The following is a 61695-nucleotide window of genomic DNA, read 5'->3' on the forward strand; positions in this document are numbered from 1 at the left end:
AACACAGATTGCTACGATGCAGAAATTAACAAAACTTGGAGACTTCCCTGTAGAGGTAACTCCTCACAGGACACTGAATTTTTCTAGAAGAGTCCTTTTTGATTTAGATCTTTTTGATTGTTTGGAGAATTAACTCATTGGGGAATTGCATTCTCAAAAAGTTTGTGCAACTTCATCGCATAAAAATTAAACGTAATGGTTCATTCATTCCAAACAAAACATGTTATTCTAACTTTCAGTAGTCCGGAACTTCCGAAATTTATACGTGCTGGCTATATACAATCCAAAGTTAAACCATATGTACCGAATCCTCTGCGTTGCTTTAAATGTCAGAGATTCGGACATTCGCAGGGAACTTGCCATGGCAGCCGTCGATGTGCCAAATGCTCAGCTGATGTTCATAAAACTTCAGTTTGTAGCTCACAGACCTTCAAATGTTTAAACTGCTCTGGGCTCCATCTTGCTTATTCCCGTGACTGTCCTAAATGGAAAACGGAAAAAGAAATTCAAAGCCTGAAAGTTAGAAGAAATATTTCATACGCAGAAGCGAAAAAATTTGTTTTACACAGAACACCCAAACCTGGCCTTATTATAGTGCCGCCATAAGTTCAACATTAAAATATAGTAGTTTTCAGACCGAATTATTTTTGTGGTCAGTTTTACCAAACCGATGCGCAGATGGGAAATTAATTCGTCTATGCATTGGACACACAAGGTATATACATAGACATTTGCTGTTTGGTGAACAAACTCTTCATAGTACGAACTGTGGAGTGATCAATTCTATTGCACATATTCTTACTCAATGTCCTAATTTTACTTCTGATCGTTTAACTCACTTTCATTCGCCTATTTCAAATTTACAGGACCTGGTGGGTGAGAAACCTCACTCTAAACTTTTTGACTTTTTAAAAGCCACTGGTTTCTTTCATAGCATTTAAAATTTGAGATTTATTTTTATTCTTGTGCCAAATCATTATAAATCAGACCTTTTAAACTTTTGATGTTTTACAATGTATCCTTGTTTTATTTACACCTTTTACACTTTTATGATGGAACTGCTTAAATATCCTTGTGGATGGCGCAGCTTGTCCTAAATTGTACCTTGTGCCAGAAAACCTAAACTATACCATACCATACTATAGAAATTTGTGTCAGAACTTAAGTAAACCTACATAACTTCACACAAAAATTGAAATATTTCGGAGGAAGCATATTTTCCATATCTCTTGAAAGGGTTAATGAGCATCAGCAACGTAAGAAGTAACTACATGCCGGATTTTGTAGTTGTAGATGCGATGATCTGATCTGTAAACCATTTTGAATGATTTTTTGTCATGCATGTTGAAATTATAAACAGTACACCAGTCTATAAACGCTATCATGTTAGAAATACAATCCAAATCTTTGCACTATGTACCACATTTGGGTTCATTAAATTTTTGTTACATGTTGTATCATTTTTATTTTATTAATATTATATTCTTTGTTAGCACAATAAGCAGTAAGAAAAAAAAATTTAATGGATTAGAACCTAATAATTGATAGCAGATCAAAATTAAACTCTGTAGAGGCATATAGGCAGGCAATACAAGTTTTTTTTGGGAGGGGGGGATCTGAAATGATCTGAATACAAAACGATTCTAAACTGTAGTATATGAATAATAGCATATCAATTACTCATTAAAAAATCAACAATTTTGCAAATTCATGGGAAGAATTCCAATTATTTCCCTACAATAAGTATTTGTCTTTTGAATTTGCAATATCAGAGATATTTCATAAAATCAGTTTAACTTGAACCAGGATTATACAACATTTATTTATTAATACTGTTTAAATTAAATATTTCCAGAAAATGAAATAACAAAGCATTTAATTTTCGCTAAGTTTCAAGAGAAAGAATTTTGGTATCTTATTTGTTAGAAAGCTATTTTAATTTTAAAACAAATTTTAGCAAAATAGCAAATTGTTAAAAGGAATGAAAAATAAATATTACTCTTTTTTTGCTTCACTATATTATGTGAAGAGATGAAGTTGCAATGTAATGTAAAAGTTTAGAAACTGAAGATTAATATAAAACCAGGACAAGGTTTATATAAAATTAGAGATATTTTAAGAACTTAAATTTTAAAACATTTATTTGACACTGAGATAATCGTCAACAAATGTAGTTGTTGAATGGTACCGACTTTACTTGTATTTAAAACAAATTATTAGGAGCTAAGTACTATTTATTATGCTTGCATGAAACTTCTGTATAGCTTATTTTAAATATACATAATTTCTCAAACCTTTAAAAAAATGTAACATGTATGCATTTTAATATCATACGATGATCATTATATTTCTTTAACGAGTAAAATATTGTATTAAAATTCTAAGTGCATTATATGAGGCCTCATACATCTATATAAAGCCTTCCATAAAAGGATTTTAAATATTCACCTTCCCACGAAAAAAGGTATTCAATTGACTGGCATATTTTACCTTCATGGAATATGAACGTTTTTGTATTGGATATATATGTTATTGAAAGAACTAATTCAAACCAATTCAGAAAAAAATATGCTGAAAATTTTTTTGTAGGAATATAACATGTCTATTTAAAATTACATTATATATATATATATATATATATATATATATATATATATATATATATGAAATAAAGTAAAAGCAGATGGTATTGAAATATTTCAATGTAAATTCACACACAAACAATTCAAAAATTCACACACAAACAATTCAAAAATTCACACATATATGAGTTGCTTGATCTTGATAATTTATATCGAAGGAATAGCAATTAAGAATTGCACAAATTGTCGTGGCATTTAGTTTGAGAAAGACATTTGTTTGACTAATTCTGCTGAACTTGCTATATAATAGAAATCAATGTCTGAGTCTATGTAGTTGATTTTAAGAAGTAAAAAAAACATCAACCAATTTTATATTTTCAAAATACAAATTTCCCTTTTCACTTTGAATATGTTCAATATACGAGTATTTTTTTCCCTACATATTCCATTTGAATGCAAAATAAATAAATAAACAAAAAAAGGGCAATGCCTATTACGTCTTGTCATGTAACAATTAGGTAAAATTAGTATTTAATAAGAATTTCAATAATTAGTTGGGCTTAAGGGAACTAAGTGTTATTGAAACAAAGGGGAACAAAAAGTAAAGAGATGAAAGTATTTAAAATTGAGGAAATATGAATATCTGCAGCAATAAAGTTCTGATAGTTAAATATGAAGATGATAATCATTGTTAAAAATGATGACTCAATACTTGTGAAAACATGATATTGATAGAAAGCCTTCTTTGCATGTTCTGCACAAAAAAGAAAAAAATCACTAAAAAATAAAATTTTTGAAATAAATTTTTAAAAAATCATTTATCTAAATATGCTACTTATTTAGTGATACATACAAATATATTTTAAATCATAATCATCCCACATGTTACTGAAGATTTGTAAGATAATGTAAATGGAATAACATTATGTACATGATAAAAAGAACTATATTTTTATGTTTACTATCCCACATATATCAACAATTGCTCATAAATTCTTTCACACTTCTGTGTTTCAAACCACCTGTGAATTTTCAAACCATTATTTTGGACGAGAGATAGCATTGGTTTGAAGATTTATCAGATAGAATCTGACATACGTTTACCGTTGTATTGTATTACTTGAATGGTAGTATAAATAATTACTATAGATATTCCAACATAATATTGAACTAGGTATTTATTTTGGATGAATGAATGTTTCTGTTGATTTTAAATTTTATTTTTTAATACTCAATATGATTTTATTTAATACTGTCCAACATACGTTAGCTTTTAGTTTATGTATTAAGAAAATATCTATTCTGTTTTTGATTTTAAGTTTTAATAAATTATTAATTTTTTTTATCTAAAGAATTCCACTTTTTTTTTCTAGGCTTGTACCTGATGCTGTACCTTCAATTTTCCCTAATTTACCCTCATACTTTTCCTGAGAATCAAAAGCAAGAAGAGAAACTCCAATGGATAGGGCAACACATAAAAAAATGGGAAAACTTAAAAGCAGCTTTAAATAGCAGTCTCCAGGACATAGTAAAAAGAGAGGAGATAGAAAAAATCAACACTTTTTCTGATTTAATTTTAAAATTTAAAAACTTTAAATCAAATATAATATATAATCAAATATATAATTCAAAAATCAAACAAAATAATTTTTATTTGTCTAGGCATTTCTCAAGTTCCTAAGGTAAGTCATTATTAATTTCTTCCAAATTAGAAGTAAGTTTGTATTTTAACTTTATTTAATATTATAATTATTTTCAATTGTCTGTGTGAAATTTATAATAAATTTGGAAAACCAAATGTATTTTGTTATTGTCTCTCTGTAAATAAAATGTTAAGATTCAAATAGTGTGTGTGTTTTTTTTTATTTGTGTTTTCTTTTACTGTTTCTACAGATTGAATTGAAATTAATTATAAATGCATTGAAATGTAAAATTAGATATATAATAAAAGCTAGTTTATTAAATTGTATGAATTAATAATATATTAAATGAAAACAATTCTTCATGTAAAAAAACTAGCTGTGAAAGTAATTATTTTTTATCAACAGAATTAGTTGGTGTAAAATTTAAATTTTATATTAAATACATTAATATTTTATTTGAAAATTCATAAGTAATTTGAGAAGTAAACAATTTTATGTTAACTTATAAAATACATGTATTACCTGTCACTACAATAAAAAAAATCATCAAAAGCTTTAAAAAGTATTAATTTAATTTTAAGCTTTAAAAAATATTTTCAGGGAAAAAACAAAACTATTTTTAATAAAATAAAAATGAAAATCTCAATTAAAACAAGAAAAACTAACAATAATACACCAGTGTATATATCTAATAAATTTACATTGTGATTTAAATGTTATTAAATGAAGTTTGAATGTTATTAAATGGTCAATAAGCAATAGAGGACCTTAAGATTTTCTACCATGCCATTTCTTTTATTCACACAGGGAAAAAATAAATAATTTTGAATTTTATGAAATGTCTTAATATTAATAATAAGTTATTTTTAAGTGAATTTAAAATATACCTAAACATCAAGGAAGAAAGCGGGATTCTGCTTATGGCAGCCAATCATCCTACTCGTGTGACGTCACAAATAAGTAGCCTTGTTTTACGAAGGTCGTGGGCAAACGTCCCTACCTGTCGAAAGTATGGTTTGTGATGGATTCGCCCATCCCATAGGGATAGGGATTGAGACGCTAGTGTAGGTGGTGTCCCAGGAAGCGCCTAGGCTCAACGGCCTTTGATCTTCTGATGGGTTGAAATGATTAGTAAGTGACAAACAAAATGTGTTGACCATAATTTTTTTAAAAAATTTATGGTAAAGTTTTTTATGATTACTCGGTTATTTATACTGAGGGTTTATATAAAAATATAACTTTATTAAGGGAAGAAGAAAGAAAAAAAGTAATGGTGCTAGAGGGTTATATTAAATCTTAGAGACATAATACTTTATTTGTCCTATTCAATGCACTGGCCATTAGCGAATTTTATTCATTCATTCATTCTGAGGAGATGAGTAGGGGGTCTTAGAATAGATGCTACTAGTATAAGTGCTCGAGGTCTACTGCGATTTTCGTTGCTTTTGGGATCATAGATAGAAATTTCCTTTATTGCCCCGTTTTGGCCTTTGTCTAATTTTTGATAATATTTAACTGATTTTTTAAAAGAATTCCTCAATTATTCGTAGTCTAAGATCTTTTAGCATATTTTTTTTTCTAATGAGCGACGGCATGTTCGCAATTTGCCTGGCGGCCCCGTTCTAGATGGTTCCAAGTTTTTAATATGGGGTTTTGCAGCCTCCCCCCCCCCACACACACAGGAGAAGTGTAGCTAATGAGTGGACACAGCAGTGACTTCTAAAGCAATAGTTTAATCCCTAACGAGAGCTTAGAGTTCCGGCCAAGCAGCGGATATAAAGCGCTCTTTGCTTTTCGAAATTTATCTCTGATATTATAGATGTGTTTTGTATGTTAGTCCTCTATCAAGGGTGACCCATAAATATTTAGTGTGATTTTCCCATTGAATGGGGCGTCGGAAAAATTTCGGGGGAGGTGGGAGGCTTCTTCTCTTTGTAATAAATACTGCCTGACATTTGTCTACATTAATTTTTATTTTCCATTTAATTAGCTACCACTACATTTCGGTCAGGTAAGCAGAGCAGCAGATGCATTAGAATTAATGCTGAGAATTGCAGTGGCGTCGGCGAATAGGCAAGGGCATATATCGAGGGTTGACAAATATCGTTGATGAAGAGGTTGAAGCACAGGACCCCAATTTAGAACCCTGCACCCCCGCTCCCGTGGTTCTAATAGTTATAAGGTCTTTACTTACCTACTCTTACTCTAATTTTCCCAATTTCCCTATTGGCGCCGCTACTTCCACAGGGGAGTAGAGGGTTAATTCAGCTCTGTTTTTTTATGTTTAAATTTTTCAATTTTTTCCCCTACTCAGTATTTGGTTGGGGTGGGTGGGAGAGATTATTATTTTTGAATTGCTTGGCAAGTCTATCTGCTATGACCTCAGTTTTGTCTTCATTTTTGCAAGCTGTTAGGTTTTCAGTAATTAATAAGGGTATTCTAAATTTCTCATTTTTATATTTTTTAACATGTTTCCTTAGAGAGTTCTCCACCAGGTCGAGGTAGCTATATAGTTATTCGACCTTTCCTACTCACTTTCTCTTTGTAATTTTTTAGGTGATTTTGCGCCCTGTTGAATCTATTGATGTTTCGTTTCTTGCCATATTTTCCTCAACCTGTTCCAGATTTTCACCTGCTCTATAATTGCTTCCGACATTTCTTTTCTAATGTTTTCTTTCCAGTGTCCCAATTCTTTATATAGTCTTGATGTTTCTGCAGTAAACCTTTCTATCTCTATATCAATTTCTTCTTACTCTTTAGGGATGAAGGTAGTTTCGGGACACATTAGCAGAGTTTGTTTGTATTTTTTCCAGTTAGGGACAAAAATCTTAACAGTCTCAGTGGGAGCACTAGAGTCTATCCAGAATTTAACTGGGAGGTGGTTGCTCGATAGTAATTAGTTGAGAGGGGGGGGATATTCCTTATTAGGGCAATATCTATTACACTAATACTTCTGCCTTGATAGTGAGTTAGTTCATCGAGTGCAATAATTTTAGCATTCGCTTTATTTGCGAATCTGACTAGTTGCTCGCCTGGCTTGCAACTGCTTGTGCAGTTCCGATTTCTGTGCTTTGCCGTACGGCCGTATTATAATTCAAAGTCGAATGTGGCATTGGGGGGGGGGGGTGTAGGTGGATACAAAATTAATTGGGGGGATTTTTAAGTTGTGCTATGACCATGGTTTCCTCAATATGTCTGAAACGCAAATCTCTGATTAAAAATCAATCTGCTTGAATGAATTCTGGATCCGATGGTGAGGCATAAATAATATTAGGAAGGAAGGATCTTGTACCAATCCGAGTAGTTCTTCTAGAGGAAGGGTGTGACTTCGAAGATAGTGAGGTTTGACCTGGAGAAACGTCTTGCCTTGGTAAGGGAAAGTGTGCATAAGATGGGACAACGACTTCAGGATTTTATCCAATGAGAGATTGCGGTATGGCTCATGAGGAACTTCGACTGCGCTATTGCGATAGATATGGGAATTTATGATTGATTTTTAGTTAACATTAAGAGAGCTGGGATAAAAGGGTTGATTTTGAGGCTTGTTTATATTAGGTTAACTAGAATTAAATTAGAGGAAAATTAATATGGGTCTTTTGATATTTTGGTTTGGTTGATAAATTTGTATCTCTTTTATTGCTTCGTTATCAATTTGGATGATGTCTAAAAAAATTTCTGCAATTCTTTGGATATATTCTTTTATTGAGAGGATGTTAAGGGCTCGTCTCATGTTATCGTTTCTCGTGAACCATCTCACTTTTGTTATTTGTCTAAGGATTATAAATTGGCACTTGTCTATAATATTGATGTTAATTTTAGTTGCGTATGCCCAAACTGTGCAAGCATATGTAAAGACAGGTCTTAGCATGGCTGTATAAAAAAGCAACTTATTTTTCCTAGTCATTTCTCAATGGGGTCAATTCATGTGACGTAAAAGTCACATGTCATGTACTTCTTGCGCATGGCATTTAAGTTTCATTCGCACCGCTTTCGTCGATCAGTCTACCATTAACGTTCTCCGCCAAGTATGAAGCGGATTTTTTGTTTACATTTGAAGCTATAATTTTTGAGTTATTTTCTTTCCTCTTATTATGTGTTAAAAAAAGGAAATACTGGTGTGCTGATAGATGCATGCTTTAATGCGAAACACAAGAGTGACTGTCATGATAAAATGTTTTCTTATTTTCCTTTCAACAATCCTGACTTGGATTAATAGATTTGGTATAGATTTTTTCAAGCCTTCGAAGTCGGTGATATGCTCTGATCATTTTGAAGAATTCATTCAGTGTGTGTCCATTTATTAAATATAGCTGTTCTAGTTATTTGTTAGAAAAACTCTTCGAAGAAAAAGAAATCGGTAAGCGATTTGCCGTCAAAAACAATCAAACAAAATCGTGAGCGCATTTCTAATTTACTTTATTCACATTTGATGAAATTTCTGAAAATTTTGAATATGCTCAGAAGTTTTTAAAATGTTTACATGAATATTACATTGCATTTTTTTACAAAATCTTATCTAAATTTAATTAATGTAAGTAAACAAACTCCTGTTGCTTCCTCCAACTGCCATAATGCTAAACTTAGGTGGAAGTGAATATTACTAATTTTCTAATTACATTTGCAGATGTGTGATGGATTCAAAGGGAATTTATATCAAACAACTTTTCTATTGTTAAAAATGAAATATCAATAGTTTATTGTATTTAAACTGAAATTGATTGTTATCATAATATCCTGTTATAAAACTGTGCACCTCAGTGATTTCTATTTTAATAAATAAAGGTCTTTTCATTGAAAATCAATTTCCATATCAGCATTCATTATATAATTTTTATTGCCAACTTCATTGCTACATGCATGTTTCACTTTTTTTTTCTATTTCTTTAACCTATCAATTTTGAATTATAAAATTCTGTGAAAGCATAAAAGTGTTTCTTTCAACTCCTCTTTATATCCTATTTAACTTCTCTTTCTCTGTATATATATCATGACCTTATTCTTGTTTATTAAATTTACTGTATTGTATGTTTTTGTTTTATTTTATGATATTCATTCAATGTAATTTTTATCAATGTAACTTTAGCATTTAAAAAAATTTCATAAATGTTCTGCTTTAAAAGTATATTGTTCAACATTATGCTTTTATTAGTGATTAAAAAACAACTATTCTTTAGTATCTAGGATGTTTCTGTTAAATAAAATTGATTTCATCATTTACATTGACATTCTTGTCATATTGTGTTTATATTATTTCTAAGCGTCTAGAAAAATAAATGTTGAAAAATAGAAAATAGTTTTTTTTTAGCTTTTTGAATTAGTGAGTACATTGAAACATACATTTGATCATATTTTTTCAAATAATTATCACATATATTTTATCTCTCTTTATATATATATTTGTAATGTATATATAAAAATTATGGAAGTCTGATTTTGTTTGTTTTCCTTTAATGATTTCTACAAATTAAAATGAAATTATTTATTCATAAGTTGCATGGATTTAAAAAAAGGTATCCATACCTTTTAAATTTCATAATTTGAAATTGTAAACATAATTTATTCAATATATACTAATTTGAGTTTCATGTTCTTCCCTCTGAGCAAACTGAAAACATCAAATTCTCAATATTTATAAAAGTAATAACATATGAAAAAAAAATATAATAATTTTATTAGTAAGCTTTAAAATATTAACTTATCTAAGACTAATAATTATTTTGAAAAAGAACTAACTGGGGGAACTATATTCATAAGATTCACTATTCAATATTATTTAAATAATATGTAAAAAAGAACATATGTAATTTTTCAAAAACACTGCCATAGTCATTTGTCAAAATGTATCCTTCGGATAAAAAAAGAGGGGGGGGAGATATGGGAAAGGAAAGAATAAAGCGGCACCAAACGAATTAAAAAGCGATGTTAATTAATTATGCAAAAACAATAATTCCATTGAAAATACTAATTAAAATTTTAATATAAGAAATAAAATTATATAACTATGAAAATTTGGAGAAAGTAATTCAAAATAATATCTTTAAAAAAAATCAGAAGTTTTTAATAATTGATCGGTTAGCGTAATATTTACTAAAGAATTGTTTCGTCAACGTTATCGGCAGACATCACGACATGCGTAGAACGGTTGAAAATTGAACAGAAGCGGTTTGTTTGGTACCTGACACGTGACCGTGAATTGACCTCATTCCGTGCAAATAGGGAGTATAATTTACGTGAAATATATCGGAATTTTTGTTTAATATAGTTAAGGTGAGGGTTCCAAGTTAAGCTTTTATCTAAATTGTTCTGAGGTATTTTGTTTCCTGAAACCATGGGATTTCATCTTTATTTATTTTTATCAGGTGTTGGATAATTTTCTTTTCCTTCGTAAATAATACTGCTACTGCATGAGATTTTTATTGCGATTTTCCACTTCGAGAATCAGCATTCTAGTTCTTTGATGTGTTTGTTAATGCATGAATGATGATTTTTATGTCCCTGTTTTAGAACAGTAAAGCTGTAGTAGCTGCGAAAAGGCAGAGTTTGATGTTAAATTTACGGGTTATATCATATGTAAATACTGAGTAAAGGGTGGGAAACAATTTAATCCTTTCGGTAAGCCTGCTTTTATGGAGTGAAGTTTGGAGAGGGTGGTGTTAACTGTGAAATTCCTATTAAAAAGGAAGGAAACTATAAATTTTACAAGAGGAGGAGGGGGGGGGGGGCTATATGAGATTAATTTAAAAATGAATCCTTTTAGCCACACTCTATCGAATGCTTTTTGAATTTCCAGGGAAGTATGACCTTAATCCCGTATTTTCTCGATTTACAAAACCTAAGGAGACGCATTCTATGACTCTGAGAAGTTGGGCAGTTTTGAATCCAAATTGCAAGGAGATTAAGATACTGTTATTGTTCAAGTCATTGTTAAGTTTTTCTAAAATGAAATATTCAGTTATTTTGTTAAAAAAGAAAAAGAAAAATTGGCCTATAACTGGTAGGATCAGTAAGGTCTTTTCCAGGCTTTAGAATTAGGCTATGAAATTATGCAAACTCATTCCATACCTCTAAGGAATGTTACTTGAAAAAAGAATTCCGCCAAAGCAGGGTTCACAAGACTCACTAGCGCCAACAAATGATAATAACAACTGCTGGACGAAATCTACTGATCCTAAGGGGTGCGACACAAAAGGTAAGCGATTTTACGAGCCAATTAGGGTTCAGCTGGAGAGTTCAAGAGGGGGAACGAAATCCAAACTCTTTACTGGTACAGAATTTGTACCGAGCCGTAAGGAAAGGTAAAAAAATTCTGGTACAACTGTTGTACCAGCCGTAAGCTACAGGTTAGGGATTTGAAAAATACCCCTCTTTGAAAAGTATTGATCACGTATTTGTGACTTTCTGATATTGGTTACATAATAACCACTCGTGAAATATTCGTCATCCCTAGTCAAGTTGGAAGGGCTTTTCTGTATGCATCAATGAATTCTTATTCTCGAGCTACAGATTGATCAGATTGAATCAATTGGTGCTTTTCTATCAAGATTCAAGACTTGCAATCGAGAAGATTACTGTTAAGATCATATCAAGTATTTGAATCACTCTTTTCTTCGAATTGTGTGATTTAAAAAAAAAAATGTGATTTTGTATTGTATTTGTAACTTTTTGATACTGGTTACATATCGTCAATTCATAAAACATTCATCATCCCTAATCACCGTTAAGATCGTATCGATGACTGAATCACACCTTCTCGTGAGTAGTATTTTCCACCTGGATTTGTGATTTTTTTAAATATTATTTACAAAATAATTATTCGTCAAATATCTGTCATCCCCAAAAGGGAGCTGCATTCTTGAAAATCATTTCTTTAATAAGTGAACTTCAAAGTAATTATCAAAATCGCATGACTTCTTTTACAATCTAAAACAGGAAACTTCTTTAAAAAATTGCGAAAATAACCTCATTTTTTTTTTTTTTTTTTCTGATCAGTGGAAAAAAATTAAAGCAATCAATGGCCGGATTAATTTTCTTTATGTTGCATAATTTTTCTAGAAATAAATTTCTGATTCCTTAAGAAACACAATTCGAAATTTATTTCAATTTCGAAAATTTATCACAAAATTTCTTTAGTGAAAACAGCGTAAATGCTTGGCAACTGATCTGTGATGTTCCTGATTGGTTTGGAGACTAAAATTAATATTTGTCTCTTTGTACATCTAATCTTTTTTCCGTAAAATATCGTAGTGTATTTAATTATTTCTATTTCATTACGCTTTGTTATGCATTTCGAGTTGTAGATTTACTCTACTTGATATTGCGTTTGTGTTTTTTCTCTACAGTTCCAGTTTAGGTTCCATCTAAAAGTAGTACCGGCGTGATGAAAACGAAATTTGAAGTCTCGTCTGTATCGTTAACGTTTTATTGTATATGGGTATCGTGTGTTTTAGCTGCGTGGAATACAAAAGATTACTTGAAACGAGAACATTCTGTAGTAAAACCTTACCAAGGTGAGAGCATGCAGTCAAGAAGAATTCTTTATTTCTGAGTTGAATTCAAATTTTGCTTAAAATGTTTCTGATTAAATGACGTTTTTATATTATTTATTTACTTATGAATTTACTGATAATTTATCAGTTAAAAGATACCAACGTTCTCCTCTTACGTGATACGATTTTCGTATGCATTAATATTTCTAACTATGCTCCAAATATATTTATTACAAAGTATTGAATCTTCTTGCTGTTCTAAAAATCTAGATGACATTCTTTTGTATAAATTATATAGTCGAAAATCTGAGCAGATGGAGTTAAATATAAAAGCTCATTTTTGATTAAATTCAAGACACAAAACTGATATTGTTATATTGTGGTATATATATTTTATGTACTGAAGTTTCGAGTGTACATCAAAATGGGATGGATTATATTATTTAATTTAACTGCATACATGGTTTTTTTACATGGTTCTTTAAAATATTTCTCATCATTTTATTGTAAAAGAAGATTTGAAGAAATATATTTTGTTCTGATATTGGACCATTTTGTAAAGCTTTAAGGTTGATGCAATTTTAGCAATCATTGTTAAATATCTCAGATGAGTAATTTATTTAGCATGGGTGAAAGTAAGTATTTCTTTTAGGAGAAAGTAAAATTGTAAATGTTTACAAATTGCATACCTGATGTAATAACTTATTACTAGGGAAAATCTTAGAATTCCCTGTTTCAGAATCAAGTATTTTGATTACTATTTTTCAAACATTTATTTTCTACTTTTTTTGTTATTTGGAACATTGAATGGAGATTTTGAATTTAAATTTAATATATGTTTGGTGTTTTTATTTGCTACATTTGCTAGAAACAATAATAATTATATAAGAATTTTTTCATCCAAGTAATTTTTATAAAGTGTTGAATTGACTGATCATTTAACATTTATAATTAAGAGAATTCTGTGTATTTTTGATACATTGTTTTGCTGTTATGTAAAGAAGTACTATATTTTATTAATAAACTTTCTACACTTAATCTAATTTCTATTTTATTGTAATAAAAATGTTATGGATTGTTTTTAAACAAATTATTTGCGACTCTGAGTTGAATAACTACTTTTTATTCTGAAATTTATAAGTCCTATGTCTAAATAGATTTTTTGTACCTCCATATTACTTTTCAGCATTGAATTATTTCAAAACTAATACACTTATTATATTATCTGCTTTCTTTCAGTTATTTAAAAATGAAATATTGGAAAGATGGAAATATGGTATTTTTAATTTTAAAACTTGGCGTGGTTGCCTAATGTAAAAATAAATCAAAGCATTTTGAATTGCTTAAAATCTTTATTTTTAGAAGCTTATCTTGGCAAAGGTTTATAGTATATTAACATGTTTTTAAATGTTTATTTTAACTGAAAATTTCAATTTATTTTTTATCGTTGAAATTTTTTAAAGAACAGTATAATCTTTTTTTATTTGACAATGACATGACCTTACCCGTGTCAAAATAGATTTTTCGGAATTCAATATATTTGTTTGGATTCTACCTTCTACGCTTAAATAAATATTAAGAATGATTCAAATTATTTAAAATCTACCCATGTAATTTTATATTTTAAGAATAAAAAGTATTTTGGATTTATTGTATATGCTATCATATTAATTTTGCTACATTTTGATATATAATTGGGAATAGTTATCTATTTACGATATCTTTGCCAAAGTTACAAAAAAAAAAAAAAAAAAATCATTATGTATATATTGAAACTTCAGCTCATTTTGAGAGAGATTGATATAGAGAATACTGCTCAGCAAATTTTATTAAAATGTTATTTCTTTACCCATGCATCATTGCTAGTCTGTATTTCAGTCTTTCCTTCCCCCTGATCTTTTTGCGTTCTGTATGAATATTAATTGCAATCATAAATTCATTACCCTCAAGAATGTATTGATCTCGCAAGTATAAATTTTCGATGTTAATTTATATCTTCAAAAATGCTGTTATTTTGATATTGTCACTTGTTAGATTTTGCTGTATTTTTTTTATAGAATTTGCTTTATTTGCTGTGTAAAGCTTTTATTTTCTTATATTAATTTTCAGCATCTGGCATTTCAATACCATTTTGGGACTTTACTGGTAGTGTAATGATTACTAATAGCCATATAAGGCTGACACCAGACTTGCAAAGTAAAAATGGTGCTATATGGAACAATGTGGTAGGTAATATGTAATAACTTTTTATTTGCATAATTGTTTTTCATGCTGATTGAAAAATTTATGAAATATATTACCACGTTAAAAACTTCATGTCCTATAAAAGAGAAATTTTGTTATATGTTATTATTAAACTATATTATGTAGATTCCTACTAGGAAAACTACCTATTGCAATAGTTCACATGACAAGACTTTGGGGAAATCTCTGTGGTTCTTTTCCGATCACAATCTCTGGTACCTAAAACCGCCCTTTGTTCGAGAATAATATATCTAATATGCATATAACACTTTGCCCATGTTAACTTGTGAGCAAGATAACTAGAATAATTTTGTTTGGATTTTGACTGCTTGGAATATATTATAAGAAATGTAAAAAACCTTGATGAGTTTGTAAATAGGTCATCTAGCTCAAATGGGGTATAAATGGTGGGGAGTTGAAATTTCCAGTTTGCTATAACTTCCTTACTAATGAAGATAGAAAAATAAATCCAATTGGCCAACTTACCGAGCCATTAAGACGAAAACTTTCGTATTTAAATTTTTCAATAACTGCAATATCTTTGAAGTTAGGGGCTAAAAAGTAACTTTCAAGCCATAATTTTAGCTGTTCTTAACATCAACAATTTGCATTGCCAGTTTTGGAAGAAGAAAAAAAATGAAATTTATCTTTTATTTCCATAGTTTGAAATTGTTTAAATGCACATGGTGTAAATATTAAAAGTTTGAACAAAACTAATTAAATAAAAATAAAGAGAAAGATTTAATGACAACATTATGAAACTACGATTGGCTTCAATATTTCTAGAAGCTGTGTTTTTTAGTTCCTTATATATTTTTTTAAAACAAACTTTACTATTCTGCTGTTTTGGTTAATTTGATGGTCCTTTGGTTTGATGTCTGCCACATTACTGGGAATATACTGTATTAAAAAATATTATAAAAGATGGATTGAACCAAAATATCCGTATTTTTAATAACTGACTTTTGGCGATTAATAGGAATTAATCGCTATAAAAGATAGGCAAAGGTATCATGTTAGTCTTTTGACTAAGTTCACCAATAAAAAAAGTGTTAAGTTTGCCAATGCATGTAATTAATAATAAATATAATAGTACTAAAGAATATTTTTTTAAAAAAATGTCATAAATTTCCTTTTACTCCAATTAATAGTAAAAACTGAAGTATTTAAATGCATAACAATAAAATCATAGTTTTACTATTAAGAAAAACAGATGATTTTTTCCTCCAATACAAATGAAAAATCAAATGATAACTTCATGTTGCCGTAAAATGTTGCTTGTATTTAATTGAAAGAACAATATTTGCAAATGATAGTTAGTTTCTGCAAATGTTTAAAATGCAGAGATAAACTTTCAGTTCTTCTCGACTAATGTAAACTTTGTGACAAGCCTAGTTTTGTATGTTTTTATAATATTTGTACTTTGATATTATTTGTGTTTCAATAAATACTAGATTATTCGATAGCAATAGAAACATTTGTTATGGTTGCTTCAGTATGACACATTTCATTGTTACTTCATTGTAAGTGAAGTATAAGAAAAGTATTGCAATCTTCAAAGAATTCAAATTCAATGCATTTTAATGAAACTCTTTATTTTAGTCCTGTCTAAGTCTGAAAAATATATATATTTTTGGCATTATGGCTGTCTACCTGTCTGTAACAAAGTTACACCAGTGTTTTTAAGGTTGGCAAAAAAAAAATTTCGTATATGGATTTTTCACCAAATTTAGATTTCTATCAAATTTTAAATAGATGAAAAGAAATCTGTTGCCTTCTAGATTGCTAAGAGGGAATTTTTAATATTGTGATCAACTTCACTTTAAATAAGTAATCTTGTAATGTTCATAAGCATAGAACACAAATATCAATCCAATTTTATTATTTTATTCTAGCCATGCATGGTTAAGAATTGGGAACTCCAAGTTCATTTCAAAATATATGGGAAAGGAAAAGATTTATATGGAGATGGTATGGCTATTTGGTATGCAAAGCAGCCATTAACCCCAGGTAATATAATTGCTTATAATATGAACTTAATTTAGGAATTTAATTATATAATTACTTGTTTTTATTATTATTTATAGTAATTGTTTAAAATTATTTTTGAAATTTAATTTTAATTTAACAATTTTTCAAGGTACTGTATTTGGTAGTATGGATTACTTTCATGGTTTAGGCATATTTTTGGATACCTATGCTAACCAGAATGGTCCTCATAATGTAAGTTCAAGATTTTATTTCTTTATCATTACATAATATTCTGTGCTAATATGTAAATTTGTTCAAAGGGTTTTGAATAAGATTGGTGCTTGTGTTTTTTGGGTATACTCCCAATATCGTGTTTGATCAGAATGTTGCCAATTTGTTTACATTTCTTATCATCAAATCTAACTACTTCTAATCACCATATGGTACTTCCTAATAAATCCTGAGTGATTGGGTATGCACAATAACATATTCTATATGACGTACCTATACAATCATTTGTTAGGAATATATTGCTCCTTTGTATTAACAAGTAGACAATTTTTGCTTTTGAAGTGTTTTGCATCTCAGCTTCTAAAATTGAGTCTGAACCTTAGATGGCAGTAAAATAGTCTGAAAAAAATTAAGGTCAAGAAATAATAATATATACGGAAAATATAAATGAGTTAAAATAAATCAAGAGGTAAAAAGTGGAAAAGTATTTCACATATGATTTACTTATTGCTTTAATGCTTACTTCCATGTGTATTGATTCTAACTTAAATTAAAAACGGACATTTTTAACTGATCTTTAAATGGGAAATATTTTGAGTGAAAGTATGAAGTTTTAATTATGAATAGTAAAAAAAAAAAAGTAATGGATGTACTGAATATTAATGATAATTGGTTAAAATTTTTATGCTAACATATAAAAGAAAAAAGAAAGCAGGACATCACAGTGACAGAATTAAGAAATTGGCAATTTCAGAGAGAAGTCAGGGAATTTTATCGATCTGGGAAGTCGGGGAAATTTGTAAAAATCGGGTTGAATTGCAAGTGAGAACATTTCGTGCCAAGTGTGCACACGATCGGCGACTGTGCATTATAATTTCTTTACATCCGAACCCTAATGTTGCCAAAATGATCCTAGCAACCCAAGATAGCTTTCTTTTAAGGGTATTTTGACTTTTTAGAATTTCATTATGATAAGAAAAGTGATAAGCTGATGAATATTACTTATAGGAACCCTAATGAAACTTTTGGTTTTCACTTTTCAAAAAAATGATGGTTTTAAAAAATAGAGTACAAATAAATTATGGTTTGACCTGCTCTCAACTCAACACCTTACAGTGATACCATAATTTTATTAAAAATGATAATGATACTTTCTCATGCCAACAGTTTTGTAGAGAAATGATTTTAGATTTAATTGTTTATGAAGAATTTAAAAGAACTAAAATTCATTGTAAAATTATTGTTTGAACAGAATTCAAACAGAGAAATAAGTAATTTGAAAGTGTAAAAACATTTGATTTTAAGTGTGAGGAATTCATGAACCAAGTATAAAAAGTATAAAAGAATGAAAAATTATGTGAAAATTTGGAAAGAGGGAAGGGGAGCAGAGTATCGGCTCAAAAAATTAAAAGAAAAAAAAAGTCTTGAAGCAGTTTAAAAAGAGAGTTAAAGAGTTCAAGGAAATGCTAGCCTCAAAATTTTGCAGAAAAATTTTAAAACTTTTTAATTCACTTAAAGCAAAATTCATTGTTTAAAGTATTTTTTTTAGTACTCTAATAATTGATATTTCAATTTTGAAATTATTAATTATCTGTAGATTTTTTTTTGCAGTTTAATTGTAATAAGTAAGCATTTGCTATTTATTATCTTTAAATTAGTGTTTTTCATTTAGTATTATTTGTAATAAAAATGAAATTAAAATACTTTGATTTATAGAAGTATAAATTTTTGATTAGATGAAATGCTGCAATATGCAATCCTAATGCTAATGAAAAATGTTCTATTTATTCAAGTATTTTAAAATTTTGAGCAAAAATCATAAAAACCTTTTTACTATTAAAATAATTTATGTTGCAAAGAGTAGTTTTAATATTTCATATAATTCTTATCCAATTTTAGAAATGAAGTAAAATTAAATTTCATGGAAATATAGTTTTTTCACATTTAATAACTCCTAAAACTATTTTTAATGCATACTGTACACATCAAGTGATTCTAAGTAGGGAGAAAGCTAAGAAACTAATATAATTAGTAGTGGTTAGTCAGGGAAATATTGTAAGTTTAGTCTGGAAATTTTTTTTCACAGTTCCAGTAGCCATCCTGCAGGTGATTTAAAAAAAAAAAATTATTATGTATTAAGGTTTAGTTGTAAATTTTTTCCTTGCATGGTAAATTTTTTCGGGCAATTGTGAAATAATCTGTATAATTCTATGTTACTTAGAACATAATCCTGTTATTTTGAAAATTAACATATTCTTTATTAACTTCTTGTTGCTGAAAAATTTCACTTGCATAATTATTTTTCATCTGAAAATATATTCCTTCAGTATGGGTATTATTTACAGATAAATTAAAGAAATATCTCATTAAAGAGCTTAGAACTTGTGAGTTGGGAGAGTTCTGTTTCATTAATAAAAAAAAAAAAAAAAAAATGTTTTCATACTGAAAAATAATGAAATCCGTAGTATCTCCTCGCATTCCATTTACGTCGACAAAATCGGGATTTGGTGTTCCGATCTAGATGTTAAAGCTGGCATCCTGCCATTTTCATGCCTAATAATAAAATTATATTCTTTGAGTGTCCATCGGGAAGAAATGGTGACACATTCTCCTTCATCGGAATAAAGAAAGGTGGGAATGTTTGATTCTGCTTTCTTCTTTGAAGGTGTGAATAAAATCTATGCACATATTAGCCCTAGGACTGCATTTTAACTAGTCTGTGATAAAAACTTTGAAATTTAATTTTGAGCGTAGAATTCATTTTCTATCTTTGGATTTTTAGAAAGAAAATTAATTTTTATGCACCCTGCCACATAGTAAACTATTGTTTTATCGAATTCCCATTAACAGTTAAAATGGATTAAATTCTGCTAAAATAAAATATTTTTGTTATATCTAAACTTGATAATCTTAATTTATTATATTATTTATAAAAAATTTTTATTTTGGATTTTATATTATAAACTAGTGAATATTATCTAAAGAATAAATGCCACGTCACAGATAATTAAAGAATCTCAGAAAGAACCAGGAAAATGCATGGAATTTTTAGATTCTTAGTTATTTTTCATTTCTTAAAAATACTGATCTCTAAAGATTGCAAGTATAAAGTATCGTATTCATAACTTCCAAAAGTGGAGCAATATCATTCGCAATTGTGTAATGCAGGAACTCCTCCCTTTTCAACTCTCCTTCCCCCCCCCCTTTTTTTGTATAGAATCGGTTAATTTCGATTTGAGAGACAGCTCTTATTTTACGAGATTCCCGAATTGCAGCTCATGAACATGTGCTTCTGTAAGTGCATTAAAGAATAAATTTCTCTAGTACGAATATTCAATTTGTGGAAGTAGCATGGTGGTGTTTAGTCTTCCCTATTTGAGTTTATTGAATGGTTTGTTCATTATTTGAGATACTGTAAGCTTATTCAAATTAGATTAATTTTTTTCAACAGTGAGCTGCTCAAAATCCGTATTTAATATGAATAGGATATATAGAAGAAAATCTATCCCCATTTTGCTGAATGGGTTCGAGGAGTCCCACAAAATCCATTTGTTACATACTGCTCGCTTTGTAAGAAGTTAATAAGCCTAAGTAATATGTGAAAACAGGCATTTATTAGTCATGCCAAAAGAAGAAAATATATAAGATTGTGTGCCAGTTCAAAAAAGTTATCATTGATGTTGAAGAACTTAGTATCTAAATGGAATTCAGGAAAAAAATGACATGTCAAATCCGAAGACAAATTGAATGTAATTTGAATATTGCAATTGTCAAAAAATTCGAACTCGAGATTTTAATGAATCACCACCTTTTATACCTTTTTGAATTTGAAAACTCATTTTCAGAAAATGACTGTCTGTGACAAAGATAACACAAAAATACTCAGAGCTAGATGTGTGAAATTTGGTATATGGTCTTTGCACCAAACTTGAAGATTTCGATCAAATTTTCAGCAATATCCGTTTAGAGGAAATCTGTCTGTCCGACTGTTTGAACATAAGTTAGCATGATAACTACAAAACAAAGAGAATTAGATAGTTAAAATTTGGCACACAGATTTATTATCTATTGCATAAACATTTCATCACATATTGTCAAATTTTGAGCCAAATCCAACAAGGGGTTCACCGCATGTCAGTCTGTACTTTCAGAATATATAAATGCGATATCTCAAAAATGTAGTGACTTAAATATATCAAATTTGGTATGTAATTTTGTGACTGTAAGTGTAGTTTTTGAGTCCAATTTTTGTTTTAATCAATTTGGAAGAATGCGTTTTAAGCTGAAATTGGCTTTTTAGATACTTTCAACCAGAGATTAACCCTAAAACACTTGCCAATGATCACACAATAGAATCAGTAAAAATATTTAATTCATATCTAGTGTTTATATTCCGTAACTATTGTACACTAATGCCACACAAAGCATTTCCTGGCAATATGTGTGAAAGCTTTGGGGAGATGCTCTGACTGATTTATTTTTGTTTTACTTCGTACTACAGTATACTATTTTTTTTCTTTACTTCATGAAAACTAGGACTTGTTAAAGCATTTTCATTCCTTCATAAAATATATAATGGTTCTATAATTTCTTTGAAGTAATATTTTTTCCTTATAAGTTAAGAAGCAGATTCAAAAAAGACTTTTACAGCAGTTTAGAAATACGAGACGATAAAAAATTTATTTTTAATCTGATCATTTGTGAATGTTATTATTTTCTATTAAAAATTTAAAAAAAATTATTTAAAGCATAGCATTATTCTATCATCAATTCCATGGCAGTTTTGCCATTCGTATGATGATAACCATAGGAATACTTTAGTCCTTAGCTTTATAAGATTGCAAATAAAATTACTTAATAGATTGAGTCAGTGCAGGGAGAAATTTACTCCATCCATCCCAGCCATGCTGGATCTTTATTTTCGTTGTTTATATAAAAATAAAATACAAAATTTGTTCTTCCTGAGATTATACATCACTATCGACATTTTCAGAAATGTTGTATCCATTTATTTTATTTTAAATTTGAAGAAATGTTGAAAAAGTTCAAAGACCTTTATTGTTAATCTTATAAAAGATGACTTAATTTTTTTGGTATTAATAATTTTTTTCATTTTTAAGATCATTTCTATGCTTTTGTCAAATCCAAAAAGACATAATTTTAGAATAGATGATGATGTGAAAATACAAAAATAAACATTAAAATTTAAAAAATAAGCATTTAAAATTAATTTTTAAGAATTTTTTTTCGATAAAAACTATGCATTATTATAAAACAGAAAAAAATACAATGCTTAGAAAATACTTAGTTTACGTATGCATACTTCTATAAAAGTGCTTAAAAGTACTTACTTTTTGCAGCAGTTTGTCACTACAAACCCTCTTAGAACCCAAAACCACCTTTCATTCAAAAGTTTATATATATAAATGTGTAAAGTGCTAAATAAGATAACTAGAGTAATTTTTTTTGGATTTTAATTGATTTGGAATATGTTGTAAGAAATGTAAGAACTTTTAATGGGTTTATAAATGGGCCAAGGGAGGTGGAAATAGTGTGAGGGACTTGGAAATTTTCATTTCCTTATAACTTCTTTAATATTAAAGATAGAAAAATGTATCAAATTAGCTGAATTAGCGACTCATTAAGCTGAACAACTTTTGTATTTAAAGTTTTGCTGCAGTTGCTTAAAAGTCGAGAATAAAAAGTGATTTTGAAGCGTTAATTTTGACTGTTTCTAACATCAACAATTTATGTTAAAAAAGGAAATAAAGCTTCTTTTATTTTTCACTTCCATTCTTTAAAACTGTTTAAATGCACATGGATTAAAAATTTGAATATAACTAATAAAGTAAAAGTAACAAAGAAGAAAGTTTAAATGGTAACGTCATGTAAAAATGATAAGTTTAAAAATTTCTGGAAGCTGCATGTTTTTAGTTCACTTGAATGTATTTATCATTAAAAAAATTACAACTTGACATCATACATCGGCATGTAGCTGATTCTCCTATGCGACTATTTTTCCTTTTGAATGAAATAAATTATTTTTTAAAATTGTATTTTCATCACGATAATAAACACATAGGGGGAAAATCACATGCACACTCACCGATTAAAGGGTCATTAACGATTAGGGACTCATTTGAAAATTGCCAGTTGTATTACACTCATGTCCATAAATTAAGGATAATGAAAGTTCAGGAAAAGAAAGAGTCGGAAGCAAAACAAATGTGACTTATTTGTAAAGCCTATTTATTAAACAAAAGGTAAAGAACAAAAACGATGCTATATGTTTGGTGTCATTAATAAGAATTGTAATTTTTTGCTTCCTGCAGCAAATTACAAAAAAAAAAAAAAAACATGGTTGGTATGATGATTGATACATAGTATGTCTCCCAGACGATGCAAGACAGTCCGTACAACGCCTAGCCATGTTGTGTATCAAATTATCGATCTGATCTTGGGGAATATTACACCACTCATCAAGCAATGCTCTCCGTAGACACGTAGGAGGTGGCTGACGGGCTGCAACTCGTCGGCCAAGCATGTCCCATACATGCTCTACTGGATTCAAGTACGGTGAGAATGCCGGACAGTCCATACGGATGATATCCTCCGATCGAAGGCATTCGTTTACGATCTTTGCACGATGAGGATGGGCTTTGTCATCCATAAACACGAATTTTGCGCCCATGGCGCCTCGAAACAAGCATACATGTTGTTCCAGAATGACGTCCAAATACATTTGGCCTGTCATGGTTCCAATTTGAACATGCAGGTTAGTTCTGGAACCCAGAATAATTCTCCAAGTGAGCAATCCTGCAACACCGTAACGGTGTCGTTCAACGATGTTCTCTTGGTGGTAACGGGTACCTGGCTCTTTCTATATGAAAGTCCGGCAAGAATGAGACTGGAAGCTGAACCTGGACTCCTCGGAAAACATCACACAAGCCCACTGTTGCATGCTCTCTACTCCAGGCTAACTGCAGGCGACAGTGAATTGCAGTAATTGGAACACATCTGACAGGCCTACGAGTATATAGACCAATCTGCCCTAAGCGTCTGCACACGGTTTGCCTTGAAACTGTCGTACCAGTGGCTGAAGAGAGCTGACAAGACAGGTCTGATGCTGTGCTCCGTCTGTTTCTTTTGGCAGTAACTGCCAAATAACGGTCCTCATTCGGAGTTGTAACTCGGGGGCGACCTGTTCCGTAACGTCTACTCACATTACCATCATTTTGGAATCGTTGCCAAAGCATGGAGATGACAGTCTGGTCGATTCCAAGTTCCTCGGATACTTTCAGCTGAGTACACTCACATTCCAGTCGACCGATTTTTCTACCACGTAAAAAATCACCCAAATGCGTCATTTGTGTCATAACTATACGGTTATTGCACTGAAAGGCTTATAAAGCACTTGCGAACAATTTTATTTCTCTGTCTGTATTCCTTATACATCACTTTCTTACACTCTCGTCATTGTGACGTACTATGGGTATCATCTGGTGGCTTCCTGCATTTTGCATATGATTTTTGAAGATGTGTGTAGTCATTTTATGGGTTATATATATATTTTAGAGTTCGATTTCTGTGTGACTCTGAATAGTCCTTAATTCATGGGCATGAGTGGGTTGTAGACTTCTTCTTTAAACATAATTAAATGCTGTTCGAAATATTTAATTTATACATAGTTATTCAAAGAAAATACTTATCCTGAAACTGACTGTTATAATAATCAACCAATTTTCTAATTTCATGTCAGTTATCTTCCTAAAACATAAAATAGTTTGCCACTCTAGTTTCGAATTGTATTTTGCAATATTCTATGAAGAATATTTTTTAAATTAAATTCTACATACTTTGTGCAATAAACATGAGTTTTGTTATTTAAATTTTTGCCTTTTATTATTTAAACTTTTGCCTATTTACTTTTGCGTTCCGGCTTGCCAAGAGGATTTTTTTTTTCATCTTACTTTGAGAAAACTGTGTGTCTTCTAAATTTTCAATAATCTGTTTAGCCATAAATAAATATTTTGTTACCGGCATCGAAAAATCCATAGAGCAATGATTCATTTACATACATCTCCTCCTCCTCCTTGTAAAGATTGGCAGTCTTGTTAACTGTATAAATGAAACTGAAAGTAATAAAGCTCTTGCTAGAATAACATCCTGTCACAAATGAGAGTATAAATTATAACAGCCACTTCAAAATGAACATGTGTTTCTTTTTACATTAGCAAACACCAATCGTTTATATGTGCGAAAATCTAATGATTCACAAATACTTGCCCAATCCTAATCTGACCTCAGAAAGAGACTAATATATAGTACCAATCTTTTGATCAAGACATGGATGCAATGTTCGATGTTGAAAAGAATCCAATACAGACGCACACATATGCATCATTCATTCTGAATGGCACATATTTACATTACAACTGAATAGCAAAATAATTGCTATAGATGTTTTCATCCTGAATCTAAGAAAAGAACCATCTTATGAAATGCAATAATATGTATATCTAGAGAAAAAAAGTCATAATTACCATCTAAATCATTCGTTTTGCATAAAAAATATTGTGCAATATCAACTATTTTTGAGAATGCCTTGGAATTGTAAGAGTATATTTTCATAACATTCTCTGCGCATCTCAAAAACTTGTAGGACCCTATAGTTTAAATCCTATTGTTTGGCAACAACAACCTACAGTATACAATTCTCTACCCTAGAAGGTCTGGGGTCTTCAAGTTGCAACGTAAACGGAGTGCTCGAGTCTTATGATTGGTCAAAGGACTAGCTCTCACAAATTTTATAGTTGCTTTTTTTTTTATGCATTTGTTAGAGATCGTTACGATTCCATGTGTTTTGGAAAATGTTTAATTTCACCTGTATTTGTAGTAAAGTAAGTATGTTGAATCTGGGGGTCCGAACTCACAACCTTTATGCAACTTTAAAAATTCCTGATTAAAATCCTGTGGCCACACAGTGACGAAGGAAGATTCATAATTTAAACATTTTATTTTGATAAACTGTGCAGATGGGAAAACATCAAAAGCAAATCCCATTATTCAGTGTGGTGTATAGATTTTTAAAAGAATGTGCTCATAAAGGCCACAATACATATTTGTATTTGATCAAGTAAGCAGGCAAGCGCATGCACTGGCATTTTCTAGCTTATATATATTTATTTGTAACTTCCTTATTTCTTCACGAGGGGTACTGCAACCTATCCCAATAAATTCACCATAGTTACTTTACTATAGGTGCACGTTACTTTCTTGGTTATACATGTTGCCTTCTAGGTAGATTTCTATCGGAAGACTATCTATTGCAGTGGTTCTCATGACAATTCTTCTGGAAAATTTCCGCAGTTCTTCATCGATCATGGTCCCTAGAACCGAGAATGACCCTTCGTTCAAAAGTCATATATAATATGCGTATTTGCCCGTGCTATCTTGTGAACAGGATAAATAGAGTAATTTTGTTTGGATTTTAATTGGCTTAGAATATGTTGTTAATGATGTAGAAACCTCGGATGAGTTTGTAAATGTAAATGGGCCATCTAGCTCAAAGGGAGTGGAAATGGTGGGATGGGATGGTAGTGAAATTTTTATTGCGCTATAGCCACCTTAATATTGAAGATAGAAAAATAAATCCAATTGGCCGAAATATCGAGTTGTTAAGACACACACACACACACACAAAAAAATTGTATTTAGTTTTTCGATAACTGCAGTATCTTTGAAGTTAGGGGCTAAAAAGGGATATTCAAGTCATAATTTTGACTATTTCAAACATCAACAATTTATGTTGCCAGTTTTGGAAAGGAAATTAAACTTTTCTTTCATTTCCATAGTTTGAAATTGTTTAAATGCATTTAGATCCACTAATGAATAAAACTAATTAAATAAAAAATAAAAAGATTTAATGGCAACATATAAAATCGATCAGCTAAAAAATTTCCAGAAGCTGGGTGTTTAGTTATATATATATAAATCATGAACTTTGTTATTCTGGAGTTTTTGCAAGTTTGATGGTCTTTTGGTTTGATATCTGGTGCATTACTGAGAGTATACTGTATTAAAAAAATATTGTAATAATAAAAATGCAATCATTACGGCTTCAACCCAATTATGGGTACTATTATTAACAGACTAATGGCAATTAATCTCCAAAAAAGATCGGCAATGATATCAGGTTAGTCTATTAACTTATGTTCGTCAGTGGCATGCGGTTTAAGCCTAAAGTTTGCCAATGCCATGCAGTTACTCTATACTTATAATAAAGTTCAGTGTGTGTGTGTTGGCGCTCTGCAGACCAGACCGTTTGACCTACAGCTACCAAAGTTGGTATATGTATACCTTAGAGATCGGGAATGTGCACCTGGGGTCTCTTTTTTTGAATATTTAATTAGAATTTTAATTATTAATTAAAAATTAACTTTCCCGCCAAAAAAATCTTCATTTTCCCACCGCCAAATGAGTAAGGCTTCAGCTTTTTTACACACACTAATGAGGTTAGGCTTAACATTTTTCATTAACAGCATTAAGATTGACAAACCGGCTGTTCGCCAAAGGTGGCTAGTAATAAATATAACAGTTCTGAAGAATATTTTTTTTAAAAAAACTGATGATAAATTTGCTTTACTCTGACTAATTGTTATAATTGAAATATTTAAATCCGCAACAATAAAATCTTTGTTCCAATATTAAAAAAAGCAAAGGATTCTTTTTCCTCCAATATAAATGAAAAACCTAACGATAAATTCGTACTTCCTATTATAAAACATTATTGTTTGCATTTGATTGAAAGAAGATTTACAAATGACAGTTAATTTTTTCAGATATGTTTAAAATGCAGAGATAAACTTTCGGTTCTTGCCGACTAATACAAACTTTTGGCATGTGCTAAGAGCTTAAAATCTTTTCAATAATATGAACTTTGTAACAAGTCTAGATCTGTATTTTATTTTAATAATATTTTAATTTTTATATTATTTATCTTGTAATAAATAGTGAATTGTTCTATAGCGATATAAACATTACCTATGGTTGTTTCAATATGTAATATTTCATTTTTATTTTATCGTATAAAGAAGGTTTTGTTATCGTCAGAATAATTCAAACTCGAGATTTTGCTGAAGCTCTTAATTTCGGGCGTAACTTATTTTTGGCATTATGGCAATCAGTCAGTCTGTCTGTAACTAAGATAACTGCTTTGAGATGGCCTAATGAAATATCATATATGGCCTTTCCCCCAAATTTGTAGATTTCTATCAAATGTCCGACTGTTTGAGTATAAATGGACTGAATAATTACTAAATGCAAAGAGCTATGTAGATAAAATTTGGTACAGTTTCAGTATTTAAAATAGAGATTTGTATCATATTTTTAAACAGATCTGTCAAGCATTTGGCCGTTGTCGATCCATACTTTCTCATGCATGTAAACAGGATAATTCATAAACTCAATGACTTAAATCAAATTCTGTAATTTAATTACTTTGCATTGTGTTGGTGACAGACATGTAAATTATTCTTGGCTTCGTCTAAGGTCCATAATTTTATGCGGGTGGAGGGAGAGTGTGCGAGAATGCTTCGGGAAGACCATTCCCATTGATTTTTGTCTAAGGATTGAAATAGTAACTTAGATGTAAAAGAGTCTACCTTTATCAAGAGGCATTTTTTTTTTTTGAATATAAAGGGTTTAAAAGGCTTTATTGATCATCCTGCATTTACTTATAAGAACTATAATTGCAATTTCTATAGATTTCTACCAAAATGCAGAGGGGATTTTTTTCATTCTGTGTAATATTAAATTTTAAAAATATATCAACCATTAACTAAAATGAATTCGTTAACAGTGGCCAAGTTACTGTTAACGAATTCATTTTGGTTAGTGTAAGGCTTATTACTCAAGACAAGTTCCGTACCTTTTTCTGAAAATGGTGAAAACAGTATTCGAAATTTAACTTCATATTTTTTGTTGCATTTAATCAATATATCGGAAAAATTTGAATCTTTTGAAAAATATTAAGAGACTATATTGATTTTTTTTATTTTTATTTAATATATAAATTTAGAACTTCCCGGCATTAGTTATATTTACTTGTTTATTTATTTTTTGCTAGATTCTCCTGAGTATTGCGTGACTAATTTAATATTCTGGCATTTTTTAGAGGAATGTACTTTTGTGCTTATTTTGTGTTTCAGAATTTATTTTGAAAAGCTCTTTCAAACGGAAATCTTTCTCCTTCCACCAAGAGAATATTTCCCAGCAGCTATAAATATAATTTAAATGAAAACATTGAGTAATATCTATATTTTTTTTAAGCTACACAAGGCTTAAATTTTTAGAGATTCACTGAATTTTTATACCATCATGGAATGGAAATTATTCAAGTCCTTTGGTGAAAAAAGAAATCTTGTTCTTGTTTATAATAATTATGTCACAACAAAATTATTTCACAAAATTTTCCAACTGTACATTTTAATAAGAAAACGTTATTTGTATATCTTGATTAATCAAAAACTAGGAAGCTGATGGCTACCATTTCTGGATTCGTTTCTAATTTGAAAACGAGATGCTATTATTAGAAATATAGTTGACTTGATTTCCTCAGTAAACTGTTAAAGTGATCCATAATAAAATAGCTAAAATGAGGGAAGCAATCAACTGTCAAAGACTATTAAAATCTAATCATTTTAACTCTTTCATCTTAATTTACCTTTTCCTAGTAATGTTACTTTTTGTATTCATTTAAATAATTTTGCAAAGAATTTAGCCTATATTTTACGTTATTATTTTAAAATGTATGTATTTAGATTGTTCATGGTGGTACTGAACACTCCAAGAAAGAAGAATTAATTTTTATTATTTGGTAAAACAAATTATCACTTTTATTCTGCAATTAATAAAGTTCTGTTAATGCAGAACATTTCATACTAGGCAACAGTTTATGAATATATTTATAGGCAACAGTTTATGAATAGGTAACAATTATTTTTGTGATGGAGACCAAAAGGATAATAGTTAAAAAGATAGCTTTTGATTATCAAATTTCTTCTTGTAAAATCTTAAAGCAATTAAAATACCTTGTTTTAATAGGATATTTATTTATAGAACTTTAAATCAAATATTGAATACTAATTACTGTAAAGAGCAGTATAGGCCTGAACATGTACAACCAGTTCGTACAAAAGAATGAATCGGAAAGGGGGAAAGGTCCATGTTTTGCAAGCAAAATGGCTGCTGAAAAGAACATGAACCGTAGAATTATGCGACTTATAAAAAAAGATATGTGTTTTTGGCCTTATTACAAAAGTTCAAAGCTTGACTGCCATATAGATAATAAAGTCTACACAGATGAAGAAATTGTGGAACAGGCACTGTAGTAAAAGTTCTGACAGAGCTATATTTTCCGCTGAGAAGCTGTTTTACATTGAACAGTGTTGTAATGTCGAAAATGTCATATTCAATGAGTTTTGTCATATACACACAGGTACGTTGAAAACAGTGCACCAAGAAAGGATCTTCAAATCAATGGAATTCAACAAATACAGGACATTTTCAGTAGTGCGTCAGACCATCTCGTGCTGCAATACCTGCCGCAACATGGTCTGGCATTGGAAGTCTGATGTTCTCCTGAGGTAGATGCGTCCACAAATCTTGAACAGCCAATTTCAAACCACGTACCGAGTGACACGGCGGCATTTGAAGTTTCAGTTGGTCCCACACATGCTCTGTAGAAGATCCGGGAAACGGAGCGCCATGAAAGACTTTGTACATGACGTAGGAAATCGTGATAAACTTGGAACTATATGAAAACGAGCATTATCTTGCTGAAAAATTGCCCCCGGAATTCCATTTATGGAAGGTTCCACGTGGATCGAAGAATGTCATCAATATAACGCTGGTCGTTAAGGTTCCACTACCTTAATTAAGCAGCGTCCACGCGAGGCCAACTATTATTGCACACAATGGACAGTCACGCCTACTTCAAGAAGATCATGTAACCGCAATGTGACAATGGCAAATAGTTATCCCGATGAAACAGTCATTTGCCATTGTTCCGTTGCGGTCACGTAAGGTAAGCGGGGCCTTCTATTGCACACAATAATTGGGCTCATATGAAGCTTGCTTTATAGTGGACCGTCTATCATAGGCTATGGCCCTCTGGCCATTGCGTCTTCTATGCGGTCAGTATGTTGCGTGATAACGTGGATGGATTTTTACCGTTCACCATGGCGCCTCCACACCCATACACAGCTACCATCTGCCCCCAGATAGAACCGAGATTCATTACTAGACACCACATTTTGCCAATCTTGGCATTACACTTCGCTTTGGCTTGGCACCACTTCAAACTCAGTCGACGATGTTTTGATGTTAAAGGTAGTACCCGAATAGGGGGCTTGAATTGCAGATTCAGTTCCACAATGCGTCTGGAAATGGTTTGTGAGATAACTGGCATACATCTAGTAGAATCTTGGAACGAGTCATTTTGAGATCTACGAGTTGTAGCTGTACAATCGTTCGATCCTCTCGCATCGTTGTCTTCTTATTCGCTCCAGACCCGATACGCCACAAGTGGGTACCATTTCTTGTCCACTCCTCCCAACAAGATGTGATGGCACCCTCCGAACCATCGACCTGTCGAGCAACACGGCGCATCAACCAGCCGGCGGTTTTTAAGCCGATGATGAGGTCCCTCTCAAACTCGCTTGAGAAATGTCTTTTCATTCTTGTACCTGGAATTTTTGCTTACTAATATCCTCCTTGAGTCTGAATGTAATCATCACGTTTATAATGATGATCACCACTATGCACCGGTTTATATAGGGACCATTTCCTGTTTGCATTGCTACTGCCGATTGTGCGATCAAGTGCATCGACACCAAATTTGGATCATTTGCATATGGGATCTCGCTATACTTATTTGTAAAGTCTCAAAGTTGTACTTTCCTTCCTTCTTCGTGCGCTGTTTTCAATGTGTCTGTGTGTACTTGGAAACCTTTAAATTGTTAAATGATTTCGAAACAAACGTTCTGTTATAGTATGGGCTGCTGCTTGAAACATCGGGAAATTACCTCTGAAAATCATCATTACAGGGATAAAAGTCGATGTGGGATATTACAAATACTAAGTATTGTCTACACATTAATTGCCCCATCTGGCATGCTGTATCACTAAAAGAATGGAAAATTCAGAAAGATTGTATGTCATTGCAATAAGCCAAATTAACCCTAGCTTGGCTTCTCTCTTGATTAAATCTATCTAAATCCTTTCGGTTATTGTATTTGTAGTATTTAACAGGCTAAAGCAAATACTAAACAGTAAAGATGTTTGGATTCTGTCAAAGCCTCAATATTGGATGTATAGAGGGGAATATCTTCTGAAATGATTCATGCTGTGATCTCGAACACTTGTGTAAATGATTCTTTCATCATCGATAATGGTTGTAGTCAATTTGAATAAAATTATTATTATGTTCATCATATTGGTGTAATTACCATTTTTTTTATTTTTATTTTATAACTGAAATAAAAAGTATCTGTATTTGTAGCATTATTTAATAACTACCATATACAATGTACATGATTTTGTTTTCTGCAATTTAGTTAGACATAATAAAATTCTTCAGGTGTATATAATTTTTTAAAATTCTTACTTTAGATTTTTTTCCTCCTAAGATGTTTTAAATTTTCAATACACTTCCAACAATTATAAAATACTGATCATTACTAAGAGATCAGAAAATATGAATTAGGGATTTTTTAAAGCATGCTTTTAATGCTCTACTTCGATTTGGAAGTGAACATTTATTGAAGTCTTTATTTATTATCCAATTTACTTTCCTACTACACAAAGCTGAATAATTGGGAGTCTACTGTATATATGCATACTTGTTTCTGCTGCTAACCCTTGTGAAAATATCATGAATATTCATTCTTGTGTAATATACATATACTGTACAATTACCCTCACTCATCTCCATTATCTGTTCTGAAATTAGTGACATTTTGATTTTAAAAGTGGTTGTGTACATATTTTGATTGGTTTCAATTTATGTTTTAGCATGGACATCCTTATATTTCTGCCATGGTAAATAATGGGACACTGCATTATGATCATGATAGAGATGGAACTCATACAGAATTGGCAGGCTGTGAGGCCAAATTTCGAAATCTTGATCACGATACCCATTTGTCTATACGTTATGAAAGAGATATACTCACTGTAAGTGTTATGCTTTTCCTAGCTAATTTTTTTAATATTTAAAATGGAACTTCATTTTTATAATTATTTTTAGAAATTTTGCTGTGGTGTCAAAGTTGGTATACAACACAAGAATATATATTTTTGAGACAAAAATTGAAAATCTTTTCAAATGTTCAATTTTTTTTTTCTAATGAAACAATTTGATATCCAAGTATTAACAATTAACTTCTGTTGTATAAGTTAAATATCAATTTTTACTGTATTCACATGTTTTGATTTTTAAGACTAAATAATGAAAACAAATAATGTAACTTTTAAAATTGTATTTAAGAGAAAATGTTGGGGAAAAAATTTTTTATAAACTAGCTGTAAGTTACTATTTACAATATTAAATTGCTGACAACTTCTTCCATTCTTCAATTAAATATTTAATAAAAATCGCCAGGGTATCTCAATGAAAACAGAATAGATGATCACTTTATTTGTTTCTTTAATGTTGTATGTGACAAAGCTAGAACTTTTTCATTTTGAGCTCCCAAGACATCTTTGTCCTTTTTCTTTTTCTAGAAGAAAATTCTGATGACAACCAAGATTCAATTACATATCAAAAAACATGATTTACATATTATAAGCTCATTGTTCAGAATTATCAGATAAATAATTAATTACTTTGAAGTTAAACTCGAATGTGATTGTGAATCCTTATACTGTAAAAGAAAACTTTGTTATAGAAATAGAATATTTGAATGCGCACATACCAAACTGTATTTCTTTTAAAGGAGGGTGTAGTAAAGAAAAGTGCCAAAACTAAAAGGAATAATGAGGATATAAAATCCAAAATCTGTGTTAACCTGCTCACCCACAAGATTTAAAATGTTATAATCAGTAAGGAAAAAATGGTGAAAACTAAACAAAAGCTGAGAAATGAGCATCCTATTTTAGAATCAGAATTATATATCACTTATAAAACTGGACATAAAACATTAAATATGTATTTTGAAAATTCTGAAATCTGAATTATCTACATCAAAATTTTTGTTACATATCCACTTAAATTTTCATCTATTTAGTTTGTTAGGTTTTTATTCTTTTGTAACTATCAATTTTTAAAGGTTTCTACTGACATTGAAGGAAAGAATGCATGGCAGGAATGCTTCACTGTGAAAGGGGTAAGGCTTCCTACAGGTTATTATTTTGGTGCATCAGCTACTACAGGAGAGTTGTCTGGTAAATAATAGTCTTATTTTTTTGCCCTAACTTTAGAGATTTAGGAATTGAAAGTTGTTCATTGTTTCAATTTCTAAAAATCTAAATTTTTCGCTGTTCTCTCTCTCTCTCTCTCTCTTTTTTTTTTTTTTTTTTTTAATTCTTCTTTACTCTGAATTTCAAGAAAGTTTTTAATTCATTTAAGCCTATAACAGGGTATTTATATTTCTTTTTTAAGTAGATATCCTGTTTGATGCTTGCATTTATCATTTATTTTAAGTGCTGATTTTTTAAAATTATTTTATTTTTCTGAACATTGAAATTTTTATGCATTTTTAAAAATGATTTTCATGTGTAGAACATCCTGTGCCTTTTAATTAAATAATATAATAATTTTTCATTGTGAAAATATTAATGCATTATTACTTGAACAGTTTGTTTTGTATTCTCATTTTTTGTTTGTCAATTTTTAATTATATTAGTTTTTGTAAATTAAAGTATTAAATTTTTCCTAAATGAGATCCAGAACAAGATGAAGAATGGAATAAAATCTTAAGCTTTTTCATGAACATTCAGTTAATTTATTAAAATTCATGCGAATGAACTTATTTGAGAAAATCATTTTGAATACTTTGAGGACATGAAATCTGCAATTATTGTTTTACTGTTCCTTAGTCAGCTGTATGGCACTGCTATTAATTTAGTTTGATTTATTATTAGAAATTGTGTTTTTCGGATTTTTCATGTTCTTCAACCCTGAAATTTGTTCTTTCAAATTTTTTTGTATAAGAATACATCATTATTAATCATAGATTCTGTAACTTTTCCTGGTGACTTTTAATAATATATTATGAGGTTTATTAATGCAATTTATTATTAGCATCAAATTATTACTTGCTGTTAATTTTATTAACATTTTTAAATAATGTATTTTTAAGGTATACTGTATTTTCATATTAAATGACTTCAGCATGTGAAATGGGATAAAAAAAAAATTGAATGGACTGTTAGGTTTAGCAAAGTTTTTAAAAATAAATTTATGTAGGATTTTAATTTAGTGTTACAAAATATACCAGTAGAATTTTCATTTAAAGCATTTTAAATATATATGAGATAATAACTTTCAAACATTTTGAATAGCTTATGTACTAGTTTCCACATTCAGCAGCCTATTGGCATGGTTGTCATGCATAAGCAAGTAAGCAGAATTCGATTCTTGATGCATCTTTCTTTCCTTTTAATTTTTTAAAAATTATTCATATTAAATGAATAATTTACAAATAGTTTTAATTAACGTTTTTAATTTTTTATGAAAGTTTATTTTTCTAATACTTAAATTACTATATAATTTTTAAAAGAAAAATAACTATAAATGCAAGTTTAATGTTTAATAAGTAATTAAGTTTTTAAGTTAATAAATAATTTAATTGCTATTATCTTCTTTAAAAAACTAAAAGTTTTCAATTTTTGTATTTAAATAATGTCGAATTATTTGTTTAAACTTAACAAAACCTTAATTTTATTGGAAATTAAAGAAGCTTATAGTTTCTTCTGTATGTAAGCAAAAGTTTCGGATATTAACAGTCAAAAAGAAATAGTAGAAAGCATGTGCAAAGTTATCGAATGCATAGGCAAATGTTTTAAAATTTTTGATGCAGTATGTTCCATACACTACCCAATTTTCTGATGAAAGACAAATATTTAATGTAAATTAAGTTTGTTCTTTAATAGATCTATTAAAAGAATATTGCGCTTGGAAATAATTTATCAATTATGATCTGATTTATCAGTTGTGCAAGATGTCAAAATGTATTTTGTTTCCATTGTTTTGCAATAATTAACGATCTTATTCTTGTATGTAATTGAAAATTAAAGAATGTGAAATAAATTTCTAGAAATGTTGAATAAAATTTTTTATGATGCAAATAATTAAAATTTTTCTTTTTAGAGAAAAATTATTAATTCAAATATTAGTTAAATGAACATTTATTTTTGCATATGAAAGGAATAACATATTAATTAAATTATATGCAAGTTAAAAATTTAATAATAATTCATTAGGATTTTTTTTTCTTTTTCCTTATTGTATGAAAGATAGTTTCCACAAATATATTACTCATGTAAATTTTTAATTTAATTGAAATAATTAATATTTGCTTTTTATAATTATATGTTATGTTTATTCGCTATAAATAGAATAAACATTTATATTTGCATAAAATATGAGTAACATATTAATTAAAATTATCTGCCAATTGTTAATTTGACATTTTGAATTTAAAAAAATGCATTCATATTTGTAATAATTTTTCTTTTAAAAATTGAATTGTAATTCAAATAATAGGATAATAAGCATTTAATTTGAATAAGGGGGGGGGAGTACGACACACCAAGGATCAAACTCTAGCCTCCTGCTTATGAAGTGATTGTTACGATAACTATACAATTGGGCTGTTGAACAGTTATTTGTATACAAGCTCTTCAAGAAGTATGAAGGCTATTTTCTCGGAATTGGCTAACTATTGTGCTTTAACTTTTAAATGAATGAACAATCTATAACTACTGTTGCACAAATTTATTCCCACGTCAATTTTCCAACCTGTCATAAATTCTACTTGTAAATTCTTAAATTTATGATTTGCTGTGTAACCTAAGCTTTTTGAATAGCATTGTCATGTACAAAAATATGTGACATATTCCACTTTGCCTTAACATTGTCGCGAATTTGGACGAGAAATCTTTCTTAGTCCCCGCAGATCGAGTGTATTTATCACTTTGTCTACAAATGTTTTGATTTCTGAAATTTAAGAAGATTTTAGCTTATGTAAAAATTTTATGGAAGAGGGGATGCTTCTTTCCCATGTTTGTGATGTGCATTACAGTATTAAAAATGCAGCTTACAAACCCAGTAGTTTATTAAGCAAGCAAATGCTACTCATCCTGGGCTATTTTATTGATTTCTTTCATCATTAATCTTTAGTTTGTTTGTTTAAGTCAGTTTAATCCTGTTTACATGAAAAATTATAAAAAATTATTATTATTAAATTATTTTATACTAATGAAATAATATAAAGTTATTATTAATTTGTGTTATAAATTCATAAAATGTGTAAACAATTTCTCTATTATACTTCTAGATAATCATGATATAATATCGATTCGACTATACGAACTGGAAGTGCCTGATGAAAAGGTAATTTGTATTTGTTTTATGTTATTAAATGTAAAATGTGCTTTCTTAAAAATAAAAAGGTACCATTTTTTGCTTTGATTTTTAAAATGTTTGTTTATAAACTTATGGGAATATCAGCGACTTGATTGTCCATTCATGAAATTAAGATTTTATGATATAGTAAAATGCTATTGTAAAGGAAGGTTTTTACATACGTGAATTTTTTTAGAAGTTTCATTTACCTAGAATGTGTATGTATCAAATCTTAGTTTAGTTGTTTGTTTTGGGTAGTCTTGATCATGTTAAATCCATTTAGGCCAAACATCTTGTTATTGATTAATCTAGAACAGGGTGCATAGTCTCATAAAATTGTTTAAATTTGAAAACTGTTATTTTTAAGCACTTTAATAGTGCTTAGTTTTGAAAAAAAAAATTCCTTAAATGTGTTTAATTTTCCCAAAGTGCTGAGAAAACATTTTTTAATTTTTGTTCATAAGACATTGGATATGAGGAAACCAAATTATGGTCAGAAAGCTTTGTTTAATGGATGTCTAGTGAAAAGAATACCAGATACAGAAGAAAAAGAAAAACCTACAAAAGGAGGGAGAATATATGTTCACTAGGAGTATGAACACTTAACATTGAATGACCTGTTTTCTCTTTCTTCAACAATGGGCACCACCATATATTGAAATGGCTTCCCCAAAAGGGCATTGTGACTGGGAAAACATTCGAACTTCTCTACTCTTTCGTGTTTTAAATGGTAAATAATCTATTTTAATTATACCTGGTAAGTATATGTGTTTAACCTTTTATGAATTGCAGTGGCGGATTTAGGTATCTTGGGGTCCTAAGCACCACACATTATGAAGGCCTCTTTTAATCAACAAGCAATTTAATTTAACAAGTTGCCACATTTTAAAATTTTAATAAGCACGGCAATAATCTATTTTAGGTTAATTTTTTTTAACATATTAATTTGATCTAAATATATTAATATTAATTTACTATGACGTATTCACGTTTGTGCATATTATTTAAGTAGTATTACTGTAATAACTGTTGGAAATTAAAAATTTACCTCCATTCAAGTTGTTTCTTCTTATGTGCATGTCATGATTTATACACTAAGCATTTGATTGGCCGTGATGTCGTGCCTGAGTGTATACTTAAACACATATCTTGTATTTCTGTGATTTTTTTATTAGTTTCATTTGTTCTTTAGCTGGCTTTCTTATGTCTTTATTGAAGCTGGGGTAATAGCTCTTAAGTTCGTTTTAATTAATATTAAAGATGTATTTTATTAATTTTTCAATTTCGTTTTCTGAGACGAATTTTGAAAATTGAATGAAATGAATTTTACTGGAAATTTCTTCCATCAGTGGTTATGGGCCTAGAATGTTTTGGATTTGAATTCAAGAGAAATACGACATTTAGCTTTTCCCTTTGCCATGAATTTTCTGAGGTGTTTTTTATAAAACCCGACAATCAGATTGTAAATTTTCAAAATTTGAGAAATAGAATGAACCAACTTTTTGGAAATTTGCTGTTCCCATTGCTAAACAGAATCGACTGGATGGATGGAATAAAAAGCATACAATTTCTGTTGATGGACCCAAAGTTTTGGGCAATGATAGACGAAACAAAGCCACAATTGGACGAGCCCGCTACAAGAAATAGAAATCTGAACTCAAGCAACGAGAAGACCATGCATTAGCTACTATTTATTATAGCATTGACTAATACAGGGTGTGTAGCGTCATGAAAAGTGCTTAATTTTCTCGAGAAGTGCAAAGAAAACTTTTTAAGAAGTGCTAACACGTATTAAAATAAAATTAAATATCTTTTATTTTCCCAAATTAAATATCGTTTGTTTTCCCGCTTCTTTCTTCAACAATGTGCGTTTATTGAAATATTGGGAAGGTTATCCTGAAGAGGCATTGTAAATGCGTACTGAGTTATACATGTTGCGACTTCGAAAAACGTTCGATCTTCAGTAGAATTCAAAAATGGTGAAAAATTTATTTTAGTTTTGTCTGATAAATGTATGTTTTACCTCTTTATGTATTATCAAAGAAAAATGCTCAGATTGGTCAAAAGAACTGGAAGTATCCAAGATGAATTTGGTGTCCCAAAGAGAACTAAAAACACTTACAGTGAAGCATCTTTAGTTCGTTTCAGATTTGATAATTGTTCTCGTCAAAATTTTGTTTAGAGCAGTCTCTTTTACAACTTATTAAAGTGATTTACAATACGATGTATATTTAATTCTTACTCATTGGTCATCGCATAAAATCCGAATATGATGAAATTTTAACTTGAAAACCATAGATATTCAATAATCATGATTTCTTTTGTGTGTGTGTGTGTGTTTTAATATCCTCGTCTATTTGAATATTGTTCTTTGTTGGACCAATCTCGATAAATTTTAGGTTTTTATGTATATAAAAAAAATTGTTAAATCTGGTACTTAAAATTTCAAAAAAAAAAAAAAAATTATAAAGAAAGATTTTCAAAGTTGTTATTCTTTAGGGTGCAGATTATATTTAACGATTTTTTTTTTCTCTTTTTTGTAACTCATACAGATATATTGTTTTCCATTGAAATATCAATAACTCTTAAAAGATTTGTCCTGATAGACAAAGCAACACGCAGTACAAATCATTGAAGTTAGAAGTGAAATGTGGTAGGAAGTTGCTTTTGGGATATTAGAAACTCACTAAGAATGTATATTTTGGAATTTTAATTAGAAATGTAATTTTAAAAAAATAGGATGTAAACATGTTTCTTCATATCATCAAAGTATGTCATTGAGTAAAAAGTATTTTTACGCTGTTTTAAAGATTCAAAAAGGTCCTTTGAATTCCGATTTCGTTTAAATGAATGCTTTTTAGTTTTAATAATTTTTTGGAAAATTAATCTTAGATTCGATTTGTAATAATGATTTTTTAAAATAAAATTTGAAATAATGTCATTTCTTCATTGAATTATTGAGTCACATTAAACGTGTTAATATTTGGGTTTTAAAAAATAAAATGCTTTCTTTACTTTTGAAATTCAGCTCAAAATTTTCGAGCAAACTTTAAAGCAATTCATTGAATAAAAGTCTTCACTTGATAAATATTGTTACATTTTAAGGTAATGCGGTGTTTAATCTCTCTCTCTCTCTCTCTCTGGTGAATTTGTTTCCACTATATATAATGTTGAAAATGTAGCCTTAATCAATCTTATAAAAGGTGATTTAATTTTTTGGTAATGATAAAACTATGATCATTTTTATGTTTTTGTGAAAACCAAATATGTTTTACAATAAACGCTTCTGCAGTGTTGCATAAATAAATATTAAAATTATGTTGTTATTCCATAAAAAATTTCAAAAATATCTGTTTACATTTAATTAATTAAAAAAATTCAATAAAAACAGTTTTATTATAAAACAGAGAACATTCCATGCTTAGAAAATAAGTAGGCTCACGTATGCATGAATGTAAAAAGGTGCTTATTTTTTTTTAGTGAGGTACTTAAAAAAGGCTTAATTTTTGAAGCATTTTCTCACTACACACTCTGAAAAAATCATTCGACACTTATTTTTGATACAGCTTGAAAAAATTTGAGAAAAAATACGATATTGGAATAATGACTACAAATTACTTGTAGAACTATTGAAACTGAAAGAACAGAGGCAGTAAAGTATATTATATTTGTGAAGAATACTATTAAAAAATATTTGAACGCATGCCCAAATGTTAATGTTTTAAAAATTGCATCTTTTTTAAATTGATATTTATTGAAGAACCTTACTTCTTCCATTCACACATGAGTATTATTCGCTCATTTTCTCTTGTATTGCATATGCTTAAATGGAAAACACAGGGAATTTATTTTCTCCCATATTTGAGTGGCAACCTTGTTGTATGCTTCATAGTATAATAATAATAATAAAAAGCCGGTACTTGTGTATTAACTGCATGCCATTGGCGAACAATAATTGCAAAATATTTCTTTAGTGTGATTCAAGCATTTTTACTGAATCTGACATGCCATCTTTGGGGATTTAGGTTGGGTTTTCATTATTATTATTATTAGTTAGTAGTACATGTGCTTAATTCCAGAAAATCAAATATGTATTTTGTACGTATTATAGTACTTTTCAAAATCAAATTTGGACTACTCGCAAAGTATCAATTATAGCTATTGCTGTTATTTTTGGTAAAATAAACGCCTAATGTAAAGTAAAATTACTATTTATCAATAAAAATTAAATTAATACCAAATGTTTGAATTAAAAGGTATTTTTGGAAGAATATATTTTGTAGTAAATTTTTAAATATAAATATTCTTTTAACTGCGAGTTTGTATTTTTTAAGACCTCAAACTAAATCATTTATAGGGTCTTTAAAAAATAAAAATTACATTAAACAGCATGGAGGGGTATTCATATTATATAAATTTTATTGCTAATCTTTTAAATATTCCTATTGTTTAAGAATGTTATCCCGTAAGTTTGACAGTCCACGATAGCCTGGTGGTAAGATCTCGGCTTCGGAACCGGAGGGCTTCATTTTCGAGACCCGATTCCAACGAAGAACCGTCGTGTAAGCTGGTCTGATACATGTTAAATCCGTCGGGGCCAAACGTTCTTCCGCTGGTGTGGTGTGGAAGTTTGGGGAGGTGGTGCCAGCTCAGGTGTCATCCAACCGCGGTTCAAAATTACGAGGTCCATCTCAAAATAGCCCTAGTGTTGCTTTAAAACGGAACAATATAAATAAACTAAACCATAAGTTTGATATACGTTAAAAGGTAACAGTAGAAAAAGTTTAGTTTGAAAACATAAAACAAAGAGAAAGTTACATTGTTTTCAATATTTTTAACTGGTAACCTATTACAATATTTGAATATTCTTTTGGGAAATATCAGAGGAAACGGTTTTTTTTTTTTTTTTTTTTTTTTTTTTTAATGAACAACATAAAAGCGACAAATAAATAGCATATCTTGAATTGTCTCCAAGTACAAATGCAAAAATTAAAATTTCGTATCAAGGTTAATATCTAATATGCGAAATAGCCTTTTAATTGGTAAATAAGCTTCTAAGAAGACTTGTTTTTTATAAATTTACTGTCGGAAGGAATTTTATTGATTGAACATTGAGGGGCAGATGTAACAGATTACCTTTTAATATATACTTTCGATTAATAAGTCGATAAGTGACGCTGGTATGAACAACTTAGTTGGAAGTATGCAAATGAGACAGGCGGTTATAAATACTTACGTTCTTGATCCAGAATCAGTTCTCCGTTGCATGTTATGTAAGTAAACAAGGAAAGGTAAAGCTGTGTTGGTGAAGCTGTTTTACCTAACCAGGAATCAACGATTGTTGCGTTGCGTAGCGTAAATTCCGACTTCAGAAAAATGTGAAGAATGGAAAAGGACCTTCAACAGTGGCAGGCCTCATAGAGCTTGGTCTGGAAACTGGATCGCTAGAAGATCGTGTAAGATCCGGACGACCAAGTGTAATGCAGACACGTTTGGAGCGCGTTGCTGCCGAAATGAAAACATTAGCTTCCGAAACCGCGGCAGAACTAGTAATGCACGAGAAGCTGGTAGACGCTTGGGATTACCAATATCCTCGATACGCAACATTCTTCATGGAGTTCTTAATCAGTATCCATACAAATTACAGTCTTGCCATGAACTTTTAGCATCATATACTGTAGAGAGAAGCATTTGTGAGGTGGGCTCTCTCCGAAATTGAACAAGATCTCTCCTGGGTCTTTAACATTTTATGGACAGATGAAGCTCATTTTTCTCTCCATGGTGACGTTAGTACATATAACTATCGCATCTGGGCGACGTCAAATCCACGAGTGTACGCTGAGAAACCACTGCATCCCCCCAAAGTCAGTGTGGTGTGGGTTCACGGGTTCCTTCATCATAAGACCCTTCTTCTTTGAAACACAGTGTCCGGTAAATGGATGGAAAACGGTGACAGTAAATGCTTAGTGTTATTTAACGCTTCTGCGCGAAAAGGCTGTTCCATGTTTGCGTGAAAAAGATTCGCTTTCTGCTGTTACGTTTATGCAAGTTGCAGCAACAAGTCACACTGCTATTCCAGTCAGGGAATACCTGATACAGACGTTCGGGGAAGAAACAATCATTAGTAGACGTTGCAAGTTTCCATGGCCTTCTCGGTCACCAGATATGACACCAGCTATGGTGTCATATCTAGACACTTTTGGCTATGGGGAAAGTTAAAAGCACGGGTGTTCGATAACATCCATCCAATCTGTCGGAATCGAAAGATTAAATCCGCCGAGAGATATCATGTATACAGCCGGACATGCTGCCGTTGCTGGATTTGTGACACGCCTGCAATGGGTAATCACTTGTGGTGGACATGTTAAACACATATTGCAATAATAAATAATTTGATAACATTATTTTTGTTATTTGTGTGTCTATTCCTTCATGTACGAAACATCACCTATCGGCTGTTTTTTTTTTTTTTTCCCCCTTACCAAAAAAAAAAAAAAAAAAAAAAAAATCCGTGACTCATCGATGCCAAATCTGCAAACCGTTTTTTATTCTGCTTAATTTTACGGGGTTTATGAATTTTTTAAATGTTTACTAACTTTTTGCCCACCCGATACAAAGAATACCAAGTTATCTTATATTGTTTCTGGTATCGCTGATTATTTATAATTATTCGCAAGCAACCAACAATTATATTTTAATTTCTCTAACGATTTTTGATAATTTTAAGAAATTAATAAAAGTTTTGATTAATTACCAGTCTTAGTAGATGTTACGAGAAAAAAAATATTTTTTTATCTTTGTTTTGAGTGTAATTTGTTTCTTATATTTAGAATTTTCTTTTACCTTTTAATTCATAATCTTGCATCAAAGAAAATTTTTTACATCCCAAAAGATGTGTTTTGTTTAAGATTAGTCAAGATGCAATGTAATGTATTGCTTTGTTGATTCATTGCTCACATTTAAATCTCTTGTTAAATTTGGAAATTTTAAAAAGCTTGTATACCTACAGAATTCTATGAAGGGAAAGCTTGTTTTATTGTGCATATAACTTTTTAATGGTAGGAGTTTTGTTAATATTTTAAATATTACTATCATTTTGCTTGTTAAATTCGATGAACTGCACTTCTTATTTGTATGAATTAAAAATTGATCTGAAATATTTAATTTTAGGAGGAAGAAGATCGCTCCAAGATTGCTCCTGCTGCTGCTTTTTTTGCTCCACCCAGAGGTCAGTCTTTTTATACATGGCTAAAAGTTACTTTTATTTGCAGATAGTTAAAATCTAATTCTGGGTATTTTAAGTTTTTATAATAGAATTATGATTTTGTGCATATATTTAATACTTCTTGCTGTCTACAGTTGTCTAGAATTTAAATAGAAATCTCAAATAAATAAATGAAAACTTAGCTCATTTCTTCTAGTTGAATGATTTTAGTTATGCATTGTTTTTTTTTAAGATCTCCTTTTTTTATATTTAGAAAATATCTCATAACTTTTAACATAACTGTTGGGAAGTAACAAAATATATAAGCATGTTGATTGAGACACTGTGCAGGAGATCTTTGTGCTTGATGTTCAGTTTAGGGTGTGCAGATTACTAACCGAGCAATCTTCTGGGAGCCACCTCAGATATGGAGATGAGAAGTTTCTGGTATGGTGGTTGACTCTCGCCACCCATTGGATACAGAAATGGTGTGGAGGGACTATCCGCTGTCGCTGATGGACTTGTCTCTTACGGTAGTTGTTGGATGTACAGTGATGACCCTTGGGACTCAACTATAATTTCCACCTATACTGTCACGGCGTCCGGTCATTCAGATTTTCCCGTGTGCCTTCGGGTGGGTTGGGGTAGTCAGCTATGATTACGAAGCTGTAGTTGCGCATCAGGAACAGGGTTTGGCATGGCACTGATTATAGAATGATTTCTGATGTTTTGTCTTTTGCTCTCTAAAATCTTGGAAGTCTGGAATATGGCTGAGTAAATATATAAGCAAAAAGATACATCTTCAGTATTCATTAGTCTGCAAATACAGTAGACTCCCGATTATCCGCGCCTGCCGCACTAAGTTTTTTTTTTTTTTTTTCTTCCAAGCAAAGAAAAAATGCTTCCAAAGCAAGAAGCAAACACAAATAACTGATTTCTTCAAAAAGGTGTAGTTTTACAGTTATGCTTTTGTAATTACATAATACATTACAGTATTAAAACAGTACATATGTATTAATTTTTCTGTATATCCTTGACGTCTCTCGTAAGTACAAAGCACTTTTCTGTTTTCATTAACAAAATGCATTTTAGGTTAGTTTTGAGTGATATGCTAAAATATTAAGCGTTAGTTAAACATTTCCTGCTGTTTATTTTACGTTTTATTGTACATAAAACGATTTTTCAAAGTTGGAATGACTGTTTTCTCTTTTACTATACCCGTTTTTAGCTTTTTTCGGATTATCTGCGATTTTTGTTATTCGCGGAGGCCGCGCCACCTAATTCCGCGGATAATCGGGAGTGTACTGTAAAATTTTGTCGAAAATAATCTGTTGAATATCATTATTTCTTATGGTTTCTTCAAACGCCTTGCAGTTGGTGTATTTAAATGTATATTCATATACGAGTCAAGATTGGACTGGGCTCTTTTTTTTCCCCTCCTTAATTTAAAATAGATGATTTTCTCCTATTTATTATTTTATCTATTATTTTTTTTAAGTAGTGTGCGCTATGTTATGAGATGTCAAATAGTAAAAGAAATGAAGTCTTTATTTGGTTATAAAATTTCCAAATGCGTGTCATGTAACTTTTTAATCTGTAATGTATTTTCTTACAGATCATATTGATGATCCACCTCCACCTATGTCAGGAACTAAATTGTTTCTTATTATAGTGTGTGCCCTTTTGGGATTATGTGTTTGTGTTATTGGTGGTGTTATGGTCTTCCAAAGAAGTCAAGACAGTTCCAGGAAAAGGTTATATTAATATGATTAACGATATGCTTAATTTGTTAAATTTTTTATAAGTTGCCCATAAATGCTTGGAAAGACTTAAATATTTTGAATCGTACTTTTCTTCCCTAAGTTATCAAAACAAGTATATTTATAATGGATGTTTCATAATACTTTCATTATATATCTTTTTAAGAATAGCACATGAGCTGTGTACTTTCCTGTAGTCTTGTGTTATTCATTAATATATTATATGTAAAGCAACTTATCTAAGAGAAAATCAGTATTTGGTCCATTTTAACTGTCACCGAAATTCAAATGTTTGCTCTGAAACTCGTTTTCTGCCTGAGTAAATATTCCTGTAAACAACTTTAATGAAGTTCTTAAAATAATTAGCTTACAAATGTGATAATTTGAGAGAGAAATTTTAATATTCTTTCCATTTAATTTTAAAATATAAAAAACGTGCAACTGTTGTTTCTTTTGAACATGAATTCAATCATTTTTTTAATCAGTGATTCAAATCATGTATAATTAAATTCCAAAAAAAGTGAACTTGAATCTTAATAGCACCAAATTTGATTTTGTTAAAATTTGCATCAATATTTAGAACTGTATTAAAATTATCAAGCTATTGTATTTTATTATAATATTCAATGTAATAGTATTAAAAGGTATTGAAAGATTGTCGTTTTTGAATTCTTTTAATTAATAGCGCATTGCCTTGATTCATAGGCTTAACCAATTTTTCTCGTATTCAAAATTTGTGCAAATTATTATTACCAGAGTTTAGATTTTTTCTTCCCATTTAAATTAATTCTAAATTTTATTTTGCTTGATGTGGTTTATTTGAATGTTCATAAGCATTATATGTATCTATATATGCTGTACAAATGTGTGTATAATTGTACTTTTTAAGCAATATTCTCAATGAAGTTTATCTTTTTTCTATTTGTTCAGACCAAAGTGTAATTTCAAATAGCTCTTGGCAACATCCTTTAAGTTTTAATGTAGTTTCAAACCAAGGTATGGTATGATTTAGGTCTGTTTCAAGTGTTAACATTTCCTTCAATTAGTGATTCTGACCCATTTTTCTTTTATCAACATTCATAACTATGGTGCTGATTTTCCTTCATGAAGCTGTTACCGGTGCTGGTTGGAAGACATTGGTTTATAAATATTGTTTCCAGGCATATGAATGAGTTAAAGTAATATTTGTATTTATATAATGTTTTGTCATATTTTGATATATTTCCTTTTATATTACATTCCTTATCAAAGAAAATAAGGTTGTAAGCACTTCCAAAAAAGAAATTTGGATTTTACTGCATATAATATTAAAAAATCGGTAATTACTGCTACAGATTCAACATTATTTTCTTTTCAAAGTATTATTATTTCAAAGTTTTAAAGAAAATTATTGGCTGTCTACATTTGTACAAACTCAATAAATGTTTTTTACAGAATTTTTACTTTATTGGTTTTCTTCCACATTGCATTTGTTTTGTTTTATTTTTGCATATTAATGTCACTGCCTTTTGGCCAAAGTCATTCTTGAGAATTTTGTTTAGACCTCTTGACTTAGAAGAAGTTTGTTTCTTCTGGCCATGTAGTTGAAATTCTGAATAAGTTGAAGTTTTCTATATTTGAAACTCCTAATGTACAAACAATTTTTTAATGCACACTCCCTTGAATGTTTTGTTGTTTGAAGATGTTTTATATTCTCATCTGCTTGCAACAAGTCCATTATATATATATAAAAAAACAAACAAAAACATTTGCTTCCTGTTCCTTTCAGTCGTGACAATCAGATTTAATGGATATGGCATTATACTTATTGAATATCACACCATTTCTTATTGCATTTTGAATCAGTTAAGAATGTATGCAAGATATCATTATACAATGGTAAATGTGCTAGAATTTTTTTCAAATTTGCTTTCACAAATGTAATCTCATTAGACAAGATTATGATATCTACTAAGCTTTTTAATACTAGAAAACCAAAATTAACATCTATTTCAAACGATCTCAAATATAAACGTAAAAAATTATATATGTCAGCGAATTTTTTGTTTTTAAACAAGGATTTTATTTTAATTGTAAGGCAGAAAAGGGTTGTAAGAAATTTTATAGTTGACGAAGAATAGGTTTTCTTTCTTGCTTTGTATAATTTTAAACAAGTAATTTTATTTCGGGGTTAAATTTGTCGTATGGCCTATATTAAGTATACATGAACTATTTACAAGGTATTTATAACCTCTCAAATGATAGATAATTTCAATTATGTATTTCATAAACTCTCAATTCTTAATTTAAAAGTACATGTAGTTTTAAATTGGTTATGCACAAATACGACCAGATTAAATGTGTAATATTTAATTATAAAATAAATGTATTTACAATAATGTAAATCATTACAACCATGTAAATCCAATTACAACCATGTAAATCCTGTGTGACTTCAATGGCTAATATTTTTTAATAACTTTTTTAACCTATACAACACTATGTATACATGTTTTTCTTGTGCCTTTTATTATGTGCATGTGTTTTTTGTATTTCAGTATCGTATTTTGCAGATTATGTATTTTCCATGCAAATTAATGATTTAGATGGTAGATATGACTTTTTATTTTCTATATGTATGTATTTATACTTTTCATAAGGGTAATTATACTTAGTTTCAGGATAAAAACATCTGCAGCAGTTATTTTGTTGTGAATGTCGATTGAATATGCATATGATTTACTCTCCAATGGGAAATTATTATTTAAATTAATTTCAGGATTGAACAAATTGATAAATTTAATTGTCATTTTTATAAGTCATTCTCTTAAAAATAGTTAATGGTTTAGGCCTAAATTATTAATTTGGTTATTTACAAAACGTGCAGTCTATTGTTCTGGCAGTTAAATGATTGAGGATTTTGTCAATAGGTGGTTTTAGAACTCTTTTGGCAACTTGTTCAAAGCACATAACCTATATTGTTTTCTTGTATTTTGGACTTCACACCTTTAATTAATAAGAAAATTGTATCAATTAATTTTTAGTTTAGTTTTTATTCCATTTTTAAAATGGAAGAACAAAACACGCATTTCCGACATATTTTATTGAATTGTTTTCAAAATTGGCGGGAACGCTTAACAAGCATACAAGAATTTATGTGCCGTATATTTGAGTGAAGTCTTGGAAGAAACGCGGTATTAAAATTGGTTTCTTAGATTTCGTTCTAGGGATTTTTTATTCAAAGTTGTGCAGCTGTCAAGTTAAAGTTGTCGAGAACTATAGCCAATGGCGGTTTTCCGCACAGGTGGTGAAGGCGGTCACCTCGTGCCTTGAAATCTATTGGAGTCTCAATCTATTTCGACGAATATCATAATGGTGAGTCGATGGCAGATTTAACTATTCAGTCTCCCCCAGAAGCGGCGAAAAAAGAGGGGACCAATTGTTCCCCTGTCAACAACTGCTTGCCCCCCCCCCCTCCCTCGTCGGCAAAAATCTTCCCCACTTCAGTATGGTTGTGGAGAGTTGTACATTCTCGAATATAATAATTTAAAAACTACCTTAAAGATAATATGTTGTAAACAGTCGAAATATCCAAGTAACGGTTAAAGCAGTTTGACTCTATTTGGCAAAATGATCGATAGGGGTGGCAAGTCAATAAGATTTCGCATTTTGTTGACAATTTTTGGTCGGCCGACTGTGAACGCGATGCGATGAATATCGAAGAAGTTAATTCCTCAGATTTTTAGGCTTTTGGTTGAAATAGCGTTCATCAAGCTTATAATTTACATTATTTTTCGCAGTATTCACGACAAGGTGAATAAGATATCGCATTCTGCTGGACATTTCTAGACGGCCGACTATGAACTAAATGCAATGGATGTCCGCAGATTTTTAGACATCCGATTTAAATATCGTTTATTCAGCTTATAATTTGCCCTATATTTAGCAGAATAATCAGTAAGCTGACAAGCGAATAAGACGTCGCATTTTTGCCGATTAATCTTGTCTTTCGGCAAAGATGTTATGATATGTTAGGAGAAAAAATTGTTTTAATTGAGTATTTCGATTACCTGCAAGTGGATTTAGTAGGGAAACATATTTTTATATTATACATGAATAGGGCGATAGAGTTGTTTTCTCTACTTCAGAATTTGATGAATAATAGTTATAAAATATAATAGTAATTATAATAGTAATTTTTTTTCAACTAATCATTACTTTCTCGGTAACGAATTGATAAATTTGTTAATTATTTCACTTTGAGAATTCTCCGACTAAAATCTATTTAATGGAAAGATGAAAATTTAATAAAACACTCTTTTCTCTGAACATTCTTGTGCCATATGCATGCTAAGAAGAGGTATTTTAAGTACCCAAATTATATTAATTCATTATAAATCATTGGAATAGGTAAATTCTATAACTATAAATTGACATTAAAATACTTTTTTTTTTTAAATTACAGGCTGCAAATTATTACATTAAAGAAATATTATCGACTTAAATTGACGTCAAAAAATAAATAGGTGGTATGGTAGCTTTTCAGCTATACTAAAAAATACTTATCCATGTACGCACTAAATTTATTAAATAAATTACTACCTAACTTCTTCAGATTCTACATTCAATAATAGAACTATGTTATTGAGATTTTTTTTAATTCATTTTTTCGCGGCAAAATCTATATAATATCAGGTGCTTCTAAATTTTTAATAGACGTTGGACAAAGATGTCTTGATAAAACGATAATTAAAATAGTTATTCGTAGAATATTCATATATAACACATTAACCCAGTCACATACGAATTTTTTCAACTTCCTCATTAGATGGCACATCTTATTTGGGACAATTATTATTATATTAATCCCTAGAATAATATAAAGGCATTTGAAGTTATGATACATTTTCAAGTGATTTTTGCATTTTAAATTATTTAATATTTTCCTTTAATTGCAGATTAAAAATTTAATAATTCGACGCATGATTCAGGCTTGTCATTGTATACGAAGGGGTTAAGAAAAAACGAATACATGCAACTGAGAGGATAAAATTCATTTTTAGGGAAGAATACTAGCTTCGATGGAAAAAAGTATTTAACCATGTCTAAAAAGGAAAATAGGGGAGTTCATATCTAAAGATTTAATTGATTTTTAATAAAATGCATTGATTTTTACATTCTCGTTTACATAGTTTAGAGTAAATATAGTAATCGTCAAAAAATTTGAACTCGAGATTTTGACGAATCTCCACGCTTTAGACCTCCCGGTGTGCGAAAAACACTTTGAGCTAGACGGTTGTAATTTGTTATACGATCGTTAACCAAATTTTCAGTAAAGTCTGCTCAGAAGAAGTTTGTCTATCCGGCTGTTTAAATGTAAGTTAACACTATAATTGCAAAACGATGAGAGCTAGATCGGTAAAATTCGGTACACAAATTCAACATCTATAGTATAAATTTCTGCCAAATTCTGAGCTAAATCCAACCGCGGATTGATTGTCTATCGATCTGTACTTTCAGCAACATGAAAACTCGATAATTCAAAAACACAATGACTTAATATTGTTAAAATTTCTTCTTATGAGATGACGAGTAGCATTGGCTGCATCTAATTATGAAGAAACTCTAATATCACGCAGTGGTCTAAAAGTTCATCTAATCGCATACTAATACTACTTACGATGCAAAGGATTCAAAAGTTCATTGATTGGAGATCAACATCCTTTTAAAAACATCAACGGGATTTATTCATTAAGGTTCAACAGAAAATATAAAATCAAGAAGTTACTTTAACAAAATTTTAAAAGCACAGAAAGTATTATATTGTCTATTCTCAGACATTTCTGAAACTCGTAGCAAACAAACGTCGCTAGAGCGAAAAGCAAGCCAGAGAGCGGGAGAATGGATTCGGATATATCCTTACAAAAGCTGGCATCCGCTTTTATATGATCTCATGGCGATCACGTGATTGATTTACATGTACATACAGATTTACATTTGCATATTGCACAGTAGTTACGACTCGAATCAGAAATACCGAAATCTTATGCTAATTAGTCAGATGATTGCATCTAAATAGTTTAATCTTAGACAATATTAAATTAGCACGAGATTATGATAATTTATTATTTACGAGATGAATATGTTTAAAGATTAAAAGAAACAATTTCTCAAGAAAGAACAGAAGCAAACTATGCTTTTGTTTATGTAGGCATTTTCGCGTACATTTCGAACTTTGGCTAGGAAAACTAACCGAAAAAGGTAATAATAATTACGATTAAATTATCTTTTTCTTAACAAATATTATAATAAATTAAAATATCAAATTTGCTGTGTGATTTTGTGAGTCGGTTGAGAAAAACGTGTCTAAAACACAAATTCGATTTTCGGATGCTATTAACGCATGCCCGAGATTAATCGCAAAATGACTCGCTAAGGATGCCACGGTAATTCACGCCAAATATTTCGTACCTGTAGTGCACGAATGCTATGTAAAACGTTCTCTGCCATGATAAGTTTAGTAGAGAATGTGCGAGAAAGTTTTGGGGAAATCGCTCCCACTGGTTTTAATCCTTAATATACATGACAAACCTAATATTTAAATAGTACATTTTTCATATCGTACAGAAAATAGTAAGTTCGTATACACAGGGTGATCAAGAAATAACAGGAGGTGTCCGGAGCCTTGTAGCATGTTATGTACTTGACGAAATATATCAAAATTTGGCCACCGTACACATTAAAGTATGCGGTTTCGATTTATTAAGAAGAAAAAAAAAATTAGTACCAAAAAAACGCCGATAGGAAAAATCCTGGCGCATAATGTGTGGAAAATAAATACATAACTGCCATTGGAAACAGTAAATAGCAACACATCAAATACCAATGAAAAGCGTTTATTATAACAACTTACAAATTTGGCTCAAGGTGACCACCAACTTGATGTTCCAATAATGTATGCAGTACACGAGGTTTTCGACGGTGGCGTGCATCATATCGGCATTTATTCGTCTGGCATATAACGTTATTTGACTTTAAAAAGTAGGAATGTCAGGAACATGTCCTTGATGTACAAAGCCTCTCAAGGGAATCAGAACGCCCCTGAACCAGAAATTGCCAAGATTCAGATCAGTGTCATAGTTAATGGGTGTTATCTTACACGGATAAAATTTCAGGATTTTGCGCAATATCTTCTGCACCATCGAGAACGGGATATCTGTTTGTCATGATATTGAACGTGCACTCCTGGTACTCTGTTTATTAGCTATCGCCTGATTCATGCCGTGTCTCTTTATGTCGTTAAAAGGAACAGGGTCATTTAAAAGGCTGGTAGTCGATTTCGCTGCCTCGTCAGCCAATTCATTGCCCGGTATACCCACATGTGAGGGAACCCAGCAAAATAGGAGTGAATAGCCTTTACATGCAAGACTATCGTGCAATTCATGAATTTTAAAAGTTAATACATGACTGAAGCGATGGAGTGATGTTAAGGACTCCAAAACACTCAGCGAGTCTGAATAAATAATATAATTGTCGGGGGGACCATTAGAAATTTGTGATAATGCATAAAGGATTGCAAAAATTTCTGCTGTAAAAACCGAACATGATGGATGAAGTTCGAATGAGATTATGGAATTGACAAAAACGCAAGCAAATGAAGTATGAGAAGAGCATTTTGAACCATCTGTGTACACTGGAATGAAATTTTTGTATATTTCTCGATGATGTGCAAAAAGCTGCTGGTAAATTGCAGGAGCTGTGTTAGACTCCGTATTAAAGGAGTTTCTAAGATATAAATGTGACAAGTAAACTATATTATTAAATCAACAATCTATTTAAAATAATAAGGGAAAAAATTAACCAGTTACGAGTTTCAGGCTATTGGTTCGACTTCGCCAATTTCTATTTCACATGAAAGATCATGATAGATGAGTCCTCGATGATGCTTCTCTTCCCCTACTACTCCCATTTCGAAAGTTATCGAAAACTATAACTCAGCCCACCGATTATTTCAGTTTATGTTTATTCTTTAGGAAGGCTTTAAAATATTTTTAATTTTTTAGGTAAAATACCGTTTATATAGCTAAATTATTACTATTTGTATTGTGCTTGAATCGCTGCTACCGAAAGCGGTTATTATCTCTTAAACTATTAGCATAAAAAGAATAATGACTTTTGTTTAATTGAACGGCATTAATTTTGAGTAGCAATCATTTACATTCATTATCGAATTGTTTTGCTATTTTTCTTTTTTGCTAGAATCAGAATTGCCAGTATTAAGGAGATTTTTTTTTTTTTTTTTTCCTAAAAGTGTCATCATTGCTCAAACCGGGCACGTGCCTTTCAGAGCCGGTTACTTCCATTTCGTTCGTTCATTTAACGTCAAATCACTTAAATTAGGAATTTAAATCTACGGAAAAGCTATTTGTAGGAAAGCAATTTAAATCTAGGAAAAGCTAATTTGCTATAAAAATCGAGAGAAATCGTTTTCTGTATTTGCGTAACATTGTGAGTCAACTGCCTTGCTTATTGATTTAAAACATTTCTTTTATTATCTATTAAAAGTATAAATTTAATCTAGTTCAATCTGCACTTTTCTACGTCTCTCTAAAATTTTATTTTATTTATTTGACATTAATATTTCTATAATTATCTTTCAAAAATGTTTATTTACAATTTTTTTAAATCAGATAATACGCTAGTGTAGAACATGATATTCCATCTTCAGGTTATAAGAAATTGACAATTTTTATTTTAGCTCGAACTGAAAGAATATAAAATTTTCCCTTAGTAGTCCTCTGTTTATAATAAAATTTATTATAATTCATTAAACATTTAGAAATTTGTAAACTCAAGCCTGTTTTTATTTTCTCTTATAACGAAGTACATCAAGAGAAAATATTTTCATCTTCAAAAAACTTCGAACCCATCATTTTCATTTCGACAAATCGCAACATCTCAGACTTCCCTGAATTCGTAAAGGACAGTTTAGGAACTATGTCTGATTATATTAATAAAACGATAACTCAGAAACGCCTTGAGCTATATAGATGAAATTTGGTGTGCAGTCCTCATCGAATCGGTAGATTTCTATCAAATTTTTACTAAATCTATTGATTTAAAATCTGTCTGCCTGCCCGAGAACAAGTGAACACGAAAACCTCAAAACGTAAATAGCTTTATGAATAAAATTTAGTACACAAAATAAGCATCTCAAGTGTAAATACTTTATAGATTTAGAGTTAATTCTTTCAAAGAATGAAGCATCTTTTGGTCTGTACTTCTGAATGCATTCAACGCGATAGCAACGTATTCTATTAATATAATTTGGTCTTGATATTAAAACTGTAATTCTGTGTTCATTTTTTTTTTCAATCGGTTGAAAAAATTGGCATTCACAACGCAGTGGCAAAAAACGGCCTTTTAGTTTCTTCACTCTATTATAAAGCATAAAACTCTCATGTGCAGGCTTCTGAAAAGAAAAATTTGTGGCGTTCACGGCCTTGCCCAAATCTACTCTTTTGAGGAGAAGGGTTGGGGGTGGACGTCTTTCGTAGTCTCGGAGAGATTAAATCGCTCTCTTTGATTAAAATGAATTCGTTTCCATTTTTTTATAAATTAAATAAAGAAAAACAAAAATTATATATTTAGTAAGAATATTTTTTAAATTTTTGTCCCATTTCATACAAAATTCAAGCGCTTGCACATTGATATGTCCATTCCATTTAGAAGGACTCAAGGGTCGAAGGACTGTCACTTTATTCTTTTACTTTATTTTTTTTTAAAAAAAGTGCAGCTTAAAAAATAAAAATGAAGCACAGTAAAGAATGTTATCCTATTTTTATCTGTGCAATCATATATATTTGTAACCAAGATGAAGAAACTTGAGAGAAGAAATATAATGTAATAATTTCTTAATCGATCGTACTCTGATTTCACTGTATTTGTAATTTCACAGCTGTACAAGCTCTTATTTTTCTCGCGGAAGGAAGCCGCTGCGATTGCAAACTCTTTTCTAAAACTTTGTAAGTTCAGAATACTTTCTCACTGCCTTTCTTAACTATTTTCTGCCTTCAAATTCTTACGCTACAACTTACTCACCAAGGTTTGGACAAATAATCTTGTTATAAAAATTGAACTATTTCCTTGAAATTATGAAGAATAAAAGTCATTAAGGAACTCCGTTATTGTTGCTTTTAAGTATATATATATATTACAAAATTCTTTGGTGTAGAAACATTTTAAAAAATGACATAGTATATAAATTGTATCGATAATAGGTATATTCTGTGTACAAATCAGAAATAGAAGCTATAAATGCTTGAGAAATTACCTTTCAATTATATATCGATATCACAAAATAAGCATGAAATAAAGTTGAAAACTCAAATTTATCCATGCTACTTTCTTTTCATCAATAGAATTCATCGAGGAGAGGCCTAAAAATATTTCAGCGACTGTGACCTCATATTATCAAAATCCACCACTGACCATAATGTTACAAACCTATTATGCTGCTTCCCAGCACGGTTAGTTCTATCACCGTAAAGACCGATTTACAATCATCTGTATTAGACGCTGCTCGAGTGCCGAGTTAGTAATCCCAGAGCTTGGCGACTAAATAGATAATGCTGGAAGCTTCGAGAATTTTAACGATCCATCCATTAGGAACTGAGATACGCCTGATTGGCCCAGAAGGTTCTCGGCCCGCCTTCCATGAACTATAAAAGGCTGGAAATCTTAAGAGTCTAAAGCAGGTTTTGTCAACTTCTCCTATTCTGACCTATCCCAGGATTGAAAAAGACTTTATATTAGATACGGACACTAGTAATGAAGGAACCGGAGCCGTACTCTTCCAAATGATTGAAAACGAAGGGCGGGTTATAGCTTACTTTAATAATAGCTTGGCTAAGCCTGAGAGAAATTATTGTTTCACACGTAAAGAATTGCTACCCATTATTAAATCAATAGAACGCTTTCATTTCTTCTCCGGACTGATCATGCCTCCTTGAGATGGCTTTTAAATTTTGAGGACGCTGAAGGACAGATAGCTTGCTGGATTCAGAAACTTCAAGAATATGATTTCGAGATCCAGCATCGGAAATGAACTTCGCATGGAAATGCTGATGCTCTCTCTCGAAGACCCTGTATGAAGGGCTTCAAACATTGCTCGAATGTCGAGAAGTTTGGGATGAATGCGGATATTTCCGCGAACGAACCAGCTGTCGAATCCTTCGTCTTCAAGTGAAATCCAAAAAGCACAGTTGGAAGATTCACATATCAAACCAATTCTGGAGAAGAAACTGAATTCAGCGGATCGACCGTCTTGGCAAGAAATCGCTCTTGAGAGTCCTGCCCAAAACGATATTGGGCTCTTTGGGACTCCTTATATCTTAAAGATGGTGTTTTATACCGTAAGTGGGAGAGTGAAGATGGAAAGTCCTGTCGCTGGCAACTGATTCTTCTGAAGAGCAGAATTCCTGAAGCTCTGCGACAAACTCATGATAGCGCAAGCGGAGGGCATTTTAGAGTCACGAAAACATTAAGTAAACTCCAGAGCGGTTTTACTAGGATCAACTTCGCCTCGGCGTTGAGAGACGGTACAGAGAATGCCACGCTTGCGGAGCCCGGAAAGGACCCAAAACAAGGACTAGGTGTCATTTGCAGCGCTATAATGTGGATGCGCCATTTAAGAGAATGGCTTTGGATATTGTAGAACCTTTCCCGTTGACTTCAAAGAGTAATCGGTATATTTAAGTATCGATGGACGCAAGTGGCCAGAAGCAATTCTAATTCCCGATCAGGAAGCGGTGACCGTAGTCGAGGAACTCCTCCGAAATTGGATTTCACGTTATGGTGTGCCTATGTTATTACATTCAAATCAGGGCACAAATTTTAACTCCTTGCTCTTTTCAGAGATCTGCAAGCTTCTGAGAATCCTAAAGACTCTAACGACAGCATTACACTCAAGAGCCAAAACATTATGACCACCTGTCAATAACGAGTTGGCCCACCTTTGGCGCGCAACACAGCTTCAACCCGCCTTGGCATGGATGCCACAAGTCCTTGGTAGATGGCCGGAGACAGATTGTACCAAATGTTTAAGCAACGATCACGCAAATCCGAGATATTGCGAATTGGTGGTCTTTGAACTCTGAGCTGCCGTCCCATGTCATCCCAAAGGTGTTCTATCGGATTGAGATCCGGTCAGTTAGGCGGCCAGGACATTAACTGGAATTCGGCATCATGTTCCTGGAACCACTCCAACACAATTTTAGCCTTGTGACACGGGGCGTTGTCCTGTTGGAACATTCCATTTCCAGCTGGAAAAACAGAGGCCATGTAAGGGTGTAACTGGTTCGCAATGATGTTCAGATACCCTGTAGCATTCATGGTATGCTCTACCACAACTACGGGTCCCAAAGACGCCCAAGAGAACGTCCCCCAAAGCATAATACCGCCACCACTGGTCTGTGTATGACCTACTGTACATTGAGGGAGCAACTGTTCGCCTGGAAGACGGCGTATCTTGACACGGCCATCGGCGTGATGCATGACAAACCGTGATTCATCTGACCAGGCAACTCTCTCCCACTGATTCATGGACCAGTCACGATGTTCCCGGGCCCAGCGCAGGCGCAGTTGGCGATGACGCTTGGTCAGCAAAGGCACAGGAGTGGGGCGTTTGCTGCGTAACCCCATATCCAACAGTGTAAGCTGAACAGTGTGCTCCGATACTATTCTACTTGGCCCTGCATTGTATTGGGCTGTCAGCTGAGCCACTGTCTGGCTCCGATTTTGCTTCACCATGCGAGACAGTCTCCAACGACCTTTTTCTTTGATAGCGTGTGGGCGTACAACACCATGTCGCCTACTGCTGCTTTCACCGTCATTCATCCACTTTGCATAAGTACTAACAACTGTATATCGCGCACAACCCACGAGTCGTGCAGTTTCGGAAACATTTGTTACGAGCCTTCGAGTCATTACAATCTGCCCTCTATCAAAGTCGCTTAGATCCGCAGCCTTTCCCATCACACACAGAAGTAAGTGAAAGAATGATTCTTCAGACTCTCCATCAGCAGTTAAATACCACTTCCACCTGATCACGTGACTTCCACGTCATCCAGGCGAATTCATTGCAAAATATAGGGGTGGCCATAATGTTTTGGCTCTTGAGTGTATATTCTGAATCTGATGGGATGGTCGAACAATTTAATCGAACGATTTTAAATCATCTTTCGTTATTTGTTTCAAAGAATCAAACTGATTGGGATGCACATCTGCCATTGTTTCTCGTAGCATATCGAAGTGCAAACCATGAAGCAACTGGATGGACACCATCAGAGGTGCTTTTTGGTCGAACCCTGAGATTGCCATGTGATATTCTCTTTGAATGGCCGAGTGATACACCTTCCTCGCCGAAAGAGTACATAAAGAATTTAGAAGCAGGATTGAAAAGTGTACATTCATTTGCCAGAGAGCGATTTAATCTCTCAAGTGAACGAATGAAGGCTCGTTATGATGTCAGAGCAACAGACCATCTTTTCAAAGAGGGTGATCGAGTCTGGGTGTATATAACGAAGAGAAGAAGAAGTTTGAGCCCGAAGTTACAACAGAATTGGGACGGACCTTATACTATCATCAAGAAACTGAACGACGTAGTTTGCAGAAGTCGCACAATGCCAAGCCGAAAGTTATTCGCATCAAACGGCTGGCTCCTTATTGAGCTGTTGATCATGGTATTGTCTAGTGAGATTGCCGGGGCGTCAGTCCTTGGAAGAGGGGAGCAATGTTACAAACCTGTAATGCTGTTTTCCAGCACGGTTAGTTCTATCACCGGAAAGACCGATTTACAATCATCTGTATTGGACGCTGCTCGGGTACCGAGCCAGTAATACCAGAGCTTGGCGACCATTTGGTGACGAATTTGGCGACTTTGTCGACAAAATAGATAATGCTGGAAACTTCGAGAATTTTAACGATCCGTCCATTAGTAACTGAGATGCGCCTGATTGACCCAGAAGGTTCTCGGTCCATCTCCCGGGAACTATAAAAGGCTGGCAGTCTCAAGCTGAAGGCAGTGTTTTGAGTTCAATTCTGCTTAATAGTTGAACAAGCTCTCTCTCCTTGAGTGCTTCGACCAGCTTATTGTTGTTGTGCTATTACGTACTGCTGTGTGTTGCTTGTATGCGTCTCTGGCTGTGAATTTGTCTGCGTATCAGTGACTTCGTGTTAAATAAAGTCGTCTTTGTCACCGAGGCCTGTTGACTCTGTGTCTCCATACATCCACTACACGAACCCGTTCACTTTACGGACTTACAGGCGGAAGTTCCGTAACAATATCAAGGACATCATCAATTCAAATCGTCATAGCATAACACGTGAGGTTACAGAGGTCATCAACAAAAACGGACATATCTAATTCAATAAATTTATATTTTCAAATAAAAATTTTAGATTTTATAATTTAAAATCTTTAGCCACTTAGTTGCAGCCCAATATTTTCATTTTGTTCGTGCATAAAAATTTATTTCAAATAGTGAAATATTTTTTGTATACTTTTTTTTTTTTTTTTTTTTGTATTTCCCAGTTTAATCCCTTAATGTTTGTAGTCCTTAATGCTTTCACAATACCTAAAACTAAACAAGTTAAATAATTAAATAAAATTTATGTAATATATAGAAATTAATGTTAGTTTGTAAAATGCAAATCATATAAGCTTAAAAATGTTTCACATATTATTTACGGGTGATTATAAAAATAATATCCTTGTGTTTCAAAAATGTTCCTCGTGACCTCTTTTACACACGATGACACTTTGATGGTAGATAGCATTGCAGCATATACCATGACAAGAGGAATCTATTGAAACTGACGCTGAAAGGATCTTTCAAATCAAATGCGGTTTGAGGATTAAGATTATCCCCACAACCATAAATCTGTAAGAGGAAGATCAGGGCATC

The 61695-nt window shown here is 31.1% G+C and overlaps 1 protein-coding gene across 3 annotated transcripts; it reads left to right on the forward strand.

The window, feature by feature from the left end:
• Window positions 1–12341: 12341 nt before the first annotated feature.
• LOC129958446 (vesicular integral-membrane protein VIP36-like) lies at window positions 12342–48186 on the forward strand. Of its 3 annotated transcripts, none has more exons than XM_056070938.1 (10): window positions 12342–12465; window positions 12565–12732; window positions 14821–14936; window positions 16851–16965; window positions 17096–17178; window positions 33232–33393; window positions 34488–34602; window positions 37719–37774; window positions 44957–45014; window positions 46606–48186. In XM_056070938.1, exons 2-10 carry the CDS (start codon window positions 12603–12605, stop codon window positions 46752–46754), a joined length of 984 nt encoding a protein of 327 aa, XP_055926913.1. In that variant the 5' UTR covers window positions 12342–12465; window positions 12565–12602; the 3' UTR covers window positions 46755–48186. The 3 variants fall into 3 exon arrangements, with proteins under 3 accessions (XP_055926913.1, XP_055926914.1, XP_055926915.1); XM_056070939.1 differs by having other exon boundaries at window positions 12395–12470; XM_056070940.1 differs by having other exon boundaries at window positions 12439–12455.
• The last annotated feature ends 13509 nt before the right edge of the window (window positions 48187–61695 follow it).

The sequence above is a fragment of the Argiope bruennichi genome, chromosome X1 (genome assembly GCF_947563725.1).
Source record: "Argiope bruennichi chromosome X1, qqArgBrue1.1, whole genome shotgun sequence".
NCBI lineage: Eukaryota > Metazoa > Arthropoda > Arachnida > Araneae > Araneidae > Argiope > Argiope bruennichi.

Excerpts from the sequence above, each read along its gene's own strand:
- LOC129958446 (XM_056070938.1), top strand. The coding sequence starts at position 12,603 with ATGAAAACGAAATTTGAAGTCTCGTCTGTATCGTTAACGTTTTATTGT. Across the intron at positions 33,394-34,487 it reads ATGAAAGAGATATACTCACT|GTTTCTACTGACATTGAAGG; the intron begins GTAAGTGTTATG and ends CAATTTTTAAAG. Across the intron at positions 37,775-44,956 it reads TGGAAGTGCCTGATGAAAAG|GAGGAAGAAGATCGCTCCAA; the intron begins GTAATTTGTATT and ends ATTTAATTTTAG.